Below are 72089 nucleotides of genomic sequence, written 5' to 3'. Positions count from 1 at the left end.
TCCATATTAATATTTGTATATGTTTACAAAAGTATAAACATATCTTAATTCCATATTGATTTGTATGACATATTGGTGAATACTGGTTGGACCTAAGATACTTAATGTTTAGGATTTAATACATACTTATTTTCATCTATTGCCTAGGTTATAATGCATGAGAAAAGAATAATTATTCTCTTGATAGAAGTATGTTATAGGAAAGATGAAGAAGGGAATTGGATCACAGATACGTATCGTTGCTCATCTTGGACACATGCGTCTAAGTATGAAAACATTGTAAATAGTTTCTCTTTACAACACATTGAGAATAACAAATTTCATAATATCTATGTAATTAATTGTCTTGTATGTACAGAAGTATACCCTTCGAATTGTTGTGAGTGACAAAATGTCAAAAATTTCACATGTTCTTTTAAGTATTACCACCTCGAAATTGGTAGACTGCTCTTTTAGGGGCATACACCTAAGCAGCTTGCAGAGAACCTTACATTTTTTAACGACTCCAAGCACATATTGCCCAAGCGGGGTTGAGAATATGTAACCCTTGAGTCTATACATATATGGAATCTTAATAGTATAGAATGACCATTGTGTAGTAGCAATATTTTGCACACGTGTAGCACAAAAATTTCAATAGACATATTAAACTCAATGAAGCAAACCATTGGCTCAAAGAATGTACACCTAAGTTGGTTCATACCAATTGCAAATTTTTCCCAAATATTCAATGAATGTGAGAGTTTGAGATGTACCAAAAGCATGCACGTCATAAAAAGTGCATCGAAGGATTATGTAACAAGGATTCTAAGCAAAACTTGGATATAAAAAATCACTCATAGTCCTAATATGGTAGAGTGTTGAGTCACAAGGGATATGGCTTTCCAGTAAAATTTTACTCTCTTGGTCAACTATTTTTTTCCTTTGGAATGGATCATCTAACTTTCCTTCCTAATTATAGGTACTTTATCGCACGATAGACTTTATGCCTAGTATTCAAGTATTGTAGATATAGAATGCCCAAGGGTGAATGGTTATGCCTTAATCAAGACACATGTGAAAGTATAACTGTGGATGTTACTATCATCTGTCAAGGTCATGAGCCCCAAGTGTTATAGATGGAGGATGATTGACCCTTGAGTATAATGTGCCAGGAAATCACAATGTTAATGGAGAATCCACTTGCTCACTTCTGCTTTAAATTAGATGGTAGAAAGACTCAAAGTTGAGCTGAGGATACTATTCCTAGTGGAAAGTGTGTGGCTCCACATATTTTAGAAATCATACAGTCTCTTTAAAATTCCAACTCCACAAGTTATAATATCCAACACTTGTAAACTTTCAGATTTTCTTGGCTAATGGAGTATTATTGCTTTGCAAAATCATACACTTTTAAAATAATATTTTAAAATTTATTACTTTTAACTTGTCATGTGTTGTGTAATTATATCTAAAACTATTTGAATGTGTGTATGTGTACATGTACTTTAAAGTTTAGGATAAGATGTATATGTCCAATTGCACAGTGGGGGAAAGAAATGCCTATCCTAACCTTGATTCTTTTGAACACATATACACATTTTTAAAATTGAGATAAGATGCATATATCTAAGTGTACAACCGGGGATGGGGAGAAGGCACCTCCCTTTCTATGTTAATTGATAGAATGCATATGTTTTCCATGTTAACGAGGGGGAAGGGGATGGGGCTCCTTCTAGATCATAGCTAATACAACATGCAATTTTCATCTACATATTTATATGTGCATGTGAACTTTACAAATACATCAAGTAAAGTCATAACTAAACATCGTATGCAAATAGTCCTTTAATGGTTTAAAACTTAGGGTTTTACTTTAATTCTTGTTTCATTGTTTCATTTCACATACTCTCTCTTTATCTCTTTACATCCATCACATCCCTCCTCCTTGTTGTGATGTATGCTCACATACACTTTGATGCATGGATTCATGAGACTCTCTTTGCTAGCTAGGGTGATGAGATCTTTGATGTCTTCTTAAAGAACTTCAACCTTGAATGTGTGCTCTCATTGCTGGATACCCCCTTTAGGTCTTGGAAGACTTTGTGACCACCCTCACCACTTGCACATACTCCATCAAGGAATCCAACATGTCTTGGGTGCCTTCAAAACAACTCATGGTATTTCAAGTAGGGAAAAACCACAAAAAGTAATGAATAGGGGAAAATCCATTTGCTCAAAGAGGTGTCTCATTGACACATGATAAAATAAAGATATAAGATGATCTAAAAAAGGTAAGATTTCTAACTATCATACATTTTTAGGTGATGAAACTTGATCCTAGAGTGCATTGAGTCCCTCAGAGTCCAGTAGTGAAATCTTGGCAAAAAATGTCGCCAAGAAAGTGGTCCAAGACATTAGACTTTGGATAGGGCAGTTGTATGTATCATTTTTTACCAAGATTTCATCGATGGACTCTCGAGGACCTGATGCACCCTATGATCACACTTCTAATGACTCTAAGTCTGTTGCTAATCATGTTTTTTGATTTGACCATGTCATTCAAGATATATTGTATATAGATGAGTTTGCGTCAAGGCAGGGAGGATCTTGTTATCCGGATCGACGGAAGGATTCAGCTCTAAAGGAGTACATTGGCCCCCTTGTTATCAATGAGAAGAGGAAACAATCATGAGCTTGAAGATGATTAATACATAAAATACATGCTTTGTGAAGCACTCACACAGGGCATGGGGGGAGATTGTACCCCATTGGTCTCTTGTTCATGTCGTGCATGCTTTCTACATTGAGTTTTGTGCAAAAAGTAGAGTTATTTTGTTCTTGGGGACTTTCTGACACTCACTACGCGCGCTTACGGCATTCGATCTGTGCACCAGTGGTATCAGAGCAAAGCTGAGATTGAGAGCTTCCAATCGCTACCCATCTTGCGTGAAGGCGGAGCTCCTGGAACGATCGAGCTCTACAGTCAGTTTCATCGCGAATGGTCAATTCGGGTGGATTCCTGGTGGTCAAGAACCCCTGTCTACAGCCTCTGATCGCGAAGGACCGAGGAGGTGGAGGACCACGTCAACAACTCCTTCTTCAATATGTTTTTTTTCAACAAAGACAATAAGTCTCCATAGCTACAAAGCTTAAAAGCTTTACTCTAAAGTTTATTAAGCTTAAGCTTTATAAGAAGCTTTAAAAAGCTTCATCCATAAAATTGACGACTAGGCAGCATCCTGGCGTCAAATTCGGCGTAAAAAACGGGACCCCGCCCTCAAAAATCGTCAACAGCTTCAGTAAGCTTAAGTCACCCAAGCTTTACCAAAGCTTAATCACTAAAGTCTTCCAAGTCTACAACTTCTACAAGTCAACTAAGTCCACAGAGATCAAAACAGACTAACTTCAACAACTCCCATAAGGACTGTTCCTGCGCAGAAGCATAGAACTACAAAATTGCTCCCTGGAAGACTCTGTTCACGTGCACAGACTTATTGAACCAGTTTCAGCACACGCAGAAGGTCATAAGTAGTTTCTACGAAGACTACAAATCCCGCAACCGCAAAAGACAAAGACCGTAAAAGCCAAACAAAAATCTATAAGCCTTGTATTCCCGACTTTGAGCTACGCTCATCCCACTAATTGGATTTTGAGAGTGTGAGGTCTTTTGGATTTTTACAGGATGACAGAACAAAATATGGACGATTTAATGACTGAATGTGATCTTCCCGAACCTATGATGGAACAAAAATTGGATTTGATTATGATGCAGCTTGATGAAGAACGAAGAGCCCGATAAGCTTTGCAAGTTCAATTGGCCAATTTACAACAATCTACCACCGACAAAGATGGACCACAACCCGAAGATCTTATCCGACGTACCATCGATGTGACACTCGAAGCTCAATCCATCCACAAAGAAACAAAGATAAGTAAAAGAAATTTCAAATTTTATACTTTCAATGGACTTCGAGATGGAAAGACTATACTTGCATTTATCAGTCAGTTTGACGACTACTTTCATGAAGAGACATATGCTGAGAAAGACAAAATTAAATGTGTCACTAATCATTTAGTCGATCAAGCATCTCTTTGGTGGACTGTGATTCGTAAGAGCATTGATTGTCCCACTACCTGGGAGAGTTTCAAAAAGAAGTTTTTGCAGAATTTCCTTTCTCCTTAATTCCATGAAAAAGCCATAAAGCAATGGGATCTTCTACAGCAAAGATAATGTGAGCTTATTTCTCAACACACCGAATGTTTTTGGAATGTCTTACTGCAACTCCGCATGCTTGAAGATGTGTTTGAAGTGACTCACAAACACAAGTTTATGTTTGGATTACTTGGACATTACTACGCTGAAGTCAATATGTTCAAGTCAACAACCCTTGAAGATGCAATTTCTTTGGCTCATGACACTGAAGAAAAGATTCGAGGAAGAGACAAGCGTCCATAACAATTTCAAGAAAATGGTAACTATGGTTCCAAGCAATTCAATTCAAATTTTAGAAGATTCAATTAAAGTCGTTTTCCTTCATTATCTTTCCGTAAGTCTTGGACAAAACCACCTGCTTTGCCATCAAATATCAATCCAAACCCTAAGCCATCCTCACAGCCAAATCCTAATATTCCTAGACTTCATGCCATTACCAATAATGTATCTAAAGACAAACCTATAGTTTGTTACAAATGCCATCAACCTGGACATCTAGCAGCCAATTGCCAATCAAAGTAACCACCTGTCCATATCAATTATCTTGGAGCAATGGAAGATGAAGAACGTGAGGAAATGCCTGACTTTACGGAAGATGAAGACGACATTGCCACTACTTCGGATATTTCACCAGGTATGCCAACTCCACATTCTTTGTTGACAATGAAATGTTTAGTGCATGGAAAAGAAAATATTATTTTGCATGATGATGGTAGTACACATGATTGTTGAGATATCGAGCTCCACTCGTGATATGCCAGGGTGACCGTTGTGCATTTATGTCACCGACGTGTCAGTTGCAGATACGGTTGGCACATCGCTCATGAATAATAGCTACATGACAGATATCCTTATCTATTCTAGTTCGTGGCTCAGTTAGTATGCCACCTTAGTTAGTTGAGTTTGGTTTGAGACCCATATATAGGGTTCTTCTATTTCTTTGTAGAAGAGTTCTTTTGGCTTACACAACTAAGAAGAGGAAAACTATTTTCAGCCTCCACCTTTGCTTGTATTCCCCCATTGTGCAAGCAAGAAATCTACAAGTGAGACTCCTTCCTTCTCTCCCACAATCTTGACATGGTATCAGAGCCTTGTTCGTGGTAAGGAGCTCAAGAAAGCAAGCCAAGCTCGCAGTGTTCTGGTAAGAGGAGCAGTGTTGCTTTCATTTTCTGTTTTTGGGAGCAGATCTCTGCAGGTAGCACAGCCGGAAATTGCAAGAGTGCATTGTCTCTGGTTGAGACGCCCTTCGTGGTGAAGCAAGAGGGCAGTATATGCTGCGGGAAAGGGCTTTAGCCAAGGGCGACCCTATTTTTTTGATTTGAGGCCATTTCGGGGCCTGTTTTGGAGGCGAAAGTTTTCTGCACGCACTCAGGAAAAGGCCCAGTTTTATGCTGTGCAGCCATTGTTCTACATGTCGGTGAAAAGTTACTGTAGAAATTGCATCGTATGCCTGTGCGCAGAGACATTGGGAGTTACAGAATCATCCTTGTTGCCTGTTGATGCAAAATCGTCACTAGGAAGTGACTGTGTGGTTAAATACCACTTTCGTCAGTTTTGCAGATTTGCCCTTGTGAGACTGAAGCTATGTTCTCTGTAGTGACAGAATTTTTTGCAGTATTCTGTAATGGCGTCTGATTCTCTTTCACAGATTGTAACTGAAAAGCTTGACAAGAACAACTTCCAAGCATGGAAGTTTAGAATGACGAATTTCCTTATGGGAAAAGGATATTGGGAATTTGTTGCAGGAAATGAAGAAGAACCAGCTCTTCCTGATGTTCCCAATCAACAGCAAATGCAGACATTCAAAGCATGGCATGAGAGAGCCAGGAAAGTTATGTACTGGCTGTTTATCAGTATTTCAAACTCTATGATTGTGCATATTCAGGATGCAAGTACGCCAAAGGAGGCATGGGATACTTTGTCAAAAATGTATAGCACAAATACGCAAGCCAAGAAAATGCAGCTCAAGCAAGAGTTGCATAATGTGCAAAGAGAAAATATGAGCATCAATGACTACCACATGAAGGTGAAAAAGATTGCAGATGCACTTGCTTCCATTGGGTCGCCAGTGGAAGATGATGATTTAGTTTCTGTGACCTTCAATGGTCTAGGAAAGGATTATGCACAGTTCCGAACATCCATTTCCGTCCGTGAAAGATTTCCTGATTTTGAGGAGTTGATTGCTCTTCTAATTTCTGAGGAGCAGAGAAATGGTGGTGCATCTTCTTCAGGAGAAACTTTAAAAGAAGCTGTCTTCTACTCAAATGCTGGAAGAGGTAGAGGCAGAGGTAGAGGAGGCCGATTTGGAGGCCGTGGTAGAAATCAGAATATGCAGCAAACTCAAGAAAACCAGTCCTATGGAGGAGGATGTGGTAACTCTAGAGGCAGGGGGAGCCAAAGAGGTCGTGGTGGATGGCAAAGAGGCCAAAATGCAAACAGTAATGTTGAATGCTACTACTGTGGTAAAATGGGTCATATGGCTAAAGGTTGCTATAAAAAGCAGAATGACATCATGAATGGAAAATTGCAACAAGGGAATTATGCATCTTCTAGTAGACAGGGTGATGACAGAAATGAGCATTTGTTCATGATGCAGCACATGAATAATTCTATGACAAGTGCAGAAGAAAGCAACGATGTGTGGTATGTTGACTCAGGTGCATCAAACCACATGACAGGTCATGCAGAATGGATGAAGGATGCAAGGAAAATGGAAAAACCAGGATTTGTGGAGACTGGTGATGATACTGCACATCCTATTGTGCAGATTGGAAAAATTCCTTTGTCTATGCAGGATGGGATAAAGAAATACCTGTCCGATGTATTTCATGTCCCGAATATCACCAAGAATCTGGTTTCTGTTGGTCAAATGGTTGAGCAGGGCTTGCAGGTCAGATTTAATCCTCATGGATGCTTTGTTGAGGATATGAAAAATAAAGGTCGCTTGATAACAAAAGGAAATAAGAAGGGCAGAATGTTTACATTGGATGCAAACATGCCTGAATTGAGTGCAGCAATGTTTGCACATGGGACCGGTGTAGTTGCAGATATTGATATCTGGCATAAACGCATTGGTCATGTTAATGTACAGCGACTTAAATCAATGCAGGCCCAAAATATTGTTGCAGGATTGTCTAAATTTAAGGTTGCAGAAATGCATAAGGTATGTGAAGTCTGCCAATTTGGAAAACAGGCAAGGAAACCATTTCCTAGACATGTTCAAGAGAGTAAGAAGCCATTGGAATTAATCCACTCTGATGTGTGGACTACTAAAGCTGCATCTCTTGGAGGCTGTCATTATTTTGTCAGTTTTATTGATGACTATAGCAGAAAAGTTTGGGTGTATTTTATGAAAAAGAAAAGTAAAGTTTTTGGGCATTTCAAAACTCTTAAAGCTATGGTTGAAAAAGAAACAGGCCTGCAAATAAAATGCCTAAGGTCAGATGGAGGGGGAGAGTACCTCTCAAATGAGTTTGCAAGGTTCTTGCAGGAGCATGGCATAAAGCAGCAATATTCATGTAGTCATACCCCACAACAAAATGGAATTGCAGAAAGGAAAAACATGCATATTGGAGAGGTATCTCGTGCCATGCTCAATGAAAAAGACCTGCCAGATTTTTATTGGGCTGAGGCAGTTGCTACAGCAGTCTACATAATGAACAGGACTCCCACTGCAGCAATACATGGGGTGACTCCAGAGGAGAGATATACTGGTAGGAAACCAGATATTTCTCATTTGAAAATTTTTGGTTGCATTGCCTATGTTCATGTGCCAGATGAGTTGAGATCCAAGTTGGATCCAAAAGCTAAGAAGTGCATCTTTATTGGTTACTCTTTGCAGCAGAAAGGGTATAGATGCTATAACCCTTCTACTTGTAAGTTTACAGTGAGCAGAGATGTTGTTTTTGATGAGATGAGTAGCTGGTATAAACCAGTAAATGTGATTGATAATGTAGATGCACAAAATGGTAATGCTGCACAGAATTCACAGCAACAGTCACAAGATATCAGTGGACCTGGAGCATCCTCTAGCAGTGGTTCATATTCTTCTCCATGGACAGGCAGATTGAAATCAGGAGAATCTTCTCAAAGCAATGCAGATAGTGGTATGCAGGTATCACGAAAAGGAAAAGAGAAGGTAGATCAGCCCATGTTTGATGTGAATGCAGGTCACTCGTATGTGGATGTTGAATCAAGTGGCTCAGAACAGAGCATTGATGATGTGTTCTGAGCATTGATGATGAGTTGGGTATTCCTTCTATTGTTATACCTGGAGTAAGGAAGACGAGGGATGTTTTGAGAGCACTTGGGAGTGAACCTACTTTGCGCAGGTCTACCAGAGCTAGGTATCCTGTGGATAGGCTGAAATATGATGGATTTACAGCCATTCACTATGCATATATGGTCAAAGTGATACAGGAACCAAAATCCACTTCTTTTGAGCAAGCCATGGGAAAAGAAAAATGGGAGAAAGCCATGGATGAAGAAATGGATGCCTTGGAAGCAAATGCTACATGGGAGTTGGTACCTTTGCCTAAAGGTAAGAATACAATTGGCTGTAAGTGGGTTTATAAGGTGAAGCACAATGCTGATGGTTCTGTGAACAGATACAAGGCAAGATTAGTAGTCAAGGGGTATGCACAAACATATGGCATTGACTATGAAGAAACATTCAGTCTGGTTGCAAGGATAGCAACCGTAAGAGCAATCATTGCTATGGCTGCATCAAAGGGATGGTCTTTACATCAGATGGATGTAAAGAATGCCTTCTTGCATGGTGATTTGCAAGAAGAGGTCTATATGGAGCAGCCACCAGGTTATGTGCATGCTGTTCATCCTGAGTTTGTTTGCAGGTTGAAGAAAGCCTTGTATGGCTTGAAGCAAGCACCTAGAGCATGGTCTGACAAGATAGGACAGTATCTTGTCACTATTGGCTTTCAGATTTCCAAGGCAGATTTCTCACTTTATGTGAGAAAAACAGAGAAATGTATTATGCTACTTGTCATTTATGTTGATGATTTGATTATGACAGGTGATAGCGATGAAGATATCCTTCATGTGAAAATGCTATTGAAGCAAAAGTTTGAGATGAAGGATTTGGGAGAGCTGCGTTATTTCTTGGGCATTGAGGTGATTAGATCACCAAGTGGGATACAGCTCTTGCAGAGGCAGTATGGATTGGACATGCTGTCCAAATATGGGATGACAGACTGTAAGCCTATTTCAGTTCCTTTGGAGCAGAATGTGAAGCTGAGCGCAGATGCATGTGAGCTTTTGGAAGACCCTACTATGTACAGACGCATAGTAGGAAGTTTGATTTATATGACTATTACCAAGCTAGATTTGAGCTATGCTATTGGATTGGTAAGCCAGTTTATGCAGGCTCCAAGGAAATCGCATTTGGATGCGGCTAGACGCATACTTAGATATGTGAACTCCACATTGCAGTATGGACTATTTTATGAGACTGGGGTTCAGATACAATTGCATGGATACACTGATGCTGATTGGGCTGGTAGTATTTCTGATAGACGATATACGAGTGGATATGTATTCTCTTTTGGGAGTGCTGCAGTCACTTGGAGCAGCAAGAAACAGCCTACAGTTGCCTTTCGAGCACAGAGGCTGAGTACAGGGGTGCAACTATGGTTGCATGTGAGGTAGCTTGGTTGCATAAGCTACTTTATGATATGCATCAGTCTACAGATGGGCCAGTTGTCATTTATTGTGACACCATGAGTAGTATACACTTGGCAAATAACCCAGTCTATCATGCTAGAACAAAGCACATTGAGGTGCATTATCACTATGTGCGGGAGAGGGTTTTACTAGGTCTTATTGATCTAGTTTATGTCAGCACAGAGGATCAGGTAGCTGACATATTCACGAAGGCATTGGGCGCAGAGAAGCTGCACAAGTTCAGAGACCTGCTTGGTGTGCAGGAATTGGGATTGAGCTCGAGGGGGAGTGTTGAGATATCGAGCTCCACTCGTGATATGCTAGGGTGACCATTGTGCATTTATGTCACCGACGTATCAATTGCAAATGCGGTTGGTACACCGCCCATGAATAATAGCTACATGACAGCTATCCTTATCTACTCTAGTTCGTGGCTCAGTTAGTATGCCACCTTAGTTAGTTGAGTTTGGTTTGAGACCCATATATAGGGTTCTTCTATTTCTTTGTAAGAGAGTTCTTTTGGCTTACACAACTAAGAAGAGGAAAACTGTTTTCAGCCTCCACCTTTGCGTGTATTCCCCCATTGTGCAAGCAAGAAAGCTACAAGTGAGACTCCTTCCTTCTCTCCCACAATCTTGACAATGGTTTTATTTTTGCAAAGTTAGTGAAAGAATTGAAATTACAAACTGTTTCTACACATTATCGCATTAAAGCAGCATTTCTAGGCACAATATATAATGGAACACAAGAGGTGCATAACTTAGAAATTAAAATTGGTGAATACACTGAATGTAGGAATTTCCTAGTTGTATCTTTGCAGTCTAGTGATATTATCCTAGGTATGCCTTGGCATCATCAATATAATCCTGACATAGATTATTCTACGTATTCAATTAAAATTTATTTTCAAGGAAAACAAATTACATTGCATGGTATGCACGCATCTAATAATTTTCCACTGCTTACTCATACTCAAGCTAAACGTGCATTACGTAAAAAGTAGCAAATCTTATTTAATTTGGGTGAATGAACTTCAAGCAAAAGAAAAACATATGCATCCTAGGCATAAACAATTCCTTGCACAATTTAAAGATTGTTTTGCTGATGATTTACCACCTGGACTACTACCTTCACATCCTGAAGATCACAAAATAGATTTAATTCCTGGTACACAACCACCATGTAAAGCACTATATAGGCATAACCAGATTGAACAGAAAGAAATTCAAAATCATGTAGAAGAATTGTTAAACAAAGGATTAATTAGATCTAGTAGTTCTCCATTTGGCGCACCTGTTTTATTAGTAAAGAAGAAGAATAATACTTATCGCATGTGCATAGATTATCGTGCCTTGAATAAAATTATAGTTAAAAATAGATATCCGATTCCTAGGGTAGATGATCTTATGGATAAACTACAAGGTTCTGCCATATTCAGTAAGATAGATCTTAAATTTGGTTATCATCAAGTGAGATTAGATAAATCTGATATAGTCAAAACTGCATTTAGAACACAATTTCGACATTATGAATTTCTAGTGATGCCTTTTGGATTGACTAATGCACCTGCTACATTTAGTCGAATGATGAATCGCATATTCTTGAAATATTAACATTGTGTTATAGTATTCTTTGATGATATCTTAGTATTCAGTAAAAATGAGAATGAGCATTATGAACATCTGTCTTTAGTTTTCAAGTTGTTGAAAGATAATCAATTGTATGCTAATCCAGAAAAGAGTGAATTCTTTCAAACAGAATTTGAATATCTAGGTCATATTGTTTCATTAGAAGGTATTAAGGTTGACCCTAAGAAGATAGAAGCAATTTTAAATTGGCCCATACCCAAAAATGTGCATGAGTTATGTTCTTTTCTAGGTCTTGCTAGTTTTTATAGAAAGTTTGTGCGTAATTTTTCATTACTTGCTTTGCCTTTGACTAAACTTTTAAAGAAAGGTATTGTTTATAATTGGACTGATAATCAACAAAAACCTTTTGATTGATTGAAACATGCATTAACCCATGCTCCTGTATTACAACTACCTGATTTTAATAGACCATTCTTTTTAGTAGTTACTAATGCTAGCGGATTTGGAATAGGAGCTGTACTTATGCAAGATAATCATCCCATAGCCTATTCTAGATGTAAGCTGAAACCATCTAAGCTTAAATATTCTACATATGATAAAGAATTGTTAGCTGTAGTATAAGCCTTACATCAATGGAAACATTACTTAATGGGGGTTCTGAGTTTATGATTAAGACTGGCAACAAAGTATTAGACATCTCCTTAGTCAACCCCAAATCTCTGACCGACATATTAAATGGGTAGCTTTCATTCAAAGTTTTCATCCTCTTATACAATATCAACCAGGAAAAGAGAATGTAGTAGCTGATGCTTTAAGTAGAAGACCAACAATTCATAATATTTCTGTCATATCATTTGATTCTCTTACCCCTATGAAAGATACTTATCATCAGGATCTTACTTTTCAAGCTGATTAGTTGGAAATAACCGGATTCCTATTGATTCACTGTCTTACAATGATGGATTCATGTTTTATGAAAAGAGATTATGTGTTATAGTTTCATTTAGATCATTTGTTTTGAATGAGATTCATTGTCCTCCATATCAAGGTCATAGAGATATTAAATCTACTTTGCGTACATTGACTGAAGATTTTTATTGGCCACATATGGACACTAATGTTTAGTTTGTCAAAGAGTTAAGAGACATCATGGTAAACAATATGGTTTACTAATGCCTTGATCTATTCCGTCAAGACCATGGGAACATATTTCTATGGATTTTATTACTGGTTTACCTAACACTAAAGCTAACCATGATATGATTTAAACTGTTGTAGACAGGTTTAGCAAACAAGCATATTTCATTTCATGCAAGAAAACTTTAACTGTATCTCAAGTAGCTCAATTTTTTTTGAAAACTGTGTTTACTAACCATGGTTTACTAAAAGTTATTATTTTTTATCGTGATTCAAGATTTTTGTAATAATTTTTGGATTACTTTCTTTGTTAACTTAGGAACGAAGATTGATTTTTCATCTGCATTTCATCCTGAAACTAATGGTCAAACAGAATCTACTAACATTACTATTTTAGATCTTTTACGTACTTACACTATTTCTAAACCACATACATGGGATACATATCTACATTTACTTCAATTTGCATATAACAATACTCCACACACAGCTACAAAGAAAGCACCATTTGAAGTTATTTATGGTTATAAATTGCCTACACCTGTTGCATCTTTATCAAGTAAAATTCAGAGTGCTGATGATATTGCTAACATGCACGCTATTATTTTTGATAAAGTTAAAGATATGATTGCCAAAGCCTAGCAATCATATACAAAACAAGCCAATAAGAAAAGGCAGGCTATGAATTTCAAAGTTGATGACTATGTTTGGTTAAGAATAGAAAAACGTAGATTACAAAGTGTAGATAAACACCCAGTTGTGAAATTAGCACCTAGATTCTATGGACCATTCAAGATCATACACAAAATCAATGACAATACATTTAAACTAGAACTACCACCACATTGGAAAATTCACAACACCTTTCATATTAGTTTATTACGACCCTTTAGAGGCCAATTACCTGTACACCCTGTCTATGAAAACCCACCTTTGTTAGATGAAGAGACTGAAATCCTTGAACCTGAAGCTATTATAGATATTGATTTTATGACTACTAGAACTGGCCGTAGATATTCTAGATATTTAGTCAAGTTTAAAAACCACCCTGTTGAAGAGGCCCAATGAATGCACGCTAGAGACTTAAATGATTTCCCCACTCTGTTAGCTCCACATTGAGCTAATAGCAATTGAGGACAATTGCTATCCCACCCCGGGGGTATGATGCCAGGAGGCATATTACACGGTGGATTCCGTGCCACGATGGATTCCGTGATTTTACGGTGGATTCCGTAATCTTTTATTATCGAGGCTTATACACAAAGTGGATTCTTTGTGCAAGAAATCGATGGGGACGCCTATCCTTTTCGGGCGTTTCATTAATTTAGTGTGTGCATGGGTGATTCTGCAAAATACATATTAAATTAATAAACTTTTATGAGTTTAGAGTGCACACTCGTGATAAATTAAGGTTAGGATTGATTTTTAACCAATTGATTTATTTATATAGCTGAAGACTGCTAGGTATTCACTTTTGTCGGTTTAATTGTATTATTTTACTAACGATTGTGAATGCTTCAGTTGATGTGTAGAGATAGTAGCAGTGGCGGTGGAAAGCATTGGAAGATAGCGTGTATTCGAGTTATCGTCAATATTTTGATGGGTGCATACCTTAGGCATGGCGCCTATATTTTGTCACGCCTATTTATTAAGGCGTTGGATATTTATTTATTATTTTTGTATGCGCATGGGCGCACGATTTAGATATTTGTATTTGGACATTGTATTGGGTATGACTGACTTCTTGGGTGCCCGCCCATTAGTTTTATTTCTATTTGGCACTAAAGCAAACTCAAAAGCCAAAAGCATGCTATTTTGTAATTTGGGCTATTATTTGAGCTTAAAGATCATTAATACATAAAATACATGCTTTTTGGAGCGCTCACACAAGGCATGGGGGGAGATTATACCCAATTGGTCTCTTGTTCATGTCGTGCATGCTTTCTACATTGAGTTTTGTGCAAAAAGTAGAGTTCTTTTGTTCTTGGGGACCTTCTGACGCTCACTACGTGCGCTTACGGCATCCGATCTGTGCACCAATCTTAACATGGCTATATCTGGAGTAGAGCAATTAGTAATCATGCTTATCAAAGGAAAACAATCAATCTCTACTATCACTTGAGCACTAATTAAGTGCTCTTTATCTTACTTTAATGCGGTCACAACACCCCATAGCTCTCTCTTGATATGTGGATATCTCATCTATTTTTCATGTAAAACTTTTGCACCAAAACTTACTGCATATTTGTTCCCTTCTTTATCATCTTGCCCTATAGCCCAAACCAATTCTTATTGGACTAGTGTCCACTATAATAATAATAATAGGCTTTCCATTTGCATACTCTACTTTTCTCAATGTTGGTGTAATCCTCAAAATCTTCTTCAATTGCCTTAATAGCTTTGGTATGTCTCTTGTCCCAAAAGAAATTTTCCTTTTCTTAACAATTGATTTAAGTAATCTACAATGTGATCAAAATGGGGAATCCAAATTAATTAAAACACACAAGATCTAAGAAACCTTCTAACTTTAGGTAGTGATGAACATATCTCTTTTATCTTCTCTATTGCATCCACATTCACAACAGGCCTTCTTTCACAAAGCCCACACACATGACCCACTATCAATACTTCATTGTTCCCAAACACTAATTTTGTGACATGAGAGGGTCAAATTCACTTCTTGTAACTTGGTAAGGATTTTCTCATAATCTAATATACGATCTTTAAAAAACTTTATGCAAGCCTACTCTTTCTCTACACACCCCTTAATGGGCACATCATCCAAGGATGACATAGTCAAAATTGGTATATATTTCTTGAGTATCTTGTTCATGGTATTCATCATATGAGCCATAGAGTTTGTAGCTCCCTACATCAATGTACAAATACAAACCAAGCTAAATGGATTCTTCATTGTCGTCTTGGGGAGTCCATTTATAAGAAATCATCTATATAACGTGCATTAAAAGGATATTTAAAAAGATAATTTCTTTACATGCTATAAGGCCTTAAAATGACCCCTTTTACTTTACTTAACTTACAATTTTTTTCAAATTGTAATTAAAAAACCCCTTTTGTAAATATAATCCTGTAAGTTTTACTAAATATAATACCCTTTCTTTTGGACTCACGTGGTACCTTATATATTCTATAAGGTGGACTCCTCGAGATTGTACTTAAGTATTTGCTCTCCAGTGTAAGCTAGAACTAGTCATATCTTGAGGATAGATCTCCCAAAGAATAAATAGCTCTGCCTACAAATGCTTCTACAAATTCATCCACCACTAGTCCTACATCCACATTCTAGATGGTCACTTTGTTCACTATGGTGGCTGAAGATCTTGTATAAACCTGAGTGTGCCATTTCTTCTTAGGTATTGTGAACCACTTATAAACATACTGGTGCAAATGAAGGCTCTAGAATACCCATTCTTATTCTTTCATTTAACATATCTATGAGTTTAGGCAAGTGAGCCCTAGGCATGGTATAGGTGCAAGTTCTAGGGTTTGTGTGGTATGGAAAAAATCACCATGGATGCTACCATTACTTGATCCACATAACTTATTTCATGTGGTTGAAATGCGAATACCTTACATACTTGGATAGAAACTCTATCTATTTGATGGTAAGAGAAACTCTTTACTGTCAATCACCAATTCTTTAAGAGATTCCTATATAAATTTATGGCCAATTTTCCTTAGATCTCTTAGCTTTAGCTGTTTGGAAGACAACTTAAATAACTCTTCACTCTCTAGAGGAAACAATAATGTAATAAGCTTCACATTTTTATCCACTATTTTCTACCTTGTCTCAACTTTGGCTTTAGCCTTATTTTTTCCATATGACTCTTCATGCATTATAAATTTATCAATGACTTGAAACATATCCAAAGAATTCACATGTATGATGGTAAATCCAGAACTCTGCTCTATTTTTAGCATAGCTGAAATCTCTATAGCTATGTTTGCAAAAGATACCCCATCATATAATCTTATAATCCTCTCATCATCTTGCAATAATCCCCACTCTTTCAGACTCTTTTCTATTTTGCAACTATACTATCTAGAAGCTTTGTTCATCTCTTCAATACTCTAAAATTTCACGGAACCTAATGCCAAGAATCTTATGAAGCTTGAAGTAAAGTTTTATCCTCTCGATACCACCCTAGTCTTGCATTACAATAGTACTTACTAAAGTGGAAGACTCTTGAGAAGCACTCCAATGCAAATGTCTTAATCCAGAAGCTTTGTTCATCTCTTCAATACTCTAAAATTTCATGGAACCTAATGCTAAGAAACTTATGAAGCTTGAAGTAAAGTTTTATCCTCTCGATACCACCCTAATCTTGCATTACTAAAGTGGAAGACTCTTGAGAAGCACTCCAATGCAAATGTCTTCAAAAAGTTGATTCTTGCAAGTTGTGTCAACAAGCTTTCCATATAATTCAAATGAATTGCAAGTGAGGTGCTACTTTTCATGTCAAGCCTAAAAATTTCAATTAGTAAGCCATATTTGGAGGATTTTGACTAAGCTCCAAACACTGTTTCTAATTGATCCCATGTTACTTGAGAGGTTTCACAATCATCAACATGATGAATGTAGCTATCATCGAGTTCAAGCTTGATAATAGCTTGATCCTTATCATCATTTTTATCCCATATGATTGAGAGTGCAGCTTCCCTTGGTTTCTTCTCTTGACCCCTTGTGATTGACCACAAGCCTTTCTTCATCAAGATCAGTTTGATCCTAGTTTGCCATGTGTGGAATCCAACACTGTTGAATCGGCATGAGGGTGAGTCTTTGCCCATTTTGTTTACAAGAGCAGTAGCAAATAACTAAGAATAGACCAGCAAAAGAGTTGAATTTGAGTGTGTCAAGAGACACAAGAAGATTAGTGTTAACCAACACTAGTTAGTCTCAAGAGAAAGTATGTACTTGATGTTGATCTTGATGTTGAGTCTTCTTCTTTTGCTGATTTGAAGTGGTAGCTTTGCTGAGAACTAAGTGTTGTAGTAGATCTGAGACTCAATGACATTATTGAGCCAAAGGAAGTAAGAAAATGAAGTGAAATCTAAGCTTGGAGATTAATGGCTATGGCTGCCCTCTTTAGGGTTTTGATAGGCGACTGGTATTTTGCTTATTGCTACTCATAGAGATAGCCATTTGAGAAACCATCTGAGTTGGAGATAGCTTGGATGTATAGCTTCAAATTTCCTATGGTAGTGTATAGCATTGTTGCACATGTAGGCAGAATGAGGAGTATGAATCAGAGATGGCGCAATCTGGGCAACGAGCTATTGTAGATGAAATACTGAAGCATTAAGTGCACAATGCCATGCTTTGAGGTGATAGAAAGGAGCGCCTAGAGCATAGGAATATTTCTCTAGAAGGAAGAATGAGCTGTCAATGCTTGGGAAGAGAGATTCAAGCCCTCCAGTGCAGGTAGGTAGCTATGGAGGTAGGTGAGAGATTCATGGGAAAGGAGAGGGAGCCAAAAATTCAAACTGAAGTGACCCAATCAGTGGCCTAATGACTCAGCTTTGATACCATGTTAAAATATTGAGAATGCATGCTAAGATGGATCATTAATGAGCAAATAGACAATCATAATGAGGCATAAGTAATGACAAAGGCGAACAACTTATATTATCCAAGCATAATGCAAGTACAATAGAATGAGAATGATTGTTCAAATGAGTGCGGGGATGACTGCCTTTTATAGGCTTACAGTAGGTGGTACTGGTAGGTGAAAACAAGGTGGAAAGGGACCATGGTATTCAGCAACTGTGGTTTTAATAAACCATGCATACATGACCTAGTCTAAGGCTTTATTTGCAATGTGATTCTTTGCCTTGCTGTTCCTTATAAAGAGGCTATAGTGGATGTGATTGCACATTTCTCAACAAGATCAAGCTGAACTGAAGATGTCTAAAATTGTTTTAATTGGGAGAGAATTAATAGTGATGACCAACACATCCAGTCCTACAAATTTGGTTGACACCCAAGTTTGCATGTAGGAGATACAAAGTCAAGAAGGTCGATATCTTGTTAGGACTACAAGTGTAATGAATAGTTGTAAGTTGCATAGAAAGTTTTAGGGGCTAGAATATTCAAAATTTGGTCTAGGTGTCTTCAACAAAGTTATACATTGCAAGTGGGGCTACATTTTTTCTTTTTAGAGCTTGGTGATCGGAGTTATGGTTCAAAATATATGAGCACAAGGATAGGGAAGAGGATCAAAATATGCGAGGCCAAGCCCTCAGACATAGATTCAGCTTTGTGCAAGCACAAGCCATGTCCTGCCTCTTTGTTGGTGGCCTAACATACAACACTGATGAGGAGTTCCTCCGCAAGGCCTTCCAGGCACACAACAAGGTTATCAATTGCTGTGTCATCACGGACTATGAGACAAACAAGTTGAAGGGCTTTGGCTTTGTCACCTTCCTTGAGGATGCTTAAGTAGACATCGCACGACAGAAAATGAATAATTAGTTTTTGGATGGGCACATGATTAGGGTGGACCACACGATGCCTTGCACGTGCCGCTGGCTCCCCCTCCCCCACCACTTAACTTGTCCCCGGTATCAAACTTGTGTAGGTGCCATCAAAGGATTTGGGCTCCATCCCATCTCCAATTACTTCGATTCCTTAGAATGCATGCATGGCATATGCTTCTTCCACACTGGGGAGTTGTTTTGGCAAGGGTTCCCAAAAGGAAACAGTTTTCAAAAGGTGGCCAAGACAAAAAGTTTATGGCCAAAAAACGAGTCTACATGGGGGTTTTTTGGAAAAATCCCCACCCACCTTCTAAAATATTGTTCAAAAAGTACCAGATATGTCACCTCTTTTATCCCAGCAAACAGCTGAGACCAACAACATGCTCCTCCTCTTCTCACCTTCACTGTAACACCAGATTTGCTACCTCTTTTAGTCTAGTGAACAATTGACCAACAACCTACTCCTCTTCTCTTCTTCACTTCAGCACTATCAATGCTCTCCCGCTAGCTTTTCCCTTCTTGCAGCCCGCGACTCTGCTGTGGCCCTTTGAACAACAAATTCTTCTTTCACTTTCTCCTTGCGCTTTAGCAATGATAGAGGGGAGGTCAGCATGGTTGACAGTAAGGTATTCAGAGCAAAATGGTAGTCCAGCAGATCTGTAGTTCAGAAGGCCTTGTGGAAGCCAACCATTGTAAGCATAACAAAGCCAGACTTATGCATAAAGTGGCCTCTCTTGATCAGAGTCTCTGTGAAGCCTTTCATCCATCACATCCATGATTTTTCCTAACTAAGATAAGGTCCAAGCCCAAGGTATAAGGCTAGCCCTCTAAAAATCCTTCGTACGTGACGTTGTCACCTGAATAGGGCGTCTATGTGACAAAATGACTAGCACAAGAACTCAAAACTGGAGATGTCACTTCTCTTTGAAAGTGCTCCATTCCCACCATACTCGAGTAACATAGCACACAATCCCTCACGTGCTAGTTGTGCTACTTGCATCCTTGCTAACCAACTCACCACTTTTGCTCAGAACTCCACTCCATTGGCATGCTTCACTCTTGTGTGTATGGACAACAAAATCATGCTATGGTGATAGATCACAAGAAGTCTGGGATGCAATATCATGCTTCATTCTTGTATGGTCAGTGAAGGAAAAACGTAACTTTGATTTTCAGTTTTGGTTTTACATGTAGAACCAAACTACTGATCACATTTCAAAATCAAGAAGCCTATTTTATGCTGAACATGTCAAGCATGTGTACTTTCTGAATGAAGGCACTACGGTAGGAGAAGATGCGAGATTTGCCATGTGGGTTGAAATATTTACATCACAATGACAAAGGTTGAGTGTTAGCAAGAGCAATGACATAATCACACAGGGGGCAACAAGATTTACAACAATTATCTCCTACAAACAACACAAAATATTCCAACAATTGTCATACTACATGCAAGCTATCTATCATTAGAGCCAAATGCAACATCACTTGTTCATATCCTCAAACTTATTGCGGGATGACATTTTTTGTCCTGGTCTGATTGTGATAATGAATTTATATACTTACAAAATTTAGATTCCAAACACGATGATTGTGATCATGAATTTCCCTAGTATAGAATGCAAATTTCAGACATAATCTGATTGTGAAGTTCTTTAGCCCTTTGTTCGCAATATCCAATATGCTGCAAGTAGAGGATAACACATTACAAAAACCAACATATGAGTGTGTTGCCAAGGTTGCATGTGTTTGTGTAGGAGCAAGACAGTACAAGCAAATAAATCTAATTTTTTGTGTGTGGTTTTTACAGATTTCATCATGTTGATGGGATGAAATTGCATGCACGTAGCGGCTAGGGAACATGTAAATCCCCCAACATAAAGGCCAATCTAGTGCGAACATATGAAAACCACTTGTAATTTAAATTAAACCATTGATAGTTTCCAAAGAAGTGATCGAACATACAATTAGATGGAACAAATGCATGAGCATTGAATGCAGGCATCAAGTGTCGGTGTGAGTTCATACTGATGAAGACAGACCAAAGTACAAGCAATGATCCACAATAACGGAAGCAAGAACAATTTCTATGCATTTGGTTCCTTTACTGCCACATGCTATAGCAAATCATAGTGCCACATGCTTTCAAGCAAACAATAAATATGACAACATTTGAGGACACACCTTCCAATAAACCATGAATCAAATGTTTTGAGTATAGGCTTTGCTTCAGAGAACTTGCTACTTGTAAAGCTTGCTCCAGATGGATTTTGTCTATTGCTACCAGTTTTTTCCATCTTGCTACTCCAATAATCATGTTGGAAAATGTATTCAAGTTGACACTGCCCTCTCTTCAAGTTGGCTGGCCTCACTTGTAGACGAGCCTTTCTCGAGCCTCAATTACTAGAATTTCTCCCGCTCATGATCTCCTTTAAAGTTGCAATATCCACCACCACTGCCAAGTCTCCCTATCACCACTAGCACCTGATTGTCATGAATTGCTTTGATCAGTTCATCCTTTAACTTATATATGGGGAGACTCTCCATATCCTTGTTTTCTAACACTACCTAATTTCAACACGATACATGTGCTTCATTGATGTATCTATTGATAGAGACACAACAAGGACATGGTCAGACATAAAGGCATAGATAAGGACATGGATAGAGATAGGTACAAGGACAGGGACAAGGATAGGTATAGGGATAGAGATGGAGATAGGGGTCCTAAATGAAATGATCAAAAACATGATGACCATGAAAATTATGGTAGGGATGCTAATCATTATAGGAACCATGACAAAAATGATGAGTATTGAGATGGTGATATAAGCTAGAAGAATGGACAGAGAGGAGATCAAGGCTTTTAGGGTGCCCTTTAGGAGGTAGAACTTTTTGTTGTATACTATGGCAGTGTTTCTAGGGTCATGGATAATAGCTACTTTGTACAACTGTTCAGCTTTCATGAGTGCAAAGAGGGTATTGTCCATGTTTCTCAAATTGCTTTGAGAATGATAGATGATGCAAGAGATGTGGTCAAATGAGATCAAGAAGTTTGGGTAAAGGTTTTTTTTATGATTGTGAAGAAACTTAACCTTTCCATGAAGGATATAGACCAGAAAACAAGGCAAGATGTCCTCCCCATGAAAAGGAGCAGTTTGGATGAAGAGGAAAATCCTAGTTTCAATCAGCTTCCTTCTAGTAGGAGAGGCCTCTCAAGTATAATGATAACAAAGGAAGTTGATAATGGTTCTTCTTGATGCCCATTAAAAAGGACGAGCACTCCGAAGAGATGGGTGGCTAAACAGCTCATTGCATTTGGGGTTTTGGATGTGAGGGATTATCCCAACTATGACTGAGATGGTGGCAGCTTGCTTCATCAAGATGAAGGTGCTTAAGAGGAACTTGAGATAGAGCTGAATGAGGATGAGCCCACATTCTTGATAGGACAAATGCGGTACTCTATTGATGTGTACCCTATAAAGATTGTGAAAAATCCAAATGGCTCTTTGCAAAGGGCTACAATGATTTTCTGTCTTGGAAAAAGAGAGAAGAGAACTTTGAGAGTAGCAACAAAGGACTATGATGGGCTCCATCCCTAAAGATTTGAATTGACCTTGGGAGGATTTGATGCCAAAGATAGGGGAGAGGCATGGAAAGGACTATGATGGACTCCATCCCTAAAGATTTGAATTGCCTTGTTTTCTGGTCTATATCCTTCATGGAAAGGTTAAGTTTCTTCACAATCATTAAAAAAACCTTTACCCAAACTTCTTGATCTCATTTGACCACATCTCTTGCATCATCTATCATTCTGAAAGCAATTTGAGAAACATGGACAATACCCTCTTTGCACTCATGAAAGCTGAAGAGTTGTACAAAGTAGCTATTATCCATGACCCTAGAAACCCTGCCATAGTATACAACAAAAAGTTCTACCTCCTGAAGGGCACCCTAAAAGCCTTGATCTCCTCTCTGTCCATTCTTCTAGCTTATATCACCATCTCAATACTCATCATTTTTGTCATGGTTCCTATAATGATTAGCAGCCCTACCATAATTTTCATGGTCATCATGTTTTTGATCATTTCATTTAGGACCCCTATCTCCATCTCTATCCCTATACCTATCCTTGTCCCTATCCTTGTACCTATCTCTATCCATGTCCTTATCTCTGCCTTTATGTCTGCCCATGTCCTTGTTGTGTCTCTGTCAATAGATACATCAATGAAGCACATGTATCGTGTTGAAATTAGGTAGTGTCAAGCATCCAATTACCATTTTTGAGGTCCTCGGGAACTGGCGCTTCAATGCTAGCCACCACATCCAACTCTCCCCATGACTCCACATCAAACCGGTTGCCCTCATTGACATTAAGGAGCCCCATGGAGGCAACGCCAAGGCCAACAGTGGAGTAGTGTGCTAAACGAGGGTATTAAGGCAGCCAAGACTAAGTACACAGTGAGGCAGAGATTGCCATCCTTTGTAGCATGATGAAGGTGGAGGAGCCACCTAGGTTACAACTGTATTGATTGACACTATTGTTGCATCAAGTTGGAGAGATGGAGTGCAAAACTAGTCGTTGATAAGGAAGGGTATCTCAAGGAGGTGTCATGAGTCCTTCCAACAAGGAGGTTCTCATGGAGAAAAACCGATAGCCCTCCACTTGCAACCATACCCATGCTACCAATCTGTTCAACAAGAGTGTCCAATATCTCATCTAGGATGATTATGGCCCAAAGGGCACAATACTACATGTAAATGTATGGCCATTGTGTGCGATCTGATGATTTGGCCAACTTAACTTCAGTTTAGGTCCTTGGAAGAAGTTGTGGACATCAAAGTTGTAGACACTAAAGAAAATCAAAAAGAAAAGTTTATCCATGCATTGATGCACATATCACTATGATTATAAAGAGGAGATGGCATTCATAATATATCTATCCATGCTTTGATGCACAATAATTAGAAAGAGGAGATAGTATTGGATGCAAGCACCAACAATACATGTCATGGCTTAGTTCCCATCTAATCATGCATAAATGATGTCATTTGGGGGTTTGCAAATGAGCAAGGGTTGTGCTTGCCATTGCTGTGTATTCTCATATTTTAGGTGGTCATAGATGATGAGGGATGAAAGCAGTATCCAAACTAGAAAGGCATGTCAGTATTCTTGCTAATCTATATTGGCAAGGTGTGGAAGCACTAGAATCTAACATGTCAAAGCAAAGTTCTTTAAATCTCTTTTGTAGAAGCCCTAAGGTCGCCATGTGTCTTGAGACTTGTGCAAGGAGGACTTCTCATCCTTGTTGGCTTTCTTTGAGGGAGGATGGCATGTATGGTAGTGAGCAAGCTCTTAACAAAGTACTCTTATATCTCAGCACCATTTTCTTTAAGCTTCTAGTCAAAGACATTGGGCTAGGCAAGGTGAATGATGAACTAAGCAAGGACCTTGTCTACACATCCGAGGTTGGACTTGAACTCTGTGTAGACCTTTGACACACTAGTGACAAGTACTTAAGATCCTTCAACCCCGATATGTCCTCGTCACTACTACTCTGCATGCATTCCCATAAATAACTTATGGAATATCTCATGGTCATGTTGGCCATAAGTTGTCCATGGTGACCTCCCAAGCCAAGAAAAAAGTGTAACAATCCCATGTTTGTCATCTCAAAATCCTAGTTTGAGCCTTGATCTTTTGAACCATTTGAGTGTGGTCTCATATCATAATGAGGTCATCCATGTAGAGTACAAACACAATCTTCTAAACACCTAAGATGTGGACATAAAGATTGACATTAGATTTCAATCTTCAAAATCCCAAGCCTTCCCCAAGAAAGTACCAATCTTTTCATTCCATGTAGATGGAGCTTGTTTCAAGCCACAAAGAGCCTTCTTTAACATGTACATTGAGAAATCTTCAAACTTAATTAGGAAGGTGCTCAACATAAATCTCATCTTCAAATCTACATTGAGAAACATAGATTTAACATCAAGCCAATAAACCTACCATTTCTATGGCTAGTAAATGTCAAAATAGCCTTGATGGTTCACATTTGTGTGGTTAGTGAAGGTATATGTATGGGGTAGCAATAGGCAGTGTGAGTTCTTGTCAATAGCACATTTGGTTAGGGGGCACTAGCAGTGTGAGTCCTTATTAGGATAGTAGTAGTAGCATGAGTTCTTGGTGGGAGCTTAGCCTATAATCCTAACTATGCTACATAAGGATGTGATTCTCCATTGGATAATTTAGTCACACAATGTCACAAAGGTATAGGTAAATAAGTATATATGTAGATACAAGTGAGTTGTTCTCCAAGCATGCATGGATGTTGGTGTGTTAATTCATCAACCCCCTCTCTTGGGCCTCTTCTATAAGACTACCTAAACATGAGGCATAGAAATTGCCTAGGAATGTCATGTTATAGCTGAGAGAGAGAGAGAGAGAGAGAGAGAGAGAGAGAGAGAGAGAGAGAGAGAGAGAGAGAGAGAGAGAGAGAGAGAGAGAGAGAGAGAGAGAGAGAGAGAGAGAGAGAGAGAGAGAGAGAGAGAGAGAGAGAGAGAGAGAGAGAGAGAGAGAGAGAGAGAGAGAGAGAGAGAGAGAGAGAGAGAGAGAGAGAGAGAGAGAGAGAGAGAGAGAGAACCAAGTCTAATTATTGACTCCTATCCCCCTATCCATCCCCTTTTCCACCCCACACCCCCCTCTATCCCGCACCCCCCCAAAATTTATACCTTACAAAATTTTTGAATAAAATTTTTGTCAATGTGTATTGTTTGGAAAATGCTATGGTAATATTTCCTAAGTAAGAAGGAATCTTTGTTATAACTTCACTGTTCCACTTCCAAGCCCTAACAACCCATATATCAATAGAAAGCTTCTGGAGAGTAGGTTCTGAAAATGTAATCTCCAATAGCTTTGGATCTAATTTGCAAAAGCTTTACAATGTTCCCATTTTTTGAGGGAATATGTTGGGCAAGCAACACTCCTTGTGTTTTCCCCAATGCACCACAAGTGGCACACATGTTCACCAAAGCATTACCGGACAAGTACAACATATTTCTCCAACAACTTTGATCTAACAATCTCATCACAAATTCATTCACCCTTATTGAGTGCTCTTACACAAGCATAGGCTTCAATGCACATGTAAAGGTGACTGAATGTGGAAAGTGACCTTCGTGCTACATCTTATCAAAGCATTTTAGAGCTTCATCACCATAGCCATTTTGTGCATATCGTGCAATCAATGCAAGTCATGAGAATCTATCCATGAACAATACCTTTGTCAGGTACTTGTTGTGCTTTTGCAAGAGCACCACATTTAGCATTCATAGTTATTAAAGTGCTTGTAGCATAGGGGCTTCTTTCAAGTAAGTGTCGTTTTTGCAAATGTCCTCATGTAGCCTTGTGCCCTTGAATAGATTGGTTTGCTTTGCACAAGCCGTCAAAAGTCCCACAACATGAGTAGTCTCCTCTCCAAAGATAGCTCCTTTCTCCTCTTGAGGCTCCGCTTCGTCCAATTCAAGTATCGATGTTGATCCAGTTTTCTAAGATCTTCAAAAACCTAGGTTGGGTTGTACTGGAAATCCAACCACAAGGCCTCTACTATCACTTTGTGCTTGAAATATAGAGACATTTGCTTTGGCATGTGGTTGCGACGGGGTGAGAGAAAAATCCATGTCTCTATGATAGCTCATAAGATTTCATGTTTTGCAAAGGTTGAATACATCATGATGAGATATATTGAGGCAAACTAATTTATTGTTGGTATTGTCCTGCCACATCGAGGGATCTTTAAAGTACTACATCCATAACGATTCTGTCTTTACTTTCTTGATATTTGATTGAATGCAAAGGGGAGCTACCAATTGCAAGACCATCTCTCTTATTGAGACTTGTAGAAATGCTACTGGTGGTAGTAATGATGATCTGATTGATGATAATGGTGAATGATGATGATGATGATACCCCCTCTCCTACATCTCTAATTGTAGGAACGGATGAAGATAATTTTTCTTGTATCAATCTGGAAGGCAGCCATTTGATGGTATAGTATGCATTAACCTAAAATCAAGGCCTCCTTTTTTGGAGGTGACTAAGTATTGTATTATTATTAAGGGTGTCAAAAAGGAATCAGTGGGTTACAAAATTGGAAGCCATTTGGCTAGCTAACTTAGCTCATTATTGCTAAAGTGATTCTCTTTACAAAGTCCCCTAAGATACCACCAAACTTTTGGCCATATTGTAGCCTAGACAACTTGCCCTTCTCCTTCTCCTAAGATGAGTTTAACACGTGCCTGCCATATCTCACATAGTGTAAATCACCTAGTCATGTTAACAACAAAAGTTTCGGCAGTGATATAAAATTTTGGGTTGTGAATAATTAATCCCCACTGTTTCAATTTGGGAAGAACCTCCCTCCAAATCTGAGGGGCATGGAAACCATCCCAGAATAAGTGTGAAGGCGTTTCCACTCCTCCACAGACACATAGGCCATCTAAAATACCTCTGTACTTTAATTTTCAACATATAAAAAGAGCACCTGCAATGAGTTTCTAGCCAAATACTCTATCTCTGAGAGGAGCTCTAATGTTCCAAAGATGAACAAGTGTCCCCTCAATCTCAACATCTGACAATTCAATGCCCTAGATTCTACAAATGTGGCTAAAGTTAGGTCTACACCTTAACAATAGCTTCCTAACATGAGTGGAAGACAATGATTGGCTGATCTTCTTCTCTTTTATGCAGAGGAGGGGGGGTGCTATCCATACTAAGATGTGATTTACTACTACACCATTGTACCACTTCTATTTTGACCACTATCCATCATAGTTTACAAGGTTGAGTGAGTTGAGAAACCTCTTGATTGCCCCTCTCCAACACTTCTAATCTGCCTTGATGTAGCCAATGCCTAATTTTAAGGACTCATTTTTTTCCAAGATCCACAACTCTTAAACTCATAAAGTGGGCCACTTTACTCAAGATAGTAAGCCACTTAGCTTGAGTAAAGTGTGGCTAATTTTTTGGAGCCATGCACCACCTTTCCACACACCATTTTACTAGCATATTCCCTAAAGGGCAATGCTAATAAAATTGCAAGGAGAGGGAACAACTAAGGATTCTTTGCCTCACCTAACAAAAGCACCTCTGTTGCCTATAATCTTAAAACTTGGAAGTTGTTTGGATTTTAATGTGAACACAAGGTAAGTTCATAATGATGAAAATCTATGATAGAATCCAACCCCCCTCCCCCATGCTGGTTGTAAATATTTGTCTCATGAGAACATATATGCCTTTAAGTATTGATTCCCCTCCCCCCATCTTCCCCCCACCCATCCCCTTCTTCCCACCCCACACCCCCCCTCCCGGCACCCCCCTCCCTAAAAAAGTAAGCTTATGAATAAAAAGACCCCTAATGTAAATTTTACATGAGGTGCATTTATAAACCCCTTCTTATTTTGGAAAAATGTAAGTCAACATAATAAAAATACCCTTTCTTTTGAACTCATGTGGTATATTACATGTTCTATAAGGTGACCCTCCCGAGGGGGGGTGTTGCCACCCAGATCACTGTTAGGGAGGTTGCTAGCCCCATGACCCCAAAATAGGGGCCGCTTGATAAGTCCCAAGCTAGGGGCCACTTCCATGGCCCTCAGACCCCAAAATAGGGACTCCTAATAACTCCCACACCCTGTAACTCAATGCATTTTGCCTCGAGTTGCTACTAGCATAACTACTCTATCTAAGCCAAAGGCTAGATTCACAAAGGTCACCTTTTTTCCATCCGGTCACATAGACCTCATCTGGCATACAAGTCAGGACCCATCCAATATTTGTACTCACACATGGCTTCTCCTCATAATGGGGGCCTTACAACTTAGAGCACCATGGATCATTGGTGGTACCTTATGAGGGTGGGGCATTGAGCATATCTAACACCCCCCCTCAACGTCCACCTGCACAGATGAACTACATTCTTAGCCCAATGCCGAGTCTTTGAAGATGAATTTGAAGGAGATACTTCATAAGGGCTTTGGTGAAGATATCTACTCCATTCTCCTTCATTAGACAGTAGACTAGCTCTACTATTCCATCCTCGATCAAGTCATACACATAGTGATATTGGATCTCAATATGTTTTGTATGTGCATGAAAAACTAGATTTTTGGCAAGGAAGATGCAACTCTAATTGTCACATGTTTGCACTATTGGATCTTCATCATGTACTCCTATATGCCATAGGATCCTCCTTAATTATACTACTTCACATGCAACAAAGCAAGCTACCTTATACTTTGCTTCACATGAGGCTGCTAACCACCAACCTCCTGTACCTCCCAATGTCTGCTAGTGCTGATGTATTCTCAATGGATATCTTCACTAAACTCGGTCATGCCAAATGCTTTTAAGATCTCCCATGTATACTTCTTTTGAGAGATGAAGATTTTGTCACCAGAATTCGATCCCCAAACAATAGTTCAATAAGCCCAAGTCTATCATTTCAAACTTAGAGCTCAAAGCCTTTCGAGTCTGATGGATCGTATCTTTATAGTCACCCGTAATAAGAAGGTCGTCCACATATAGGACAATCACTACAGACTTTTCACTATCCCTGTAAGCATACAAGTTAGCATCTAAGGCATATCTTTTGAGAATCAAACCTAGAAAGAATTTATATATCCATTGGTACCATGCTCTAGGGCTTGTTTCAGCCCATACAAGGCCTTCTTTAGCTTACAAACTTTGTTCTCAAAATGGAGAGTCTCAAACCTTGGTGGTTGAGTCACATACACCTCCTCCTTGAGGTCACCATTCAAGAACATCGGATTTGACATCCATTTGGTAAACTTGCCATTTTTAATGAGCAACCACTGCAAAATTACTGTGCGAATAGTGGTCACTCTAGTAGTTGGAGAAAATGATTATTGAAAATCAAATCCTTCAACTTGTCAAAATCCCTGTGCAACTAACCTAGATTTGTACTTTTCTAAGCTGCCATTAGCCTTGTACTTTAACTTCCACATCCACTTGGTGCCAATAATCTTATGCTCTTCTAGCCGATCCACTAGCTTCCAAGTGCCATTCTTCATTATGATGTCATACTCAGCTTGCACAGCTGCTCTCCATGCTAGATCGGTAAGTGCTTCTTCAAAGTCTGTGGGCTCCTTTACTTCTCTCATACTCTCAGCCATCAAGGCCATATTGACTATGTAAGCAGAAGCCTTTCTTTACTCCTCTATTCTTAAACAACTCCTTGGTCCATCCACCTTTGCCTCAACTATAGTAGGCATAGGATTACTACAATAATAGAGCTGCTTCACCCATCATGGCAATGTCTTTTTTGATATGGCGTGATTGCATGTTGGTGAACTTTTTCCTCATCATCATACTTCCTCCTTTTTGAGAGTAGGGATAGCTCTTGGGATAGGTTCACAGTGGACTACTTTTTCACTGGTGATGAAGTGAAAGAGCTTATATTCTCCTCCTCGACTGTATGTGGCTGCTTCTTGAACACTGTATCATGGCTTGCTATGATCTTCTTTGCCTCTTGATCATACAATTTGTAAGCCTTTTGCTCATCACTATAACCCAAAAAGATACATTTTGTGCTTTTTGGATTTAACTTGTTTCTCTTATCACTTGGAACATGTACATGACATTCACATCCAAAAGTTCTAAAATCTAAGATAGATGATTTCTTACCAAAATAGGCCTCATGGGGAGTTTTTTCCTTCAGAGACTTTGTGTAACTCCAATTGAGAATATATACTGCACTATTAGCATCTTCTTCCCAAAACTGGTTAGGCAATTCCTTGCCCTTAGGCATACATCTTGGCATTTCCACAATGGTGCCATTTTAGTATTCAATAACACAATTATGCTAAGGTCTATGAGGCATCATCAATTGATGCTTAATCCATTTGACCTTGCAAAAGTCTTCAAACTCCTTTGAATTGAGCTCACCACCACCATCCATTCTAAACTTCTCACACTTTGCTCTATTTTGTTCTTAATAAGTTTTAGCCATTCTTTAAACTTACCAAAAGCTTGAGCCTTATCACAAAGGAAGTACACCCACCAAACTTACCAAAAGCTTGAGCCTTATCACAAAGGAAGGACACCCACATCTTCCTATTGTAGTCATCAATTATCAACATAAAATAGGAAGATCCTCCCAAGGCTTTTGTAGGCATTTTACTGCACAAGTCCGCATACACCAACCCTAGAGGAGTCTTTGCTCTATTCTTGCTTTCTTGTGGAAATTCCTTTCTCTGTTGCTTACCTATCATACAAGCCTCACATGGTTGTTCATTTCAGTTTACTGTAGGTAGATGAGCAACCATACCTTGCTTATGCATCTCCTTTAACACTGCAAAACTAATGTGACCAAATCTTTCATGCCAAAGTTTACTTGTGCCCACACCAACGATGGTTGTAAGAGCACTTAGCTTATACAAGTTATTCATTCTTTCTCCTTTGCCAATAACTTTGTTAGCACTATCGATAATTTTTACACTTGTCTTAGTGAACCTCACCTCATGGCCAAGATCAATTTTATAGAAACAGCTGATAGCAGATTTCTGTTAATCTTTGGAACATACAACACATTTGAAAGATTCTTGAGTTCACCATTTGTAGTAACAAAGAAATAGTGCATGTGGCCTACATGGCATTTTGTATCATTCCCAACCGACATAGTGATGGAATTTTGCAGAGGCTTCATAGAAGTATATAGACCTTCCTTATTGGTCATGTGGTGATGAGAGTTGCAACTATCCAATACCCATGAGTCAGTGTTAGATATTTTTTGCAATGAGTAACACATTTCCTCAATGGTCACCATGAATAATTCCAATTCTGCTTTAGTTGTATTGGCTATCTCCTTTCCTTTAGTCTTCATGGTGCTATTCTTTTCATATGACTTCTTGACATGATAATATTCCATTGCATGTACTTTCTTCTTGCAATAGAAGCACTCTATTTGAAACTTTTTCTTACCACCCTTCTTATTTTTTTCACCATTGTGGTAGAGGAACTACCTTTGCCTTTCACATTGGTGGAAAATGTAGAATCTCCATTGCTGGTACCTTCTCAAGCTTTAAGCCTCAACTCCTCTTCCATTAGTAGTGCACAAAGTTCCTAAAATGTCAAAGCTTGGGGGTCTCACTTGAGTGCTTAGGGTATTCACCAATCCATCAAACTTTGGTGGACAAATTTGAAGGCACCTCTGAGCTAGCTCCTCACTAGTCTTTTGTATCCCATTGTGAGCCATCTGGTCATGTAGATTCTTGATTCGAGTGATAAATGCTTCAGCTCTCTTTCCTTTAGAAAAATTCTCTATTGTGCTGCTAGTTGATTCTCCAAGTTTTGAATCCTTGTTTGATTTTGCATTTTGTACTAACTCCTCAGTACGTTCCAAGCCTTTGATGCCTGGGTTGTATGCTAAATCAAGGTAAAAAAAACTGTCAAAACAGCTTGTATAGCTAAGGCACACAGTGTATCTGCATTCCTTCATTTCTAAGCTCATAGAAGATCTACATTTGGAGAAATCATAACACTCAAATTTGATGGGTTGAGGGTGGGTTATATTCTAGGTCAGTTTCCAACAATGTCTCCAAAAGCTCATAAGAATCAAGGATAGTTGTGATTTTAAATTTCCACAAAGTATAGTTTGTACCATCTAACTTAAATTCGCTGTGAAGGTTTGTGGACGAATCCTCAGTATTTGAATTTTCGATACAACATCAACACCAGTTGATGCACCAGCACCGCTACTTGATGTAGCAAACGACATTTCTCCTCTTCATTATTGAAGTCCTTACCTCTCATGTACTCTTTACTCCTCAAAGCCCCCTTGGCTTTGATACCATTGTGGAAATTACATGGTATAGTGAACAAAATCTGAGCAAGGAATAGAGAATACATAGCAAATATGAGAAGAATAGAGACTACTTTAATTTCACATGAACTAATACAAATATGGCTCTATCCACCCATGTGCTTCCACTGTGAAACTTAGATGGCGATCCAAACATATGATAGGTGAAGAGCTTAGGGTAGTTGGAAGAACTTTGACAGGGTGAAAGATAGATTGACAATGGCTTTTGAGGGGTCTTCCTTTTCTAGCATCCTGGGAAGGTAGTCTGGTCGATATGTCGTCTGAATTATAAAACTTCCCTAGTCGGCTAGGGAATATTTTCTTTACTGTCAGGCCGAGGGCGCTGCCCTTGAGACCCCACCAAGGGGGCCTCTGGTCCCCCTGAGACCCCCCATCCCTAGGGGCCACTTTCACGGCCCTCGAGCCCCAAAATAGAGGCCCATGATAACTTCCACACCCGGCACTTGATGCATTTTTCCTTGAGTTACTATAAGCATAACTACTCAATCTAACCCAAATGCTAGATCCACAAATGTCACCTTTTTTCCATACGGTCACATAGACCACATTTGACATACAAGCCAGGACCCACCCAATGTCTGTGTGCTCACACATGGCTTCTGATAGTAGGAAGACTCATAACTAGCACTATAAGGGAATGGGGGTATAACAATGGTCGTTTTTGATGCAAAATAGCAATCCGTTTGCGGCATTTTGTGGCAAAGAGTTTGAGAGAGAGCGAAAGAGATTGTGGCTTTGGGAGGGAGAGGGAGAGGAAGAGAGAAAGAAGGAGAAGGAGAGCTTTTAAACTATTGCTGTTGCTATTTGCAAAGAAGAGGGAGAAGTGCACGAAGGAGAAAGAGGGGACGTTGCGAAGAGGAGACAAAGAATCCATTCTCGGGCCTTTGTGAAAAGTACATTGCCTCTTGGTTTATTCTTGTTCTTTCTTCTTTTCTTTTTTTTGTTTTTCTTGAGAATGAGGTGCATTGAGGGAGAAAGAGAGGAAATGAGAGGGAGAAGAAGAAAGGAAAAGGAAGAGAGAAGAGAGAGAGAGAATAAACATGAAAGATAACAAAGAAAGAGAGAAAGAGAGAGAGAGAGGAGAATGAGTGAGAAAACAACGAGGGGGCGGGGAGAAACAAAGAGAGGGGCAACAAAGAAAGAGAATGAGAGAAAGAAAGAGAAGGGGGAGAGAACATGAAATGAAGAGTGAAGAGAGAGGTGGATAAAAGGGTGAAGTAAAGAGAAGAAGGATAGTGAGAGAGAGAGAGAGAGAGAGAGAGAGAGAGAGAGAGAGAGAGAGAGAGAGAGAGAGAGAGAGAGAGAGAGAGAGAGAGAGAGAGAGAGAGCGAGAAGAATGAGTGAGAAAACAATGAGGGGACGGAGAGAAACAAAGAGGGGGGCAACAAAGAAAGAGAAAGAGAGTAAGAAAGAGAATAATGAGGGGGCGGAGAGAAAGAAAGAGAGGGCCGGCAACAAAGAAAGAGAAAGAGAAAAAGAAAGAGAGGGGGGAGAGAATAGGAAATGGAGAGAGAAGGGAGAGGTGGATAAAAGAGTGAAGTAAAGAGAAGGATAGTGGAAAAAGAGCGAGAGAGAGAGAGAAAGGGAGGGAGAGAGGAGAATGAGTGAGAAAACAATGAGGGGGTAGAGAGAAAGAAAGAGAGGGGGGAGAGAACACGAAACGAAGAGTGAAGGGAGAGATGGTTTAAAAGGGTGAACTAAAGAGAAAAAGGATAGTGGGAAAAAAAAGAGAGCTAGAAAGAGAATTGGGTGGAGAAAAAGAGACAAAAAGAGGGAGAAAAAGAGAGATAGAAAAAACAATAAATAGAGAGCGAGAGAAAGAGAGAGAAAAATGAAAATAATGAGAGAATTAGAGAGAACAAAATTATAGAAAGAGAATGGTAGAGGGGGAAGAGAGGCATGAAGAGGGGTGGGGAGATAAAGTCTTTCAATGCCTTGTTTTATGAGTTTTTTATTTTTATCTTTGATTTGGATTTTAGCAAGATGCGTCAAGTGCAAATGGAAAGGTAAAGAGAGAAGAAGTGAGAGTGGGGAGGGAAGCTGGGGGGAATAAAGAAACATTTATAGAAATAGAGGGGGAGAGAGAAGCAAAGAAGGATGAAGGGAGGCAAATAAAAAAAGAAAAAGAGAATGAGAACAAAAATATATTGTATGTCATGACATAGACAAAATGGAAAATGATGGTGGTCGTGATGTCCAAGATCATGAGGCGTATCTTAATCAGTGTGTCACGTGTCCTTGCTCTCAATGCAAGTTGGCAATTAGACGAAAGTGCCGCTTGTCTATAGAACACGTACAACGCTTTCGCGAGTTTCGATCGGAGATCATTGATTAGGCTATCTCAAACTTTGAGCAAACGGTAAGAAAAGTGTGTATCAATCATGCCTTACATTCGCAAACTAATTGAATATCATATACAAAAACATTAGACATGGCCATAAAATTTATATAGCGGCCAGTTAGAAAAGTTCGTGGGCATGCGATGGATGGAGTGCCTGAGCAAATCCACCACTTGGAAGGCACGACTCTATCTATACCATCAATACCAGAGGAGAAAGGTATTCTTTCGGACCTTCCTCCAATCTTGGAGCCTGAGATGGAGGCATTGATCAATGCATTGATGCCCATGGATGTCGAGGTATCTGATCCACTGAGAGGAAGCATCCACACTATTATATGATGGGTGCTGAGTATCTTGCTGCTTGTAGACGATGCTTGCAGTCCTAACTGTGCAGGAAAAATATAGGTGGAGTGATGCGAGTGTGACCGAGTTGTTCAAGTACATTCTACGTACGCTCTATTGATTTTTTTTGGCACCATTTTAAAAAACACTTGTGCTTTTTCAAGGTGATTTATGATTTTTTTTCAGGTCACTAAAGTATCATGTATTACCACTTGAAAATACCATGCTTGAGTCTTGTGATGATGCACGACATGTTTTACGAAAGCTTGTCATGGATTATAACAACATCCATGCATGTGTCAACAATTGTGTGCTATTTTAAGGAGAGTACATGACTATGGAGACATGTCCAAAAGTGTGGTGCTCACAAGTATCGATAGGACTTGCAAAGGCAAACCATCCCTCAGAAAGTTCTTGGAAACTTTCCACTTATCCCGCGTATACGTCACATGTTTCATAAGTCGGACATGGCAAGATTGACAGCGGCATGTGCAGAATAGATCCACATATGAAGTCCAATGAATATCAGCGGATTCATGCAAGGAGATAGGCAAGGTAGAGGCACTTTGGCCATAGTCGAGCGTGATGGTTGCTTGCAACTACCTCACGCTCCTTGGGTTCTGTGTCCACTAAAGAAGAGCGCATTGTAAAGAAAATTATCAGGTCCATCCATACCCCGATGACGAGTATGATGCATTCCCTCAAATCCACTTTTTTTAAAGACAACCAACTATCAGGGCTAAAATCCCATGATTGGCATAAGATATGTCAGGCTTGTACTGGCCTCGATTATAAGTGGCCTGCATATTTTTCTATTTAGTGTCTAGTCGGTGTTCATAATACTTCTTCATTTGTAGCAGTTTGTACTACTGATCGTGACCACAAAATGCCTCACTCCAGAAATATGCGTGGCAATTTATAGGTTGTCAAATTTAGTGCAATGGATCTCATAGAAGGAGATCAAGACATCCTCTATTGAATTTGCAAGGCATGGAGTAGTAGAGATTGTCTGTCTCTTTGAGAAGTACCCGCACACCAGCAGGCTCACGATACAAACCCACGTGTTGGTGCATCTTGTAGATGAAGTCGAGATTGCGGGGCTTGTCCATACGTGATGGATGTTCTTCTTGGAGTGCCTCATAAAAACCTTGAAAGGCTTTGTGCAACAACGAGCTTGGCTAGAAGGTAGCATGGCTGAAGGTTGGCTAGTGTCGGAGAGGCATTAATGCATATTTCACAATGGCTACCAATGGTTGATTCAGACAACAATATGCTATGGTCGCTGAGGATGATGATAGACTGACCAGAGATGTGGTGGTTGGAAATGGGGTAGAAAAAAGGATGGATGTTGCAATGGAGGAGAAAGTGAATCGTTTTTGTATATTGCACCATGCATCCATGGAGACGTGGCTCGCTAAGTGCGAGCAAGCCAGGAAAGATCGGGAAGAAGCGTGATGTCATGTCGCTATGCGGTCACAGTGTGAAAAACTCTAGAGCGCAACTTTCTTATTGATCTAGAGAGCCAATACGATATTAGTCATTAATGCCAGTGTCTGTAGTATGGATGGTTAAAAAATACTAAATTTTTGGACAAGTTTAGCCAATTTATGATATCTTAGATATTATATATTGTAAAAATCCAAGAACTATAGACAACTTCTAGAATAGGATGACATGTAAAAGAAAGCATGTAGATTTCAGCCATTTTGGAAGGATTTTATGTAAAAAGAAGGATTGGCAAAATCGCGCGACGTGCGATCGCAGTTTTCATGCAATGAATAACACTCAGAACTAGGAGATGAAGGAGTGATCTGGGAGAATTCTGGCTAGGTGTCCTGGTCTTTTACCCTCCTTTCAAAGCCAATGGAAGCATCAGATTGGTAGTCTAAGCAACATTGAGGAAGGTATTGTTTAATGCACGTTTTTGTCTACAAGAGATTTATCTTCTCATAATGCAAAAATAAATTGGTAGGCTTCATCTATGTGATTATTCTTCTACATCTTCTATTTCTTTCAAGCCCTTCTCTTCCGTCTACTTCTCTACTTGAATCTCCCTTCACCCTACTTTCTCTTACCCCCGCGGTAGACTTTCAACCCCAAACGCTCCGACAATGGTGAACCCGACGTGAAAGTCGGCATTAGGAGTGTAAAGATGGGGGATTCTGCTAGTTCAAGTGGTGGTGATGCTTTACAATAAATGATTACTTTGTTGCAGCAACAACAACAATGGTTTTTGTTACAACAATAGATGTAGACTTGGCAGGATACATAAAGAATTGATTCCTTAACTGTGAATGCATTGCAAGCAATGGGACAATAATTGAAGTAGTTTAAAGGTCAAAATGTTTCCACCTTTATCCGATTGTATGAAGAAAATATATTCTTTCATGGGATACTGCAGTATGTATGGAGTCAGTATTTCTTCCGTTTGGCCATGCATGCATTGCATTATCAGATTGATGAGTTATATAGAAGAGATGTTGATTGGGCAGCTTTTAAGAAAGCTTTGAGAGAAGAGTTTTTCTTGGAAGATGCAAGATTCGTAACTAAAAAGACATTTACACATTGGATTGAAAAGCCCAATAAAGGGTTGACTACTACAACTTTGCTTCTTGAATTTGAAAGTCGACATGCATAGTTGAATGCTGATGAGCAGCAATCATTGAAAAGTCAGAAAATTGATTTGTTTCTAAAGGCTGTAGATCCTGTCTTGCAGGAGAAGCTAATTGATCTTTTAGAATATGCCTCTTCTGAAACGGGGCTAAAATCAGATTGGACTAATGTAACTGTGGTAGTGCATATGTTGGTAAAGAGAGAGCAGATGAAATTAAGATGGGGTACATGCACCACACCTACCAATGCTTAGAAGGGGGCTGAAATTGCAGCCAAATCACCGGTAGCTATGGTGGAACAACCGGCTATACCTATTGGTTTGGCTCTTAAAGGTGATGCTATGGATGAATTAATCAAAGGCATTCGTGATTTGAGGCTGAATTTGACAGAGATCTATGAAAAGGTTGAAAAGTTGGATGTTAAGGTAGAAGAGAAGGCTCGGGCAACAACCCAAAGATCGTACAAAGAAGGATACAAGAGGAGATGCATTTGGTATGACAATTTACAGCATGAAAAGCGAGACTGTACAACCTACCGTGAAGCAAAAGCAAAAAGATTAGTCTTTTGGAAAGATGGTAAAATACATGCAAGTGAAACTGGCCTTCCAAAATAGAGCCAAATTTTGGAAATTGTGGCATGCGGAAGAGGTTGGAAGAGATGGTTGCAAGGACGACATTTGTTTCCATAGATGTAGCCACATATGGGTTGAGAATTGAAAGGACTGATGAAGTTCGTAAAGGAGGCATGGCTGAAGCAAAGTCTCGTGTTTGGATGCAAGCATTAGATTGCATGGAAAAGGGAAAAACAACAAAGTCTGAATTGCCTGATTCAAGTCAAAGTATACGAGGGAGAATAGGATGGAGTATAACAGTGGATTCATTTTCAGCCTATGCTTATCTGGTTGACGTTCATAATCAAGAAGCTCTTGTGGAAGAAAAGAAAAGAAGAGATGAGGACAATGCTGGTCCTTCCTCTTCAGGCCCATCTAAATGCATAACACAAAGTAAAATGGAGTAGTAGAAAGAGGCTAAAAAAGCCATACCTGAGCATGTTATGGAGGATGAATCTCAAGAGAAGAAATAAGAAGAGAAGAAAAGGGGCAAGCAACTCGTGGCTACAAGTTACAATTGGATCTTGAGACTGCCATAAACCTTAAAAAGGTCTTGGAAGATTGCATACTTGGCAGTAGAGTGGAATTCACACTTGGCGAAGTTCTTGGAATCGCGAAGCGTGAATTTCATGATGCAATCATTGATATGCTGAAATGAAAAAGACAATTTGATGGTGAAGTTTTGCAAGCATTGATATAGGTTGACAAATACATAGAGAAATAACTTTAGAGGGAATATGATGATGTATGTAATGCTGATTTAGAGCAAGTTGATGTTGAAAATGAGTTAAATGGGAGTGTAGATAGCAAGCTTGTGGCTAAAATTGGTCTTATGGGTAGCAGTAAGCATAGAGAGAAGGCTATGTATAATGGGGATGTCCATCAACAAGCACATGAAGAAGAAGATGCTCATTTTATTCCAAGCAGCCATTATTCATGAACGCATTGGGCTCGTACTACAACAGAGACAATTGTTAAAGTGGGAGAAAGAGAGATGCCTTGTATAGCTCTCTTGGATCATGGTTTTGAAATCAATGTTATGGCACATAGTTTGTATGAGAATGGAGGATGACCAATTGATGTAGATTCGAGATGGTGCATGTGGGCCAGTAAACAATTCATCAGGGGATCTTTATACAGCTTATCCAATGTACCCGTAACTATTGGAGATGTTAGGGATGAATATCATTTTTTTGTGCAGGATTCATATAGTTATCTAGTGATTTTGGGACAGCCCTATATTTTGGAATCAAGGCTGGAAATAAAAGCCTTGGATGATGGTTCTTCATATGCTCGAGTTTGGAGTAAAGATAATACAAAGGCAGTACAATTTCTCACTGTTTGTGTGAATCATCTCCGCAATCGGGATAGGCTACGGGATAATCCCATGCCACCTAATGCACGAGAGTTTAAGGGTTTTTAGACAACACTGCTGTAAGTGGAGGCTATGGCAATGCCTCTAGGAAGATAATTATGCCTCCAAGAAAGGGGAAAACTGTGTCTGTTTCTAGATTGCACGAATGGACAGCGTGTATTCTTGGCAGTTTTCAGAATATTTCAGCCATATGCATGGCTGAAAAGAAATATGTAGGATGGGCTGAAAAAAGAGCTGAGGACATATAGTTTGATGGCTGCAAATGAAGTTATTTCAGGGCTGTTTTTAGGGCTGGTTGATGTTGATACAGTGGCTGAAATTTCTACATCAATTAATACTGAAAATAGGGTAGAAAAAGAGGTTATTTATGTTGACACTTTAGAGATGTATGAAGTCATTCAAGAGTATACTAAGCATGAATATGAGAATATGGAAGAAGAAGAGGTAGAAGATGAAGACATTGATATGGCAGAGGATACTTCTTTTGACATTGCAGATTCATAAGACTTTGGCACATGCTAGAGGATGTGCAGGTTAGAAGGGGGTGTATGTCGTGCTACTATGTGGTCACAGTGTAAAAAAACTCTAGAGTGCGGCTTTCTTATTGATCTAGAGAGCCAATGCCAAATTAGTCATTAATGTCAGTGTCCATAGTGTGGATGGTTCAAAAATACTAGATTTTTGTACAAGTTTAGCCAATTTATGATATTTTAGATATTATCTCTTGTAAAAATCCAAGAATTGTAGATAACTTCTAGAATAGGATGACATGTAAAAGAAAGCATGTAGCCTTCAACTATTTTGAGAGGATTTTATGTAAAAGGAAAGATTGGTGAAATCGCCGCAGTTTTCAGGCAATGAACAACACTTGGAACTAGGAGAGATGAAGGAGTGATCTGGCAGAATTTTGGCTTGGTGTCCTGGTATTTTACCCTCCTTTCAAAGCCAATGGAAACATCAGATTGGTAGTCTGAGCAGCATTGAGGAAGGTATTGTTTTATGCACATTTTTGTCTACAAGAGATTTATCTTCTCATAATGCAAAAATACATTGGCAGGCTTCACCTCTGTGAGTATTCTTCTACATCTTCTATTTCTTTCAACCCTTCTCTTCTGTCTACTCCTCTCCTTGAATCTCCCTTCATCCTATTGTCTCTTACCCCCATGATAGACTTTCGACCCCAAAGGCTCTAACAGTACAGGCCATCAACCAATTCGATATCCTAAGGACATGGAGGAGATGTTGCGGTTTATGTCTATGTAATAGTTACATGGATCTTTGATCGCAGCTTCTCGCAAAGGAGTGGAGGTCTCTACTGAGGAGTGGGAATTCTCGAGGGGATGTAGTCCGAAGGTGATCACATGTTTTATAAGTTGTCGTATCTAATTTTTATACGTGACAACTAATCTAACCATTTTAATGTACAGTACAAAATATACAGTGTGGTGTGGTCGTGCAGACTACATTTTTCCGTCGAGCGCATCGAGAAAATATACTCCACAACAGATTGTGGTGTCATGGCAAAGTTCGAGCAAGAGAGCTGACGGCGAGCCATGGGTCCAAACACTGTTATAGATGAGATGGAGTATTTTGGAAACTTGCAAAGTCTTATCTCAGTGGATTACCATAGCTTCTCCATGATCATATTTGATGTGCAGTGGTTCAAAGTGGTATTGAAGGAGCCAAGGCAACCGTTCTACGAGGTCCATCTAGATTTCTTGAAATAGATTCTAAGAAAAGATGGACAGATTTACGTGACACGTTTATCTAATTGCTGGCCCATTGTAAACATGTACATGAACTATTTTTTTAAATATTTTCACAACATAGATATGTCACAAATGTTGAATCTTTCTCATATGTGATTTTTTTCTATCCAAACCCCCGAAAACCTCGATGGTGGTATGTTGTGCTTTCAGCTCCTTAAAGTGTGAGAGTGTATGATGAAAGCAATGCTCCCAACATAGATGAGGAGAGTATGCCAGTGAGGGGTCGATATTGCAAGGGGTAGAGGTTGAAGATAGCTTGGAGCGTGTAGAGGAGGCAGATTTGGGTAACGATGATGGAAAGATAGTAGGCTAGGAATTCTTTGAGAACGAAGTGGACTTATCCTTTTGTGGTAAGCTATCTATCGACCTTCCAATGTACGCAAAGTTACGCCAAGAGATTGACATGGGACCATAGGCTATGTCATACTTGCAACACCCGCCTACTCAATTTGTGGATGAATCGCTTATAAGGGTACTTTAAAATATACATTTTAAGTAACATCATTTTTTTCAGAGTTATATTACCGTGCTTTGCTTGAATCTTTATATTGATTATACTAACATCATTTTCTGTTTGTGCAGTCCCACAAAGGTAGATATTGTATCCACCGTCTAGGTTCTTTACAACAATATGCCCTAAGTATGTCTCCAATGACCTGATTTACATGCTCTGTCCATCCATCAGTTTGAGGGTGATAAGCTGTACTAAAACAAAGCTGTGTATCGAGAGCTTCAAATAATCCCTTCCAAAAATGTGAAGTGAATAGAGAATCAGGATTGCTAATAATTCTCTTTGGTAGTCCATGAAGTCTAAAGATTTCTTTGACAAATAACCTGGCAATATCTGAGGCTTTATAGCTGGTTTTGACCGGAATAAGGTGGGTGACCTTAGTCAACATGTCCACAATTACCATGATCAAGTTGTATCCACCTTGAACTGAGGGTAATCCAACTACAAAATCCATACTAATGAATTCCGATTTCATCTGAGGAATATCAAGTGGTTGTAGTTTTCCTGGCAGCTTAACTCGTTCGGCTTTTATTCGTTGGCAACTCAAGCATTCGATTACGTATTTAAGTACGTCACTTTTGAGTTTTTTCCAATTATAGCTTTTCTTAACTGCATTGAGAGTTTTGGCATAGCCAGGATGTCCTAAAAATGGGGAATCATGAGCTTCCCATAGTATCTTCTTCTTAAGATCTTGTCTTGAAGGAATACAAAATCTTGTCCTAAAATAGGCAAGTCCTTCGTCAACGGAGAAGTTAAGATACTTTGTCTTAAGCTTAGAGTCTTCTTCTTTATTCTTAATTTCCTTCAGCATTTGTTGATATTTGGGATCATTATTCGCTTTCTCCTTGGCTAGCTCGATGATAGGTTTGCTAGGCATTGATATCATTGTAGTTAGTGTTTGAGCTCTAAGAGGTTCTTATGAGTTAAGTGCATTGAGAAACAATTTGTGGCTTAGAGCATCTGCAATTACATTCTCTTTGCCTGGTCTATACTTGATCTCAAAATCATACTCTTGCAAGACTTCGATCCACTGACGTTGCCTCATATTTAGATCTGGTTGAGTGAAGATCCATTTAAGACTTTTATGGTCGGTTACCAGTGAGAATTTCTTCCCGAGTAGATAATGTCTCCATAACTTAAGAGGGTGGATAATTGCAAGTAATTCCAAGTCATGAGTAGCATAATTTCTCTTATGAGTCTTCAATTTTTTGGAGGAATATGCTGCTGGATGTCCTTCTTGCACGAGTACGCATCCCAAAGCCAGATAGCTCGCATCGGTCACCACTTTGAATTCTTTGCTAAGATCAGGTAGTTTGAGGATCGAGGCTATGACTAAACTTAGCTTGAGCCTGTCAAAGCTAGACTGTTCAACTTGGGTCCATGTAATGGCAACATGCTTCTTGAGTAGGTCGGTGAGGGGTGTAGCAATTAAGGCATATTTCTTGAAAAAGACTCGATACCATCTTGTTAAACCCAAAAAACTACGAGCTTTACTTACATTGGTTGGAGGCGGCCAGTCTTGTACATCCTTGACCTTGGCCGGATCTATTGAAATTCCCTCTGCTAAAACTATAAACCCTAAATACTCGATTTGCTTCTTGAAGAACGTACACATCTTCTTCTTAGCATACAACTTGTGAGTCCGCATTGTCTCAAGAACTATCTGCAGTTGTGACTCGTGACTTCCTTCATCCTTGGAATATGTTAAGATGTCATCAAAGAATACATGGATAAAATCATCAAGATAAGGTCTGAATATATCTTGCATTAATCTGTTGAAGGTAGCGGGGGTGTTGGTTAATCCAAATGACATTACAATAAACTCATAATGACCGTACCTTATGCTAAAAGTAGTTTTTGGAATATCTTCTTGCTTGATTCTGATATGGTAATACCTTCATTTGAGATCAATCTTGGAGAAAATCTTCGCTCCTTGTAATCGATCAATTAGTTTGTCGATCCTTGGAATCGGATACTTATTTTTGATTGTTACCTAATTTAGCCCTCGATAATCAATGTAGAGACGGAGAGTCCCATCCTTCTTTTTCTGAAATAACACTGAAGCTCCCCAGGGTGAGTTATTGGGTCCTAAGAGCTATTTGAGTTGTTCCTTTAGTTCTATGGCTTCTGGAATGGACATTCGATATGTTCGTTTTGCAACTGGTGCAGCTCCTGGTACTAGCTTGATTTCGTAGTCGACTTCTCTTTGTGGTGGAAGTTCAGCTAATTCTTCAGGGAATATGTCAACATATTCCTTAAGCCACGACGGTTCATCTTCGGCTTCTTTATCCTGTTTAGTTTTATTTAATTTGATTAGGTATACAGGTGAGCCTTTTCTTAAACCTTTAGTGATTCAAGAAGCTTTCGCTTATTGAATCTTCGGTTTTCCTGCTTCTCCTTGTGTAATCACTTGTTGTCCTATAAGATTCAAGAATGTGACTCGGCCCTTTTCACAATGAATATGAGTGTCATTGGGAATTAACCAGTCCATTCCTAACAGGCACTCATAGGTTCCTAGGTTCATCAGTCTAAATTTCATGTTGGTCTGATTGCCACCTAGATTAAACTCCACCTTACTTGTTTATTGTGTTGAGGAAACTTCTTTTCTATTAGCTAACTCAACTATCAGCCCAGGTGTACGCATTGTGTCTATGCCTAGTTTTCTAGCACATCTTGGTGATATGAATGAATATGTGCTTCCACAATCAATCAAAATTTTAAAGGGTTTACCATTATATGTTGATGGTGTTTGAATCACTAAGAATTGTCGATTTGGTCCCTTCTTGTTGAGAGAGGCATGAATTCTCGCTCTCTCCATGATGTCGGTTTCCAAGGTGGACCTTCGTCATCTTCTACTTCCTTGAGGGTTATGCCGGCAACTCTTCCTCTAGCTATGGCTGTCTGGCTCTGCTTGTTACGGAACTTGCTTTGGCGTTCATTCTGTCCGAGTTTTAGGCATCACCTTTGGATGTGGCCAGGTTTGTTACAATAATAGCACCTGAAAGTGTCTTTATTACCACCAGTAAAGTTCTCCACCGCTGACGTCTTAGCCTTTTTGCTATTAGCAGATTGGAATTGACATTGGGCTCTTTTTGCATAGCCCCTAGTTATATTTCTGTTTTGGAACTTATTATTCCAAGGCTTATTGTTTCTTGGTTTGGACTGGAGTTCCTGTACAATTGGTCTTGCTCTTATCAATGCATCTTGGAGGTTGGATGGACGCATTTCTTCAAGCCGTGTGTTCAAGGGATCATCTAATCCGTGGCAAAACTTGGATACTTGCTGTGCAATGTCCATAGATGGTGCATAATTGAGAAGTGTTATAAACTTTGAGTAATAGGCTTCCATTGTCTTTCCAAATTGCTTTAGACCAAATAATTCATTCATCTTTTGTGTGCGGTATGCTGGCGGAAGATACCGGCCTCACACTGCATCCTTTAATACATTCCAACTCACAAATGCTTCCGAGATTCCTTAGTCTTTATACCATTGTTTCCACCAAATTCGAGCTTCTCTTGTTAGCTTTTTAGCTTACCAATCATTGCTTGATTAATTGGGGTAATTCTAACAGTAATGAAATAATCTTCCATGGACTCGACCCATATTTTTGCTTCAACCTTGATGTTTTTTCTTTGGCCATAAAAAAAAACAACTCATATCTCAGGCTGCAATACCAAGTTTTTTTATATTTCTTTTCACTCTGATACCACTTGTAACTTACCCGCCTTTGATTACGTGATGAGTAACGTTCTAGTAGTCGCCTAGAGTTTATCTTCCAGCCGTCGCCATCCATCTAACCAGAATGATCGGATTTTGTTTGGCTAATTAACCCTAGGTTTACCCCGCAAGGGAAGCGTCCTACTGTTACCCATGGAGGACCAACATGAAGGTTCCTAATTGACCTAACAGTCACCTATCAACAACTAACTCACATCCGGAGGTGTCCTTGAGAGGCTTCTTGTCCGGAAGGAGCAATTGCCATTACCCTTGGTTCATGGAGTACAACACTGTTGTATTGCTGCGCATTCGAGGTGTGTAAACCACCCAAAAGTTGTGCATGGGATTTGGTACTTTGTACATATTTAGTTGTTGTGATTACATTTATTCTCAGCGTATGAGTATTGATTCTCACATGAAGGGCTTCACTTCAGAAGTTTTTGTTAATAGCACACTTATTAGTATCTATGGTAAATGTGGCGCTTGTAGCCCTTGGTGGGCAACTCTCTTGTGGATATGTATGGGAAATTTGGCTCCCTTGCGGAAGCGCATCATGTTTTCAACAACTTACCCATTCGTGATGCAGTCTCTTGCCTCAGCTTTATGTTGGAAACAAACTGGTAGACATGTATGGCAGAAGTGGCTTACTTGCTGAAGCACACCGTCTTTGACATGCTGCCAGTTCATGATGTAATCTCATGGAATGCATACATTTCAGGATACGCTGAACTTGGAGCTTGGGGAATTTCTTGAAATCTTTGTAGGATCACTGTCTGCAGGACTCATTGTTGGTGATATTGCAAATATATCAAATATTGAAGAAAGTTTCCTTTTATTTCTGATGTACAGGACAGTGGTGAAGGTTCGACATCATCCAGCTGCCAAGCACAATCTTATTGCAGGATTCAGAGGGTCTAATAAAGGAAAAAGCAAAGCCACGGATGGCTATTTTAAAAGAAGGCTTTGCCACGGATGGCTATTTTGGAAAAAGGAGGCTTTTTGGGGGGAAAACCTTGGAGATTCAGATACGCAGGTTTTACTGGTTTATGAACTTCATGAAAAAAATGCTAAATTGGGGATTCGTTTTTGGTGAGGCGGAAGAAAACGGCGTGAAAGGGAACGAGACAAGGATGGACAGCAGGTCGACACGTAGAGATTGGAGGGCGGAATCAGGGAGGCATTGAGCCTGGTTTTTGTCGTGAGGTGTGGAAGTTTATTCTGGGGTTTTTTTTCCCTTACAATTCTACATACACTCGTCTTCCACCACGGAGTAGACAGTGAAGGGCGCAGAATTCTGGAAAAAGGAGGAAGTCGTCAACTGGAAAGGGGAATCGGAAAAAAAAAGAGAAACAGAGCATTGGGGAAATCTACGAGGAGTTCGGAGAGAGGGGAGTGATTGTGTTTTCACAAATTTGGGGAAAATCAGAATATCGAAAGGAGGAATAGTGGTCACTGGTATCTCTGAGGGTACGAATTCTCTACCAGTTCGGCTTAGGGGAGAAACAGAGAAGATGATGGAGGGAAATTGCTCTACTGGTGACAAAGCACAGAGAAGATGACAGAGGAAGTCGACGAAGAAGTTGCAGCTGAGAACGTGAGGCAACGCAGCAAAAACGCGAAGACAAAGAGACGTGTGGAATCACGGATTTAGTTGGGTGGCGTTGCGCTTTCGGGAGAGACAGACAGAAGACAGAACGAAGAAGAAGAAGACGAAGAAGATTTCTATGGTTATCACGGAGATTGCTTAAGCTTCGACGTCCGTTCTGATCGATGGTTCACATGTTTTTTTTTACTCTGTTCCCGGTCTCGATCTCTCTGCACGATGATCGTCCGTGCAGAAATTGTTAGAAGACGGGATTATTATTTCAATCGTCAGCTGTCTCCTCCTCAACAGCAACATCAGCATCACCCTGAGCCTCTTTACCATAGTCAATATCATTTTTTTTCCAAGACGATCATCATCAATCGGAGCAACAGGTTCTACTAAAGCAGGGTTTAATCTGGTCGCACGGCAGGGAAGGTCTTACTGATCAGTAAGGACAACAGGATGGGGCTGTTGCACTAGCGTCAATATCGTTATCTTCTTTTTGTCTAGTGCAACTGGAGATCGTGGTTTGCAGCTCGTACTGAACAACGTCAAAGCGACACTCTTGGCGGTTACTGTCCATTCAATGCTTACGACCCACTATCAATGGAAGTACTTTACTTTGAAAACTATACGAGTGACCCAGATGCTCCTGGATCTATACCAGATATGGTTCCATAGAATGATAGATCTCGCAGATTGAAGTGACTCTGTCTGGTGGAGAATTGCAAAGGGTTGCTTTATGTTTGTGCCTTGAAAAGCCTGCAGACATATCTCTTATTGATAAACCAAGTGTTTATCTTGATTCAGAGCAGTGAACTGTGGCAAGAAAAGTGTTCAAATGCTTTATCTTGCATGCTAAAAAGATTGCATTTTTTGTTGAGCATGACTTCATTGTGACAAGCATGACTTCATTGTGACAATACACCACAGCATCTCAACCAATAAAAGCTTATTTGCTAAAAGACTCTTCTTCAACATCTTCTGTAATAGACTCAGGGAAGGGAAGCGGAGATGGGAGGACAAATTCTTTCTCTCTAGGCTCTGCTGTTCCACTAGGAGGAGGGAGGATTTCTGCAATTTAAAAACAGGGCGAATCTGGATAACTGGAAAAACTGAACTACAGAGGTAAAAAGAGGGAAAATTTGAAGATGATGGATGGGAAGGAGAACTCAACAACTTTAAAAGGGAGATTCAGGACATGAAGAACAGGGAAGCTGAGAGGAAACAAAGTATCAGAGAGCTTTGGAAGACGAAGATGCATATGAAGAAGAAGTATGCTTAAAAATGTATTTACATAAATGGATAGGTATCCTGAAATTGAAAAACCTCTTGTCACAGCTTCTATATCAAAATCCTGTGTCTTAGTCTTTTGATACAGCCTTGTATCAATTTTGTGCTTATCAAGAAAGCTTTAAATCTATTTTATAATTATCCTTTCAAAGGTGTTTCCTACACAATCTTAGAGGCTGCTCGGGTTTCTTCTTCTTGTACCTTGAATTTATTCTTGGCAGAAATAAAGCGAGTCTTGGCATCATTTTCTCATCTTGATTATTTGTTTGATTGACCTTCTATCCTGAAATTAGTCAAGATCCTCTGTGGTTGCGACATTGCCTTCACAAACCCTTCGACAACGCTTTTTTCCAGTAGCAGGCTAAGCATTTATAAAATCCCTTGCAATGCTCTGGCATAGCCGTGGTACCTTTCCCCTAAGATAATTTATAGTTCGGGTTCTGACACCAAACCCTAAGTCAACGAATTGGCCCTTCCTAGACTTTCTTCCTAGTGTTTGTTTTTGGGGAAACCTCTTGACTAACCGAGACCACCTTGCCATAGGATTGGATTCGTCGGGAATCCATCCACCCACTTCCCTCTATGGAAGTTCTTAGTTATCTTATTACCTACCACACTACGTGAAACATATAAAAATAGCTTTATTAATTAATATCCTTATATGCACAGTTTTTCGTTTACGTAATTTACTCACGGACATACAATCAAAATAAAACAATTCATTGATTATATTCCATAATGTGTGTTCTCCCGCCCATACAGGAGAAAAAGTATAATTTCACATGTTGCCTCATCTAGCATATTTGCACGTCACGTGCTGCCTCATTTGGCTCATCTGCACATCACCAATATCAAATCCACCTATAGCTAGCATTCATGGGTGTCTCAAGTAGAACTCGGGCCATATAGGGGACCAAGTAGTTCCTAGGTGCGAAAAAGGATTTACTAGCCAAAGCCCCCCTATCACCCTTCCACCTCCTACTTAATGCGATCCCTGCTGGGAGACCTCTCGCCATCGGAGCCGGTCCATGCTTCAGCGGCGGTAAAAACATCCCCTCTTGGTATGGAGATCCAGCACCTATCCTTAGGGGAGGTATAGGGCTCCTCAATTCTTATCTGTTCCAATACTTAATTCAATCAAGATCTAATCTAGAAAATCACAAACAAGATTGATGTCTGCAAGCAGTTATGACTTCAATCAATCATGAAACTTTCAAGTGATGCTTAATTCTAGTAACAATCGACACTTGAGTTTCACATAATAAAAATCTTCCCCTTGGAATTTAACTAGGGGTATCTAGATTTTGGGATCTCTAACTTCCCAGTTCTTGTAACCAAGTTTCTAGGCCTTAAGTCAGTATTTCTCAAGAGACTTATCTTATTTGGATAGAATTTTTCAAAGAAAAACATGTGGTATCACGATTGGTAAAGAGTTGTTATCCGTGTCTATAACTCTGTTAGTGACTCCCGTGCTCGCAACTCCAACGGTTGCTTTCACATTAGTAGGGTCATTCGCGATTTCTACTTTTGAATTCTTTCTCTTTAGGGCCACAACGGAATAGAGACGAGAGTAGAGGTATGATAGAATAGGGTAGAGTTCTTCAGTGTCTTCTCTTCTCGGATCAAAGTAGAAGAGGATGAGAGACCTTCAGCATATCTCGGATAGAGTCTCCTCCTTCTCGATCAACATCTCACCCTTGTCAAGATTGCTCTTCCTTCTCGATCAGCATCTTGCCCTCATCAAGATTACTCTTGTTGCTCTCTGTGGTCATCCCCAAGCCCTTAATTTATAGTTTTTGCAAGGGGGGGGGGGGGGGGGGTAAAGAGAGGGCACCTACTTTTTGGCATTTTTTGATGACATCATCGATGACAAGATTTCTTTTTCTTTTTCTATCCTGCAACTTGTTTGGATCATAACTTCGTCATATGAACTCCAAATAAAGACGTTTGGGTACTTAAAACAATCGGAATACATCTAATCAACAAGTTAACGCAAGTAGAATTACAAAAATCCATCAAAATTAGGCAAAAATGATGGTTTTTATAAATTGCGTTATTTTTATCTATCTTTCTTCTTGGATGACTTATTCTCTTCAAAATAAGTCATAGTATATATATTTGAATCCATCTAAAGTGGAAATTAAGTCATCTAAACATTATACTAGAGATTTCAGACTATTCTAGTCTTCCTGTAAATCCTATAGAGATTCTGTAGTTTTTTTTTTTCATGTGTGGACGTACAACACCACGTACACGCACCTTAAAATAAACTAAGTAATGGGGACATTACACCTAGGCCCATCATATAGATGCATTCCAATGTGGTGCATACTGTTAGATGCATCATTATGGCCTCTGGTCTCATCCACTTGGGAATTGACTATGGTATGTCCACTTGGAATTCTTGGCCTTTCACCTCACAGAGCAGCCACACTTTTAGAGATTTTGGGCCTCCAAACCCATCTCACATTCCTCTTTATATTCTTGCAATGCCTCAGTTTGCCACATTGGTTTAATGGACTCCATGTGGACTTATTGCTATGACCAAATTGTTTCACATACTCATGACTTCCATCTAACACATGTGAACCTTTGGCATTTTCCATCTTCTTCACATGAGATGCATGTACTTTCCTTGGTGCACAGATCGGTCGCAGATAGCTCACATAGTGAATCCCTGAAGGTCCCCAAGAACAATGAACTCTACCTTTTTGCACAAAAAACAATGTAAAAGCATGCACGACAAGAGGCAAGAGACAAATTGGGTTCAATCTCCCCCATGCCTTGTGTGAGCGCTTCACAAAGCATGTATTTAATATATATTTCCAATCTTCATGCTCAATAATAGCCCAATTACAAAAATATGACAAGCTTTTTAGCTTTTGAGTTTGCTTTCTACAAAAATAGGAAAATAAAGCTAATGGACGGTGCCCATAGAGTCTGGCATGCCCAATCTCAATGTCCAAATAGAAATAACATATCCGGGCGCATAAGCGCATACAAAATAATAATCAATAATCAATGTCTCAATAGACATAACAAAATATAGGCGTGGCGCCTATCAAAATATAATCCAAATGTCGAATACCCGCTAGACTCCAATGCTTTCCTCCGCCACTGCTGCTATCTCTACACATCAACTGAAGCATTCACAATCGTTAGTAAAATAATACAATTAAACCGACAAAAGTGAATACCTAGCAGTCTTCAGTTACATAAATAAATCAATTGGTTAGAAATAAATCCTAACCTTAATTTATTACGAGTGCGCACTCTAAACTCATAAACGTTTATTAATTTAATATGCATTTTGCGGAATCACCCGCTATGGAATCACCCATGTACACACTAAATTAATGAAACGCCCGAAAAGGACAGGCGTCCCCATCAACTTCTCGCACAAAGAATCCTCTTTGTGTATGAGCCCCGGTCATCTAAGTTTACGGAATCCACCGTAAAACCTCACGGAATCCATCGTGGCACGAAATCCACCGTGGAATATGCCTCTTGGCATCATACCCCTGGGGTGGGATAGCAATTGACCTCAATTGCTATTAGCTCAATGTGGAGCTAACAGAGTGGGGAAAGCATTTAAGTCTCTAGCGTGCATCCATTGTGCTTCCTCTAGGATGGTTCTTAAATTTCACTAGATATCTAGAATACCTTCGGCAGTTCTAGTGGTCATGTAGTCAGTGTCTATGATGGCTTCTGGTTCAAGTATTTCAGTCTCTTCTTCTAATAAAGGTGGGTTTTCATAAACAGGGTGGATAGGTAATTGGCCTCTAAATGGTCTCAATAAACTAATATGAAATGTATTATGAATTTTCCAATGAGATGGCAATTCTAACTTGAATGCATTATCATTAATCTTATGAATGATTCTAAATGGTCCATAGAATCTAGGAGCTAATTTGACAACTGGATGTCTATCTACACTTTGCAGTCTACGCTTTTCTATTCTAAGCCAAACATAATCATCAACTTTGAAATTCATGGCTTGTCTTTTCTTGTTGGCTTGTTTGGTATATGATTGTTAGGCTTTAGCAATCATATCCTTAGCCTCATCAAAAATAGTGTTATGCATAGTAGCAATATCATCAGCACTCTGAATTCTATTAGACAAAGATGCAACAGGTGTAGATAATCTATATCCATAAATGACTTCAAAAGGTGCTTTCTTTGTAGATGTGTGCGGTGTATTGTTGTATGCAAACTGTAATCAATGCAAATGAGTATCCCATGTCTGAGGTTTAGAGATAGTGTATGCACGTAAAAGATCTAAAATAGTGCTATTTGTGGCTTCTGTTTGTCCATTTGTTTCTGGATGAAATGCAGATGAGAAATCAATCTTTGTGCCTAGATTTGCAAACAGTGTGATCCAAAAATTATTACAAAATCTAGAATCACGATCTGAAATAATCACTTTTGGCAATCCATGGTTAGTAAAAACAGTTTTCAAAAATAACTGTGCTGCTTGTGATGCTGTTAAAGTTTTCTTACATGCAATGAAATATGCTTGCTTACTAAATCTATCTACAATTGTCCAAATCATGTCATGGTTAGATTTAGTATTTGGTAAACCAGTAATGAAATCCATAGAAATATGTTCCCAAGGTTTAGATGGAATAGACAAAGGCATTAATAATCCATACTGTTTACCATGATGTCTCTTTATTCTTTGACAAATCAAACATTCAGAAACGAAATTAGATACATCTGCATCCATATGCGGCCAATAAAAATCTTCAGTTAACATGCGTAATGTAGATATGATACCTCTATGTCCTTGATATGGGGGACAATGAATTTCATTCAAAACAAAAGATCGGAATGGAATAGTAACACACAGTCTCTTTTCAAAAAACATAAATCCATCATTATATGATAATGAATCAACAGGAATGAAATTATTTTGAACTAATTTTTGCCAATCAGAATGAAAAGTAATATCCTGGTGATATGTGTCTTTCATAGCAATCAAAGAATCAAAAGATATGATGGAAATATTATGAATTGCAAGTCTTCTACTCAATGCATCAGCAACTACATTTTCTTTTCCAGGTTGGTATTGAATGATAGGATGAAAACTTTGAATGAAGGAAGCCCATTTGATATGACGGTCAGAAATTTGGGGTTGGCTAAGTAGATGTCTAATGCTTTGCTGGTCGGTTTTTATCATGAATTCTGAACCCATTAAATAATGCTTCCATTGTTTTAATGCTTGTACAACTGCTAATAGTTCCTTGTCATAAGTGGAATATTTGAGCTCAGAGGGTTTCAGCTTAGAACTAGAATATGCTATTGGATGGTTGTCTTGCATTAGTACGGCTCCTATTCCTGATCCGCTAGCATCGGTCACAACTAGAAAGAATGGTCTATTAAAGTCAGGTAATTGTAGAACAGGGGCATTAGTTAATGCACGTTTCAGTAAATCAAAGGATTTCTGCTGATTTTCAGTCCATTGATAAACAATTTCTTTCTTAAGAAGTTTGGTTAATGGTAAAGCAAGTAATGAGAAATTACGTACAAACTTCCTATAAAAACTAGCAAGACCAAGGAATGAGCGTAATTCATGTACATTTTTAGGAACAGGCCAATGCAATATTGCATCAATTTTCTTAGGATCAACTTTTATTCCTTCTTTTGATACAATATGACCTAGATATTCTATTTCTGTCTTAAAGAATTCACTCTTTTCAGGATTTGCAAACAATTGATTTTCTTTCAGTAATTGAAAAACTAATGATAAATGCTCATAATGCTCTTTTTCACTTTGACTGAACACCAAAATATCATCAAAGAAAACAATCACACAATACTGATATTTCAGAAAGATACGGTTCATCATTCTACTGAAAGTGGCAGGTGCATTAGTTAATCCGAATGGCATGACTAGGAATTCGTAATGGCTATTATTCTTTTTCTTGACTAAGAGTACAGGTGCACCGAATGGAAAACTGCTAGGTCAAATTAAGCCTCTATTTAGTAATTCTTCAACTTGACTCTGGATTTCTTTTTGCTCTATTTGATTGTGCCTATATGGTGCTTTGCAAGGTGGTTGTGTGCCAGGAATTAAATCAATCTTATGGTCTTCTGGTCGTGAAGGAGGTAAACCTGGTGGTAGGTCTTCTGCAAAACAGTCCTTAAAATATGCAAGAAATTCCTTATGCCTAGGGTGCAGATGATTTTCCTTTGCGTGCAATTCGTTCACCCAAATGAGATATGATTTAGTATTCTTGCGTAGTGCACGTTTTGCTTGAGTATGCGAAAGCAGTGGAAAAATATTAGATGCATGCATACCATATAATGTAATAGATTTTCCTTGAAAATTAATATTCATTGTGTGCGTGGAATAATCTATATTTGGATTATGCTGGTGTCTCCATGGCATTCCTAGAAGAATGTCGCTTGACTGTAATGGGACAACTAAGAAATTTCTTCTTTCAATATATGAACCAATTTGAATTTCTAAATCTTGTACTTCCTGTGTGCCATTGTACCTAGTGCCTAAAAATGCAGCTTTTATGCGATAATGCGTAGGTACAGTATGCAATTTCAATTCCTTTACCAATTTTGCTGAAATAAAGTCATGGGTACTACCATCATCATGCAATATAGTTCTTTCTTTTCCATGCACCATACATTTCATAGTCAACAATGAATGTGGAGTAGGCATACCTGGTAAAGTGTCGGAAGTAGTAGTAGGATCATCCTCTTCTTCAGTGAAATCCGGCATATCCTCATGCTCGTCTTCATCCATGGCTCCAAGGTAGTTGATATGTGCTGATGGCTTCTTTGAATGACAACTTGCTGCGAGATGCCCTGGCTGGTGACACTTGTAGCATACTATTGGCTTGGCTTTGGTCACATTATTTGCAATGGCTGGGAGTCTGGGTACATTTGGATTTGCTTGTGGAATAGGCTTAGGATTTGGATTGACAGTGGATGCTAATGCAGGTGGTTTAGGCCAATTCTTGCGGAAAGATGGTGATGAGAAACGACCTGGATTAAACCTTCTAAAATTGGAATTGAATTGTTTAGATCCATAATTACCATTGGCTTGGAATTGCTGTGGTCGTCTGTCTCTTCCGTGTAACTTATCTTCAGTGTCGTGAGCTAAGGAGATGGCGTCTTCAAGGGTAGCAGGCTTGAACATGTTTACTTCAGCGTAATAATGTCCAAGAAGTCCAGACATATACTTCCGCTTATGCGTCGTCTCTGGTACGTCTTCAAGCATGCGTAGCTGTAGGAGTGCATTCCAAAAACACTCTGTATACTGTGGAATAGGCTCACGATCTCGCTGTTGAAGTAAATCCCATTGCTTGATAGCCTTCTCATGAAATTGCGGTGGAAGGAAATTTTGCATGAACTTCTTCTTGAAATCTTCCCATGTAGCAGGACATTCTATGCTCTTGCAGACTACAGTCCACCAAAGTGATGCTCTGTCTATCGGATGATTAGTAACACACTTGATTTTATCTTTTTCGGGATAAGTTTCCTCATGGAAATAGTCATCAAACTGGCTAATGAATGATAAAACAGTCTTTCCTTCTCGTATACCATTGAAAGTGCGAAACTTGAAACTTCGTTTACTTATCTTGGATTCCTTGCGAATGGTTTGTGCTTCAAGAGTGGCGTCGATGGTACGTCGAATCAAATCTTCAGCTTGAGGTTCTTCTTTATCGGTGGACGCTCTTTGTAGTTTTGTCAATTGCGCTTGCAATGCTTGCCTAGCCCTTCGCTCTTCTTCCAATTGTAGCATGATTAGATCCAGCTTTTGTTCCATGGTAGGCTCAGGTAGATCGTCTTCAGCCATAGGATCATCCATATGTGGGGTAGTCATCCTGTAAAACTCAACAAACCTTTCTCACTCTAAATCAGGTTAGTGGGATGAGCGTAGCTCAAATTCGGGATTACAAGGCTATGTATTTTTGGGTATTTCTTCTTCAATTTTCAAAAATTCTGCAATATTTCTGTATCCGTTTGCTGAAAGTACTTCAACGAACTTGTAGATAGGTAGAACACCTTGCTGCAAATAACTTTCCAGTTCAGAGTTTTTGCATACGAACAAGTCTTCTATGAGTTTTAAGCACTAGTCAGTTCTGATTTAGTCTGACTTGCAGAGTTGCAGACTTAGCAGACTTGCAGAGTTGTTTACTTGCTGAACTTAGGCCGACTTGCAAAACTTACAGAACTTGATGTCAATTGACTTGCTGAACTTGACTTCAGAAGTGCGAGACCAGGAGTTTGCCAACTTGTCTGACCTGTGTGACTTGCAGAGCTTGGCTTAACTTAAGAAAGTTAAGCTTAATAGCTTAGGAACAGCCGTCGTCGATTTCGTGAGGGGGGGGTCCGTTTTTTTCGCCGCACGAAAAATTCGGACCTCCTCTGAGGCCACGATGAGAATTATTAGAAGCTTTTAAGCTTCTTAAGCTTTCTCTTAAGCTTTTGCAATGAAGTAATAAGAAAATTAATTAAGCTTATCTCTGTAACTCCTTGACTTGATGATGGAGATGTATGCGTGGTCCTCCGCCTGCAGAGCCTGGTCCTTCGCGATCTGACAGTGGAAACAGGGGTTCTTGATCGCCAGAAGTCTGCTTGTATCGACGGTTCACGACGAGATTGACTATAGAGCCCATTTGTTCCTGGAGCTCCGCCTTCGCCCGAGATTGGTAGCGATTGGAAGCTCTTGATCTCTGCTCCGCTCTGATACCACTGGTGCGCAGATCGATCGCAGATAGCTCACGTAGTGAATCCCTGAAGGTGCCCAAGAACAATGAACTCTACCTTTTTGCACAAAAAACAATGTAAAAGCATGCACGACAAGAGGCAAGAGACAAATTGGGTTCAATCTCCCCCATGCCTTGTGTGAGCGCTTCACAAAGCATGTATTTAATGTATATTTCCAATCTTCATGCTCAATAATAGCCCAATTACAAAAATATGACAAGCTTTTTAGCTTTTGAGTTTGCTTTCTACAAAAATAGGAAAATAAAGCTAATGGACGGTGCCCATAGAGTCTGGCACGCCCAATCTCAATGTCCAAATAGAAATAACATATCCGGGCACATAAGCGCATACAAAATAATAATCAATAATCAATGTCTCAATAGACATAACAAAATATAGGCGTGGCGCCTATCAAAATATAATCCAAATGTCGAATACCCGCTAGACTCCAATGCTTTCCTCCGCCACTGCTGCTATCTCTACACATCAACTGAAGCATTCACAATCGTTAGTAAAATAATACAATTAAACCGACAAAAGTGAATACCTAGCAGTCTTCAGTTACATAAATAAATCAATTGGTTAGAAATAAATCCTAACCTTAATTTATTACGAGTGCGCACTCTAAACTCATAAACGTTTATTAATTTAATATGCATTTTGCGGAATCACCCGCTATGGAATCACCCATGTACACACTAAATTAATGAAACGCCCGAAAAGGACAGGCGTGCCCATCAACTTCTCGCACAAAGAATCCTCTTTGTGTATGAGCCCCGGTCATCTAAGTTTACGGAATCCACCGTAAAACCTCAGGAATCCACCGTGGCACGAAATCCACCGTGGAATATGCCTCCTGGCATCATTCCTCTATCCACATTGTGTCTTCTAACTCATAAGCATCGTGCTCTTACTAAGACGAAAAACATCCACCCGAAAGCATGATTCACTTATAGATGGCAAAGGTCTCTCAAGAGCCTTTCTAGGAGCAAAATGAGAACCACTCATAGGATGCTCATCCACACTTGTAGTCCCAATGGTTCTATCAATTTTTCCTTCATGGCCACCCCTCATGGAAGTGTTGTAAGCCCTATTGAGACTTGCTTGGTTTGGAACCTTTCCATAGTATCACTGCACATAGGATTAACATTGCATGCCTAGAGATTTTAACTACCAAGGTCCCCCACACAGGTCGGCTTGGTATTAGCAAGTGAATTATCTCCTTGTAGAAAAGGTTGAATACTTGGATTCACTTGTAATGATCAAGGGAACTCCAAATTTTTTTTCAACATCTCTGAATATACTACTCATGGTCAATTGCCTACATCTTAGCCTCACTTAACGATTAGGATATTACATCCTCGCTTGAGATGAGCTCAACGAGAAGAAAAATTTGGACAAAAAATGGGCCCAACACTAGCTCTCGGGCTCTACCTAGGCTCCTACACACCAATCAACCCTCACACCCTCATGATCAAGAGCATCTGGATAATATGAAATGATTTATCTAACTAATACGTTTCTAGACATAAGTGTCAAACTATAGTCTAATGGTTTTCCCATCTTGACTCCAAGCGTGGGGAGCTTCTCATACATAGGTGACTACTTCACCTCAATTTACACATACAAAGAGCACCTCCCAGCTGAATGTTGTGGCCCCTATGACTCTCCTACACCCCGGGGATTGTGGCCCCAGGATGCACCATCCTAACACATAACAAACAACAAAACATAGTCCTCTCTTTTATTTTTTGATCCAACATATTTATTATTTCCTCACATAAAATTTTCCCAAACACAATCATCTCTTCACTCTTCTTTCTTCGTCTCTTTTTGGGCCTAAGAGTGTTGAGAAACCACTTCTTTCGTATATCCAGTTCAATTATAGGATTTCCCAACCATTGATAGCCCTAAAAAGGGCTAGTGCCATCATTCTAGGCACTTTATTAGTGGTGCGCCACCCTAGACACCTGGGGCCTATAGATAGGCTACCTCTTCATTCATTCTACACCACCATCCATACTCTTTTGACTCTTCTTCTATCATTATACACCCTTTCTTCCTCTCTCTAGCCCTTCCACTACCCTCATACCCCTTCTCATGGACATTGTGGTTCATGGCTCATGGCTCTTCTCCATCACCATATTCTCCCTTAGATTCAAGTGCCATCACCCTTAATGTTTGGAGCATCTTCCGATTGGGGTTACATCCCTCTACTTGGCATTAGCACCCCTCTCATTTAGGCTACACGTTGTCGCAACGTGTAGGGTTGAAGGTCACCACAGGGATTTGGCAAGAGAAGAATGTATGGGGGTTCAAGAGCTTTGACTTCGAAGATGGTAGAGATAAGAGAAGGGTTGAAGGTTTCAAGCCAAGCTCTTGAAGATAAGAGATAGCATGGTGTAGGTAGATTCAAGGAGAGGAGTAGACGGAAGAGAAGGGGTTCAAGGAGTAGATGGAAGAGAAGGGGTTCAAAGAGATTGAAAATGTAGAAGAATACTCCCAAAAGGAATTAGAAAATATAGAAGAATACTAACAGAGATGAAGCTTGTCAATTTCTTTCATCATTATGAGAAAATATAATTCTAATAGACAAAAATGTGTACAAAATAATACATTCCTCTATGCTACTCAGAGCGCCAATCTGATGCTTCCAATGGCTCTGAAAGGGGGGTTAAATACTAGGACACTTGACCGAAATCCTGATAGATCACTCCTTCTTCATCTCCCACTTTCGGAGTGTTGTTCACTGCCTAAAAACAGTGATCGTGCATCGCGCAATTTCGCTAATCTCTCTTTTTACATAAAATCCTCTCAAATTAGCTGAAAGCTACATGCTTTCTTTTACAAGTCATCCTAATCTAGAAGTTGCCTATAGTTTTATGGATTTTTACAAGAGATAATATCTAGAATATAAAAAATTGACTAAAATCTAATATTTTTGAACCATGGACACTAACATTAATGTCTAAAATGGCATTGGCTCTCTAAATATAAAAGGAAGTCACACTCTAGATTTTTTTTACACGGTGTGTGCGTAGCGGCACGACATCCACCCCCTCCTAACCTACGCATCCTCTGGCATGTGCCAAAGTCTTATAGATTTGCAGTGTCAGAAGAAGTATCTTCTGCCATGTCAATGTCTTCATCTTCTTCCTCTATGTCTTCATGCTCTTGAATTATATTCATGTCTTCTAGCTCATATGTTGAACTTTCTCTTCGTTTGAAGAGCTTGATTCTTTTTCCAGCTATGGGTATCTTCATGCTTGTTCCATCCAATTCAGCCAATGAATATGTGGCATTGTCATGAACAACCTTTACCACATATGGACCAAACCAACGCTTTATCATCTTTCTAGAAGCACTGTATTGATTATCTAGGCTGTTTTCATAGACAAGAACCCAGTCATTTTCTTGAATTGCTCTTGGCCGAAGTTGATGTCACTTATCAAATTTTATTTTGTTCTTTAGTCTTGCTGTCTTTAGCTTCTCAATAGTTGCTTGAACATCTTCAAGCCTTCTTTCTAGATGCCATATGCGCAAAGTCAACAACTCTTCTCTACTGATGCCTTCCTCCCAAGGTAGAAGACTCCATGTGAGAATAGATTCTTCAATTGGCATAATTGTTTGTTGTCTATGTATAAGTTCAGTTGGCACATAGCCAGTCACTGAACTGTGAGTAGTCCGATCAGCCCATAATGCAAAAGGTAGCATTTTAGGCCACTCTTTGATCTTTCCTCTACAAGACTTTGCTAGAGCTTTAAGAATAGGTTGATGACCTCTCTCACTCTTTCCATTGCCTTCAGGGTTTTAGGATGATGTTAAAGCCAACTTAATACCCAATTGAGCAAAGAAGTTGCATGCCTCATTAGCATCCAACTCTCCTCTATCTGTAGTTACTTTACCCACACAACCATATCTACAAAACACTTCTTCAAGCAAAAAACGACAAACAGCTTGAGTGGATTTGGTTGTTAAGGCTTTGCCTTCAACTTGTTTGGTTAGATCCTCTCTTGCAAGCACTAAATACCACATATTCCATATTCCTGTAGGCATGGTTATAAGATCAATAACCCATCTATAATGTATAGACAAAGGATAAGTTGGTTGTAACCCATCTCGATGCTTGACCATAGAATACATTTGACACACATAACAGGTTTCAACAAAATGTGCTATGTCCTGATACATGTTTTGCCACCAATATTTTTCTTTGACTTTACTAAAGGTTCCCCATATGCCTCTATGGTCAGCCCACAAGCTTTCATGAAATTCCTTCATTACCTGTTGTTGCAATCTTTTGTTACCTAAAACTTGGACTTGCGCTCCTTTCTTCTTCTTTGCATGCTTCCATAGATGTCCTTCTTTAAGAAAAAAGCCATAAGCTTTCCTCTTGATATGTTTGAGCTCCTCATCAGTCCAAGTCTCCTTCTTCTTCATTTTGCTCAAATATTGGCTGATCTTTAGATAATTTTCTTCATAATCTTCTTCAAGGAAATGAACTAGAACTTGAGCAATGCAATGAGCATGCTAGCTTCTAGGTGACCAACCTGTTGTTTTCAGTTTTGGACCAGTATATGCAGTAGTTGAAAAGGTATTTTCAGCAGCCATGGAATGAAATTCATCAAGTATAGATTCTTCCATCAGCTCTTCTTCATTGTCATATCTTGCACGTGATAGCATGTGAGCAACTGGATTTGCCTTTCTTGTAATATGCTTTAATTCGGGGTTAAGAGACTTAATATATGCAATCCGTCTTAGCATAGCAATGTCGGGTGTAGAGCAGTTGGCAATCATGCCCAAGAGTGGAAGACAATCAGTTTCTACCACTACGGAAGCACCTATAAAGTATTCACGATCACACTTTAATGCTGTTACAACTCCCCACAATTCCCTTTTTACTTGTGCATACCTTCTTTGACATTCATTGAGAACTTTTGCTTCAAAATGAATTGCATACATGTTACCTTCAAGATCCTCTTGGCCAACAGCCCATCCTATCCCAATGGGACTTGTATCCACAGTAAGGATGATAGGTTGACCATTTGAATAGTTAGCCCTTTTGAGAGTGGGGGCTAAAATTAATAGCTTCTTTAATTTACGCATAGTGAGAGTATGCTCTTTATTCCAAGAGAATCTTTGGCCTTTTCTTAATAATTGATAAAGATTTTTGGCTACATGAGCAAAATGTGGTATCCATATGAGATAGAATACACATGCGCCAAGAAATCTTCTCACCTCTAAAACATTTGTGCTTTTTTCTTGCATTATACTGATGGCATCTATCTTGATTGGAGAAGGTTTTCTTCCATAGGGGCCACATAGATGACCAACCACTAGGATTTTTTCTACTCCAAAAATCGACTTAGCTCCAGAAAGGGTAAGATGTACCTCTTCTAGCCTTGTCAAAATCCTGTCACAATCATGAATATGGTTAACTACAAATATCCTGCAACCATCTTTGTCAAGCTCCTCATTCTTTTCATTGACTTCACATCCCTTGATAGGTACATCATCAAGAAATGGAAGAGTAAGTTGTGGAATAAAGTCCCTTAAGACTTTGTGCATGGCATTCATCATATGGGCTATAGAGTTTGTTGCACCTTGTGGTAGAGTGCACATGCAGACCAATCCAAGAGGTGTCTTCATTGTGGTAATGTCTCGGCTTTCTAATGAAAGCTGAAATTGGTCATATCCTGAATATAGGTCGCCCATAGAATAAATTGCTCTACCTGCAAAAGCTTCAGCAAACTCATCAACAATTGGACCCGAGCCAATATTTCGGATTGTGACACAATTGACAGGTTGTATATCTTGAATGTAACATAAAGATCCATTTTTCTTATGCATAGTAAACCATCAGTTTGAGTAAGGTACTGAAGAAGGTTCTAAAATCTTCATTCTGATCTTCTCATTTAGAAATTCCAATAATTTGGGCGGATGCGCCCTTGGAACGGGAATGGGCTTGAGGTTCCAAGGCACATGTGGGACCGTAAAAATGACCATAGGAGCCACAATATTTGGATTCACACAGCCTATTTCACTTGGTTGAAATGCAAAAGATTTTCCATGTTTCATTAGCATTTGCATAAAAGAGTGTTTTTCAGCCGGCGAAAGGAAAGAATTTTCACCTATTTTGAGCTCTTTTATACTTTCAAATGTGAACTTGTGACCAATGTTGGAAGGATCATGAAGGCTTGGCTGATTTGCTGCCCTATCAGCAAGCCCTTCACTTTCAGGAGGCGGTGGGACTACCATAGGTTTGACTTTCTTATCCACTGTCTTGTATTTTGTCTCCACTTGTGCTTCAGCCTTGTTGACTAAACCATTGTCTTCCTGTTCAACAAATTCTTGAATTGTTTAATAAAAATCCAATGTATATACTTCTATGGACTGATTTTCTGCCTGATTTTCTGCATGAGCATTCGCATATATTTCAGCCAATGTGTCAATAATCAGTCCAAAAAAAATCCTCGAAATATCTTCATTTTCATCCATCATGTCATAAGTTTTATGCTTTCTTTTTACATGACATAAATATTTTCTTTCAGCCTTAGTCATGGCTGGAAGAGACTTATAATAACCCATACTATTGGCTGTACATACATATAAATTTGCTAGAGACACAGTTTCTGTTGCATGAGGAGGTTCAATCTTTTTACATGACACACTACCATAGCCTTCCTTTATGGTAGTGCAGCCCGAAAACCCTTGAATTCTCGGGCATTAGGAGGCACAAGATAATCACGCAATCGATCTCTGTTTCGATGATGGTTAACACACACAGTAAGAAATTGGACAGCTTGTTCATTATCCTTACTTCAAATTCGAGCATAGGAAGAACCATCATCAAGAGCTTTTGTTTTCAAGCGGGCTTCAAAAATGTAAGGTTGCCCAAGAATGATAGGGTAACTACAAGAGTCTTGAACAAAAAAGTGAAAACTGTTTTTTATGTCTCCAATAGTTACCTGCACATTAGGACATGCAGCATATAACTCTCCAGAAGAGTTGTTTGCAGCTCTCATTTGCCAACTTGGATCAACATCTATGGGCCATCCGCCACTTTCATAGAGACTCCTTGCCATGACGTTTATCTCCGAGCCATGGTCTAAGAGTGCAATGCATGGTGTTTCTTTTTCTCCAATTTTGATGACTGTCTCCGTTGTTACTCTTGCCCAATGCGTACGGGAGTAGTGACTACTTGGAATGAACCGAGCCTCTTCTTCCTCATGCATGTGCTGTAGACGGCCTTCTTTTTGAGAAGTGGGCTGCCCAACTGGTTTGGACCAGTCGACCATTACATTTTCAGCTTTCACTTCTTTAATTTTTGCATTCATGTTTTCTTTATCTTCAGCTTCAATTGCTGCAATTAATTCTTTAACTGCTTCAAGTTGAATTCCTTGTGAAGTCAGCTTCTCTTCATCCTGTACAAAAACTCGAAGAACTTACAAAAAAGCATGCATTGTTTCTTCATCACCAACATATTGTCTTTTCCTTTTGATTACATTAATAATTACATCATGGAATTCTGTTTGGCAATTCCAAGAATTTCGCCTAAGGTGAATTCAATTTTACTTCCTAGAATTCGTTCTTCTAGGACTCGTTTGAGATCGGTTGCAGTTTCTATGTCAGACTGCAATTTGTAGCCTGGCTACTTGCCTTTCTTCTTTTCTTCGGTCTTCATTGTTTGTGGCTCATCTTCCATCTCTTGATCAGGGGTTATATTTTCAGCAAGCTTTGGTTATTCAGGTGTTCTTCTATTACCCATTTTGGAGGGCTAGAAGAGGAAGGCCCTGGTTCATCTTCTCTTCTTCTCTTTTCTTCAATCAAGACTTCTTTATGATTGACGTCAGTCAAATGTGCAAAGGCAGAAAAAGAATCTACCGGTTCTTTCCAACTAGTTATTCCTCAAATATACTGGGTGGCGTTAGCCAAATCTTCTTTGGCTGAGTTACCACATTCCATTTGATCTAGTGCCTGCATCCATACTTTAGATTGCACATTAGCTTTACATGCTTTCAAACTTGATTTAATTGGCTCAATTTGCAACCCATAGGTAGTTGCATCAATTGCTGCATAGGCATTCTTTATAGCTAAATCTTCTAATCTTTTCTTCATTCCACCATTGCCAAAATTTGGCTCCAGTGGAAGACTAGTTTCAACCACATGAATTTTTCCGTCTTTCCAAAAGACGAGCTTCTGTGCTTCAGCCTCATGGAAGGCAGAACACTCCCTCTTATCATGTTGTTGGCTGTCACACCGAATACAGCACCTCTTAAAGCCTTCTCTCATGGGTTTTTGAGTTGATGCTTGTCCTCGCTCTTGGACTTTGGCATCCAGCTTCTCTACTTTGGAACTAATTTCTGTAAGATTCAGATAAAGGTCACCCATGCTTTTAATGCGTTCAACCATTACATCATTTTTAGAAGGAACAGAAGAAGAAAGAGTTGGTTGATTAGTCAAAGGAATAGGGGATTTTGAAGGTGGAACAAGCTCCATCAATGGAGTTGTTGAAGTTAAAGTAGAGCCCAATCTTAGTCGCATCCGCTCTCTTCGAGCAATCATGTTAACTGCATCAGTAACATCTGTCCATGCAGTCTTGACTCATGATTCGGAGGTAGCAACTTCTAGGCAATCAGCAAGCTTCTCTTGTAGAATGGGATCTGCAGCTAAGGAATAATTCAATCTTATGACCTTCCATACTTTGTTGGTCTTCAAGATCAAGTTGTCCAAATTTACTTTCAAACTCATGGTATAGAGCTATTGCAGCTAAACCTTTGTTGGGTTTTTCAACCCATCCAGTGAAACTTTTCTTCGTCATTAGGTTAGATTCTTCTAAGAATAATTCTTCGCATAGGGCTTTTTTGAATGCAGCCCAATCCGCATCAAGACCATGGATTCTTTCTTGAAGACCACGCTTGGCTAGTCTTGCAAAATAATGGCTCCATGCATGTTGTGATACACCAAAGAAGAGTATTTTTCAACATATAAGAGAATAAAAACATAAACATTTTGACCATTAAATTTTTTTAATTCCGCCCAACTTCCTCTAGGGCCTTGATAGCTATGGAATCAATCTTCTCTTCGTCTTGCCTTTGTTGTTGTTGTTGTAACATTTGGATTTGTTGTTGCAACCTGCTGCAGTATGCACACCAATTTTTGTAGAGTATCTCCTAAAGAATCCCCCATCTTGGAGTTCTCTTACACTGACCTTCACGGTGGGTTCACCAATGTTGTAGCACATAGGGTTGAAGGTCACCACAGGGGTTTGGCAAGAGAATAAATGTATGGGGGTTCAAGAGCTTTGACTTCGAAGATGGTAGAGATAAGAGAAGGGTTGAAGGTTTCAAGACAAGTTCTTGAAGATAAGAGATAGCATGGTGTAGGTAGATTCAAGGAGAGGAGTAGATGGAAGAGAAGGGGTTCAAAGAGATTGAAGATGTAGAAGAATACTCCAAAAAAGAATTAGAAAATATAGAAGAATACTAACAGAGATAAAGCCTATCAATTTCTTTCAGTATTATGAGAAAATATAACTCTAATAGACAAAAACGTGTACAAAATAATACCTTCCTCTATGCTGCTCAGATCGCTAATCTGATGCTTCCAATGGCTCCGAAAGGGGGGTTAAATACTAGGACACCTGGCCGAAATCCTGCCAAATCACTCCTTCTTCATCTCCCACTTTCGGAGTGCTGTTCATTGCCTGAAAACAGTGATCATGCATTGCGCGATTTCGCTAATCTCTCTTTTTACATAAAATCCTCTCAAATTAGTTGAAAGCTACATGCTTTCTTTTACATGTCATCCTAATCTAGAAGTTGTCTATAGTTTTATGGATTTTTACAAGAGATAATATCTAGAATATTAAAAATTGACTAAAATCTAATATTTTTGAACCATGGACACTAACACTAATGTCTAAAATGGCATTGGCTCTCTAAAACTAAAAGGAAGCCACACTCTAGGTTTTTTTACACGGTGTGCACGTAGTGGCACAACAACATTCACCTATATTTCTAAAAAATGAGAAAATTGACCAACATGTTTGTTTTTTAACGAGAAAGTAGAATATAAAAAATATCCAAAATATATTTTTAAAAAAATTAAAATTTTATTTTCTAGTTTTTTATTGAAATATCAATTACTTTGTATCTACTAATCATTTTACATTGACCACTCTCATAATTGACTTATTTTTTAATATAAAATTTGGTTGAAAAAGGGTTCTTTTTTTGTAGGCATTTCTTTATAAGTTGAACATCAACCCCAATGATCTTGTTTTCACTTGCAAGTAATTGCTTGAAAGTTGGGTGTATGTCATTTACATTCACATTGTTGTATATGGACCTTGTGTATCTACTCAGAATACCAAAAGAAGAAATTAGCATGGTTAAAATAAAATAAGGAGAAGCTAGACAATGTGCTAAAGTACATAGGATGAAATGTGACATTTGATTTGGTTATTTAAAAATATATTGGAAGTTTTCTAAAAAGTATTTTGTATTCGTGATTCATGAAACTATGAATTAGGAAGTTAGTATTGAAAGAAAAGAAACTTATTATTGAGAAAAAAGTAAAAAGAAGTCAAACAATATTCTAAAAGTATAAAAGATAAAGTGTGACATTTGAATTGTTTTTTTTGTCGAGTATTGTATTTTTTATTTTGAAAGAATACCAAAGAGGAGAGAGAAGGAATTTGAGGGAATCCTAAAATATTATCTCCTCTTTTTCTTATTTTAAGGAGGAGAGAAAGGGGGACTAAAAGGCCCATTTTTGAGTTCATTTTTTCCCTAATACATTCTTGAAATCCTAGAAGCAATAGAAGAAGCCTCGGTAGTACATTGCAAGGTGTCAAGGAGGTTGAGGTATCAAGTGATCCTCCTTTGGCTTGAAAGGTTTTAGTACATCTATTGTGTCATATTGCCTCGGCGAACGGTAGTGGAAATGAAGGGGGAATCAATAGATTGGTTCAAACCTATAAGTAGTATTTGCCTTCTCCCATGAACATGATCTTTAGCTCTTTGAGCTCCTACATTCTGATACCATGTCAAAATATGCAACAATATAGAGAAACACAGTGTGTATGGCAGACATTAAGAGTGAAGAGAAGCTCAAAAATACAAGAGAACAAGATGATGAAGCACTGAATCATGATGTGTGAAGAAAAGCCAATATAATGGAGCCAAAGCTTAGAATATGAGAACATTGTCTTGTCTAAATCAGACGGTAACACATGTAGGAAATCACATGAAGGGAGTGAAACAAAACCCTCTAGGCAATGGGCTATCAGAGTAATAATTGAAAGGTAAAGGATATCTATCAAGGGAGCAAAGCATATACCTTAGATACCCTTAAGGTGGAATAAGATGAAATTAGCTATCGAGGGAGTGAAGCATAGTCGTGGGACACTAAGACATGGGCCAAGTAGGAAAACATTAGATAGAAGATGACACTAGAAGCAAGGGAGCCGCAAATGTAGGGTGGAGGAGCCTCCTAATTGCAAAATGCAAGTAGTAGGGGCGGCAAATATGATGCTAGGTGCTAGAAGGTTCATGTCAAGGTGGAGAATGCTAACAACAAGCTAGGGATAATGAGGCCAAGTAGGGAAAAGCCCTCCACACTAGAAAATAAAGTACAAAAACTCTTAGATATCCCTACTCTCTAAGCCATTTCCCCATTTTTAACTCTCTCATGGCTCTATTGTGACATCTTCCCTATGATTATGCAACTTTCACTAACACAGAGAACTACTTACAGCTCTCTTGGTCATAGTCATTCATCCATATCCGCTGTATGCAATCTGTCTATGTCTGTATATATATTCTCCCTCACTACACTAAGCTACCTCCTTCTCCTTGATACCTTTGTGTGCCTCTCTGTGCATCTTTACTCTATCTTCTAAAAGAGCCAAATAGATTTTCCATTTCTATCAATATCTCAATGCATCCCCTCCAATCTATCTCCATATAGACACCAAACCAGTTATTTCCATTAACCTCTTTATGTATCTATCTCAGTATCTCTACTTGTACCTCTCTAGTTTATCAATGTAAACTCAATAGCGATATTCCTATTAATATATAAGTGTATCATTTGACTTCTCTCTAGTCAAACTCTCTAGATACTAAACCTTGTATTCTCATTAGCATCTCTGTGTAATCAATTCATATACCTACAACTAGAGCATAAGCAATAAGTAAAATGAAGACACGAAAGAAGTAGCTACATATTGAGATAGAGGTCAAATATGCCCCATTGTTTAAAAGGACCTAGTATAATAGTGACAACTCTCAAGTTCTATAGAGTTACAAGCACATGGACCTTGGGTTGATGGGAGAATCTACCAATATACCTCCAACTTTCTCAAGAATTACAAATTTTCTAAGGTATGTATGTAAGGGTAATAATGGGTTGCTCAGTCACACTAAGTAGCTCAACGATGAGGTATTCAAAGTGTTTACAACCTACCAAGCAACCATAAAAATTTATCATGATGTGATCGTTGCACATCAACTTGATATACAACAATTCATATTACAAGTGGTGCATCTGAATGAGACTATAATGCAACAAAATAATCAAATTGTCACAATGTAGGACACTACCCATGACATTTGTATCTCATACAAGGAGGCAAATGCACAATTTAGCTAGTGTCATTCTTATTTTTTGGATCATCTATGATGTTCACGATCTATGTATGATGGATTGTCATTATTATATAGCAGATTTGATAGTTGGTGCCATCATTCATTGTGTTCTTGTTCTATTCTCAGTATGTTCTCTATGTTTTACCTCTTTTCTCTAATTTTTAGTATCTTTGAGTTTTTATGAGTTGCATGATATAAGATTAGGTATTTTCCCTATGAGGCATTGTCTGTCCTACTATGCATTTTTTATAGATTAGGGCAACAACACTTAGGTGATCCTGCCATGCTTTTGTAAATCTTTGTTGTGGAAATTTAACAGCAAAACAACTCCAATTGATGCCTGAAATTTGAAGCTCTATCAAAAATGACCCTGTTTTGGGAAAGAAAACCTAATTTCCTGTATGCAGTTTGAAAGGTTATCTGGGTGTAGAATTTGTGAAAAGACTTGAAGTAATACCTGAGATTTATAAAAAACAAACTTCTCTTTATGGAAGAAAAATGAATTTGTTGTATGGAGTTCAAAGGATTCTCTATTTGTATACCTTGCCATTGCATCCATGTATCTCTGTGTTAAAACACCATTAAAAATGGCAAATGTTAAGGCCAAGAATTCCACTTTTCTACATGAAGCAAAGGTTTCTACATAAAGATAATTTCCCATATAAAGCAGTAGTTTCTATTTGAAGCAAAATTCCTGCATGAAGGAAAGATCCTGTATGAAGCAAAATGTATTGTATGAAGTAGTAATGCATTGCTGGAAGCCAACCCTTCTTATGATGTTCTCTATTTTTGAATTTAAATCTTAGTCAAAATACTCTTCTTTGATGTCAAAAATATAACATAATTGTTAAGACCTTAAGCAGTGGGTGGTAGACTCTCTGAAGCAGGATGCTGCAAATTAAAGGTTTAATTTTGTATTACAAAATTTATGTAAAAGAATTACCTGTATCCATCGAATGTTATCCTGGCCCGAAGCAGATCCATATAATTAAGAGAGCTATTGACAAGACAACAGCATGGGTTGTTGCACAATGATGGCAGTGAAGCGGGAAGAATTGGCATCTTGGATGAAGAGAAGTTTCCACCATTGAAGGGGAATTTTGGGGTGTCGATACCTCTGTTGGTACTGTTACAATGTATCATTCCCCTACTACATCTACCGGATCTCCTCCAAGTACTCTTGAAGGTGAAAATGAAGTGCCTAATTTGGATGAAACCTCAACTCCTCCAAACCATGTAGTAGAAAGATTACAACATCCGGTGCTAGGAAGTGTAGTGTTGTTAAGGAGTAAAGTAATCACTGTGAAGAAGTCTTTTTGTTTTTATCCATTGCCTCTATTAAAGAAGAAAAAGTTGAGAGCCATGAATCCCAGCCCACCACACAATGCTAAGTTCAGGGCATCTAAGTTATTGGGTAAGAAGAAAGAGGACCCAGACTGTCATGTGGCACAATTTTAGACAAGGTGGGTTGCTAGTGGTTTTAACAATATGTTTGCAGACCAAGTCAAAATATAGCAATTTGCTGCAATCTTTAAAGGTAAGGCCATG

Source organism: Lygodium microphyllum, chromosome 17 (genome assembly GCF_053477565.2).
Source record: "Lygodium microphyllum isolate KBCC chromosome 17, Lygodium_microphyllum_v1.1.10, whole genome shotgun sequence".
Classification (NCBI taxonomy): Eukaryota; Viridiplantae; Streptophyta; class Polypodiopsida; order Schizaeales; family Lygodiaceae; genus Lygodium; species Lygodium microphyllum.
Note: the sequence above shows the minus strand (reverse complement) of the source record.